At 42.8% G+C, this 58591-nt stretch overlaps 1 protein-coding gene across 3 annotated transcripts; it reads right to left on the bottom strand.

Moving 5' to 3' along the window:
• Positions 1 to 7946: 7946 nt before the first annotated feature.
• LOC139446079 (haloacid dehalogenase-like hydrolase domain-containing 5) lies at positions 7947 to 46700 on the bottom strand. Of its 3 annotated transcripts, none has more exons than XM_071227355.1 (9): positions 46554 to 46700; positions 13003 to 13049; positions 11969 to 12163; positions 11665 to 11777; positions 10601 to 10734; positions 10023 to 10200; positions 9738 to 9783; positions 9386 to 9528; positions 7947 to 9030 (listed from the first exon to the last, which is right to left on the bottom strand). In XM_071227355.1, exons 1-9 carry the CDS (start codon positions 46603 to 46605, stop codon positions 8664 to 8666), a joined length of 1275 nt encoding a protein of 424 aa, XP_071083456.1. In that variant the 5' UTR covers positions 46606 to 46700; the 3' UTR covers positions 7947 to 8663. The 3 variants fall into 3 exon arrangements, with proteins under 3 accessions (XP_071083456.1, XP_071083455.1, XP_071083457.1); XM_071227354.1 differs by lacking the exon at positions 46554 to 46700 and adding an exon at positions 22169 to 22265; XM_071227356.1 differs by lacking the exon at positions 46554 to 46700 and adding an exon at positions 13162 to 13312.
• Positions 46701 to 58591: the final 11891 nt, after the last annotated feature.

Here is a 58591-nt window from a genome sequence, read left to right as displayed (position 1 = left end):
CAACTATAGCCTCCACAGATCGAGGAGTTGTGTTTGGTGCTAACATTTCATATTGTCTATGTCAGTGTGTGTCTCATTCACATACCTGTTTAATTTCCTGATATGTCAATGTGTATCTCATTCACATACCTGTTTAATTTTCGACTGTGTCAATGTGTATCTCACACACCTGTTTAATTTCCGACTGTGTCAATGTGTATCTCCATTCACACACCTTTTTAATTTCCTGCTGTGTCAATGTGTATCTCATTCACACACCTATTTAATTTCCGACTGTGTCAATGTGTATCTCATTCATACACCCGTTTAATTTACTGCTGTGTCAATGTGTATCTCATTCACACACCTGTTTAATTTACTGCTGTGTCAATGTGTATCTCATTCACCTGTTTAATTTCCGACTGTGTCAATGTGTATCTCATTCACCTGTTTAATTTCCGACTGTGTCAATGTGTATCTCATTCACCTGTTTAATTTCCTGCTGTGTCAATGTGTATCTCATTCACACACCTGTTTAATTTCCTGCTGTGTCAATGTGTATCTCATTCACACACCTGTTTAATTTCCTGATATGTCAATGTGTATCTCATTCACACACCTGTTTAATTTCCTGATATGTCAATGTGTATCTCATTCACACACCTGTTTAATTTCCGGCTGTGTCAATGTGTATCTCCATTCACACACCTTTTTAATTTCCTGCTATGTCAATGTGTATCTCATTCACACACCTATTTAATTTCCGACTGTGTCAATGTGTATCTCCATTCACACACCTTTTTAATTTCCTGCTGTGTCAATGTGTATCTCATTCACACACCTGTTTAATTTCCGACTGTGTCAATGTGTATCTCACACACCTGTTTAATTTCCGACTGTGTCAATGTGTATCTCATTCACACACCTGTTTAATTTCCTGCTGTGTCAATGTGTATCTCATTCACACACCTGTTTAATTTCCTGCTATGTCAATGTGTATCTCATTCACACACCTGTTTAATTTCCTGCTGTGTCAATGTGTATCTCATTCACACACCTGTTTAATTTCCTGCTGTGTCAATGTGTATCTCATTCACACACCTGTTTAATTTCCTGCTGTGTCAATGTGTATCTCATTCACAAACCTGTTTAATTTCCTGCTTTGTCAATGTGTATCTCATTCACACACCTGTTTAATTTCCTGCTGTGTCAATGTGTATCTCATTCACACACCTGTTTAATTTCCTGCTATGTCAATGTGTATCTCATTCACCTGTTTAATGTCTTGGTATCAGCTTCAATGTCTCTCATAGGTCTGGACAACCAATCATTTATCGTTCGAAGTTCGCGTAAATTTTCATTTTTCCCTGAAATGCCATCTTGGTCATGGGGTTGGTTTGTGTTTCTCGGTCCTGGCTCTATGTCACCCGATAACAACTGAGAATGTGTCAAGAACAACAACGCTGAGACTCGCTATACTGTACAGCGCTATAAATATCGCCGCGAGTCAATAGCTCACCTCATCCATGGAGTATACAGTCCAACATGGCTGATCTGCAGTGTGCCTCCATGTCTCGATGTCTGAGATAGTTGGGTCCAAAGTACAAAGATCAAATCAAGTTTAAAATATCGTGCAAAACGGAATAATATTATATGTGTTGGAGCTCACTATAAATTATACATACAACAAATTTCATTTACATTTTGCAATCAATTCGATGAGCGAGTGAAGATCACTATTTCAGTTATATCGCGGCATGGTCATGTGCAAACGGAATGACAGTGGCATAAACTCAGAGGCAAAAGAAAGTATAAGTGGGTTTTAAATATGTATAAAAGGTTAAAACAGAATATCTTTGTTTCAAAGCCATTCAATGTTATAAAGTAAGAACTGGATGTTCGTCGTTTAGACAGGCAAATGTGGCATTCCCAATTCAAGATAAAATCAGAACTAAAACACACGTGGGGTAAGAAAATTGACTTTTCACGAATATGTGAACTGGAAATCAATGTCATTAAGCATTTACTCTTTATTTAATGAATCAATCTTAGCACTAATAATGTATGTGAGACCCCGCTGTATAAATACACGGAATAACACGTCTCCTCGTGGATGACGCGTCAAACGTCGGAAGACGTGATTTGTTCATGGCTGCTAATCTTCTCAAAGCGCTTCTTCCAGGCCCTGTCTGTTCTGTGGAACGTGAGGACAACAACGAATTCGTCTGCCAAGTTAATCCAACAGATGTTCTATCGGATTCATATCCAGGGAACATGAAGGCCCGGAAGAACATTGGCGATGACGTTCTGGTACTAAAGGGTCTGGCGTTATCGTATTCATGAATTATCCCCTGTGGCTGGTTCTGTAAGAAAGGGAGTACGACTGGTTGCAAAACTTGATGCCTGTACTCACTGGCATCCATATTGCCCTGAATTATCACTAAGCGCGTCTTCTCGTTGCCACAAATGCCGCTCCTAAGCATAACGCTTCCGCCGTCGTATGGATGAGTTCTCGAACGCTGGTGCCAAACGTTTTCATCGATGTCTGTAAACTCTCTGCCTAACGACATAACGAAATAAACAAAATCGACTTTCGTTGGTGAAGATAACTCTTTGCCAAATTTGAACTTCCCATCCACGTGCCCAGCGTAGTCTGGCACGTCTATGCTGTGGAGTCAAAGCCATGCCTCGGAAAGGACGATTCGAGTGCTGGTCAAAATGTTCTAAGTCTGACTAAGTTTCAGCTATTGGCCTTAACAAAGAGTCAATGTAGTACATTGTTTGGGTAGTTCATTGTAAGTGCATTTGGTCTGTTGAGGCCGTTTGTATATTAGTGACAGCCAGTTGAACGTGATAGTGGTCCAAATGGAGTACCGAGCGACTTAGTCATCAAGTTTTTTACCTTAAATTCCTGACCGCATGTCACAAGTGTATGGTGATGTGTGCCCTAGCTATTCCACTGTTAAACGTTGGGCAGCTATGTTTAAAGGCTGGGAGAACAAGACTCTTCAATAAAGAAGATAGAAGAAACATATACTGTCAGATAGACGTATTACCATTACTGATCTTGAGCAAGATCCATTCAAACTATTTTTTCATGAACATGTACAGATGAATAAGATGTCTGCTCGCTGGGTGCCAAAGTTTCTAAATGCTGATCTTAAGGAAATAAGAACAGACATTGCCAGAGAAAATTTAGAGCTAATTGAGGAGGATTTCGTCAAATTCAAAAAGAGATTCGCAACTAGTGATGAAACATGGGTCTACCACTATGATCCCGAGTCACAGAGTCAATCCTTGGAATGGCACCATTCCACTTCTCCGGCAACAAAAACTTCAGGTCTTCATGATTAGTGAAGAAAGCAATGGCCACTGTATTCTGTGATGCAAAGGGTGTGGTCCTTGTTGATTAATTAGAAAGTCAAAAGCCGATTATCGGTGCCTTCTATGCTGATTTGCTTCATCGCCTGAGAGATTCTATCAACGACAAGCGGCGAGGAATGGTGACTGCTGGAGTTGTACTACTTCATGGCAATGCCTCTTCTCACACCTCTCGACTTGCAAAGGTTGCTGTGCGACGATGTGGGTTTGAAGAGTTTCCTCATCTTCTATACTCGTCAGACCTGGCACCAAGTGATTTCAACATATATGAAGACAGTTGTGTTAATGTCAAGGGAACAGTAAAGTGGAAAGTGACAAGAGCGAAAGACAAACGAAAGTCTGTGTTATATGGAAACAAGGAACACGAAGCACCCATACAATCAACATTGAACAGCACAACACCCGATCTGAGTAATACAAGTACATTCAACAGCTGTCACTGAAATTCCTACCATATATTGAAAGTGAGTAATTTTCTGCAAATTACATTCCTCTCTATTCAGTATGATTCACATCAACAGTGATTGTGTTGTCATTTTTTACAAGTATATTCCATCAAGGATCAGAACACACAAAAGCACTATATTGTTGGGTATTTAGACCAGGGCCCACTTGCACAAAGCGATCTTAGTGCTAAGATGATTGTAACTCCCATACATTAACATAGCCTTACGATAGTCTTAGCGCTAAGATCGCTTTATGCAAGTGGGCCCAGGGAACAGTCAGCCTCCCTGGTGGAATCAGGAGTTAAATCACATAAAATAAGTGGCTTCAAAAATGGTGTGAAATTAACGATAAAATAGATAAGGCTCAAGCTGGGTGTAGAGCAAACTATTCAACAATAGATCACATGTTTACACTGAAAACATACTCATGTAACAAAAGGGGACGATTTTACTGCATCCTCATAGATTTCTCCAAAGCCTTTGACACACCGTGACATATAATGTTATATCAAAATCACTATATGCAGGTGTGATATCTGGCTAGTTTTGTAATGTTATTTCATATCTGACAGCCTGTGACCCCCACCCCAATACACACACACGCGCACGCACACACACACACACACACACACACACGCCCGCGCGCGCACACATATCCCACAAGGTATCCGTGACACAACCTTAAATAAAAGCGCAACATTTATTTATTTCAAATAAAAACAAAAATTAGATTTCATACATACCCATGTTTACACTGACGGTATACGGGCTCATAGTAGGTCTGTAGCAACCATCTTGGGACTTTACTGATGGCTCATATGGGGTTAGTAGGTCTCCCATTTAAGTGGTCAATCTCACTTTGAGAAATAACAAACAATATTAGTTATGATGTCTTTAGTTGCCGTATACGGTGTCATATTAGGTTAGCAGAAACAAATTGGTCGAGGTGTGTTGTTTTCATTTGCGGATTAGCTACGAATTCTAACCATTTTAGCTATAATAACGGTAACGTTATTTTTCGGAGCACTGTCATTTGCAGAAGCACAATGTCTGTTCAACTGTTCTCCATCGTAGACTCTCTATTATTTTATTAATAAAGTCACGAACGTGATTTCTTTGAAAAAATAATGTCCTTGCACATTACAATGAATGATAGAAAAACACAAAACTGTGTTGAATAACGAATTTCTGTACCAGAATTTGCACGTCAAACATGTGAGGTGGGTACTGGAAAATTCAAGATGGCTGTTACTGACGGTATACGTTTCGTATTTTGTCAGTAACAATCATCTTGTAACTGATGGCGTTAGGGCACCCTCCTGTATTCCTGTTTCAGCCGTAAAATCGAATCTGCGATCTCATTTCTTGACCCATGCGCATTTTGAGCTTGGAGGGACAAATAAAACATGGCTGGACGCCAGACTAGGTATCCCAAACATTTCATCACAAGAAGATACTGACCACAACCCTTGTATTCCTCTACGCGTCAGCCCAACAGGCATATCTAGTTTCCAAGTTACACAGAAAAATATCTCCATTTTTGTAGGCTACAGACATTTTTATGACCAAACTTTAGTACCAACACTTAATATCTGCTTTAGTCTGCGTCTAACAAAATGTTGTCACCTGCTGATCTCTGAGAATTCTTCACATCCAGTATTCGCCACAGAAAGGCTCAGTCACCTTGAACCATCATTGATACCCAGCTCTTCTTCCCAACCAGTTTTATTTTTGCTTACATGGTACAAGTCTGTCTTTTGGCAAACACAACACAAACTGGACTGTTGATTTCGACCCCAAGGAAAGTTACTCTATGGTCCCGTCCCTCCACTTTTCTCCGGTTAATGTTGACAAATCTACGCAGGATTCACCTTTACTAACAGCACCAAAGTTCTTGAACATTAATCAACATCATCACACACAATCAGAAACTCCTCTAAATGTACAATAATTCATATCCACAACGTGTGAGGGAGTTTGGCAATGGGAAGGAAAAGGGGGGTAACTCTAAAGTAAAATACATGGCACGCGACCTGAGAGGAGGAATTGTAAAAGCGGCAGTAAAATAACCAATCTCAATTACCCGACGAATCAGATTCCAGTGGGCGTAAAAGACAAAATAGCGATAAATATAATAGGAATGGATCACTGTAAATCACCAGTTGTTCAAGTAATTAATTAAGTAATCAATTGTTAAACCAGTTCTGTAATCCGTGAACACTTTGAGCTGAGGACAAAATCACAATTATTTGAACAAATTTGATGTCAGAAGAAGAAACGGAGCAAAGAAAAGGGGCATATATCTATATGTTAGGCCAATCTCCTAGGTACACGTAGACCAAATGCCATTTCAAACAAAAATTGTCAGTATAAAGGCCGTAAATAGCTTTATAATTATGGCGGCCATATTGAAAATTGGACTCAAACTTCTTGAAACAAAGTCATGTGTAATCATTCGTTGGAACAATTACGTAAAGTTTCAAATTCATTGGTGCAGTGGTCTTTTAGGAGAAGAAATGTACGACGGGCAATCAGACAACGTGACATAAGCCCACCTGACTTCCAGTCAATGCCCTTTCTGTGGTTCAATGTTTGCTATCAGAGAATTTCGGTTTTGGGCAATATTCAATGTTGCTCTGATATTTCTAGCTTCTCTCTTCAGTTGCCTGCCCTAATAGATGTTATACTTCGAATGAAAACGTGTGATAGTCGAAAAACTCGAACCATGTCGAAAACGTTTCCATGTCCCTTCTGGGCCGTCGTAGTTTACCTGTTTGAAACGGACGTTAAATCTATCAACACTGTGTGTGTGAGGCTCATGAATGTCTACGTTGGCGAGCTCATCTGATGTCTTGCATGATATTTCCACCAGGAATGAGTCAAGAAGTTTTTAAAAGGCGCATAGAGAGGAAAGTACTTTGATCAAAATTTGAAAAAAATAATTAACTGTATCTTCCCATGCTTTCGTACTGAATTTATTCAGGTACAATTTTGTTTCTTAAATACGCGTTAAGTTTGGAGAAATGATAAGAAGCTTGGATATTTACATCATCCTGTACAGCCGATTGACCATTTTTTTCCCTTCTACTATTCCTAGATCAGTTATCAGAAACAATGATGGATTAATTGTTTGTTCATATTAGAAATACAGTGCCATTTATCATAAGATCATTTTTAGTCAGCTTTGAGGAAACGCTATATATTGCAAACTGCCCTTAACTACATACTTGCTGATGACGTTATTACATCTATATTTTCTGTAGTTAGTAATACGAACATAAAGCCTCAGATGAAGTACCATGTATTTGTCTTACCATGCTTCTCAGCATAGGGTTAGTAACTATAGCAACCTGACAATATGTATGCACATGATGATTCCGGGTAAGAATATGTCCCCAGGACTGTATTACTGGTCGTTAGGGGCGATTTAATGGATCGGGTGGTGACATTGCGTGTTACAGGCGGATCCAGAGTGGGATCCCCTTCCCTTCCCTTTTGAAAACCAAATGTAGTATGTTGTAGGCAGTAATTATATCGGGGATTATCTGAAAGTTATCTATATTTTGGATCCCTCCTTTTAAAAATGCTGGATCCGCCCGTGTGTGTGTCAACGTAACATGACGGCGTGGACCGTTGCTCACAATATCGACCACTGGATTGTCTGGTCCATTTACAGGCCGGCGTCATGTAACTGAAACAAAACTGAGTGCGGCCTTACACCACACACACACACACACACACACACACACACACGACTTCAACTACCATCGTTTATCTTTCACTCAATACATCTGGCCACAGATAAGAAAGTCCCCAGTGTCCAATACGGGATCAGGTGGTCACAACGTGTGTCTATGTTGATTGAAAAGCATCGTACCCTACTGGCTCAGATTCTTACTCATGACAACGTATTTGCCGGACCTGCACACGATTATCAGGCCGTCGGTGATGAAGCATTGCAGCATCGGCAACTATCAGTCAAACACAAAGCGTTCTGGTTTCCACTCATCATACAGGTATCTCTGAGATAATAATAAGAAAATAAATCACATCTTTCCGAGGCAAGGAAGTCCAGAGAGAAACATGACTTTGATAGTCAGAATTGTAAGGAATGACGTAATCACGACATAAGGACATATATAAGTGACATGTATTTATTCATGTAAGAAAAGGTTGTACAAAATATAATCACCATCGATATGTACACTGCCCTATGACAAAGGTATTTGCGTTCATATTTGACATCAATCGACACATTTACTCCCATAACTACAACACGAACCATTCGTAATTATCTGAACCGCGAAATTAGTACGGACATATTCTCACATTTACCCATTGACGAAAACAGTGTACGACAATACACTTCCACACCCACTGACATCTACAACACTTTAATACACTGATACACGCTTAAATAAGTCACGTGATAACCGGTATCCAGTATGGATTGTCGTATTGACAGTCAGATGTCGCACAGCGACCTCCAATATCAGTTTTCCTCAGACTGAGACAGTCCACAGGTCGCGTCACAGTCTCGTCTTCACTCAGTGAGTGTGCGAGAACATGACCTGTTGACGAGCACGTCATGGCAAAGACTAGGCAACAATAATATCTACAAAGTCCATAAACATCGGTCAGCTTCTATCGCAGCAGCACCAATCTCTTATCACAGTGTAGCCTGGAGGCAATTTGCATATGATTTCTTTCCGTGTATATACGGGCGCCGTGACAGAGTCCCTCACAAACTGTGCTTCCAGGATGCGGAATGGCTGGCGAGAGGTCGGCGAGATTTCCGAAGTTTTACGTTCACAATCAGAATCTTCCTTCCGGTTTAATGTCGTAACAATGTTCACATCATGCCGTTATGCAGTTTTCAACTTCCAGTATGTGCTGGATGCCGACATCGACATCTTGAACAAACTTGGAGGGCTGAGACAGATGAGGTTCGTTGTTGATGTCGCGATGGCCGTGGTACGTCTTCTCGTTGTCGTCGTCCATCTCAGTCACTTCCGGTTTGTGCTGGTATACACCGGTTCCAACGAGTAAACTGTGGCATCTCTCGACCGTCTGTTCGTGCAGGTCGACGTTTGACGGAATGTGCCGAGAGGAAGGAAGCCCTTGCTGCGTTGTCACATCGTTGCCGTTTTTCTTGTTGTTCCACACCTTCTGAAGGTAGCGGTCGTACAGGTTGGCACCGTAGATGTCAACGTTAGGGTTGTCGCTGGAAGATAATGGTCACGTGATGAATTCAGAACACATTTCATTCGTCAATGAGTTTAATGAGTAGGAGTTAAATTAGTAGCGGTTTAATCATTGACTTAGCGAGTGATTTAAAGTTAAGTTTATAATTTGACGTTGCAATATTTCAACCATAGAGATGACGGCACGTAAACTTAATGTGGGAGGAAATTGATGCAGGTCGCTGACGGATTCCGGGTTACTCCAACCAACAACCTTTAGCCTGCATGTCCATTATTTATAAAATTAGAGCTTCAAAGGCTACGATTACTTTCCCTGAAGGAGGAAATAATAGTTTGTTTCCATCAGTTTCGAAATTATGTCAATATATTCCTTACCCGATGAAATAGAGGCGTTTGATAGGTTTCCTTATGCCCATGGTCTTGGCTACTTTGCTGATAGTGTGTTCGGCGAACCTGTACGTGATCTCGCACGGCTTGCCTACCAGGGTTGAATACTCCAAATCCTTCCCGGTGATCTTCTGTAAACGGAGGAAGGAATGTTTAGAGATGGTTGACAGTACACACTATATTCAAATCGATATGAAAACGACACCGATTACCGCCTACATTCCAAGACACTACAACGACAAAACTACTATATTTAACGTGTAACTGGAGCGTGCGCTCATTTACATTTTTCGTACTCGTGTTAAAATTGGATGAACACACATTCTGAACTGGGACTTACTCTGTATAAAGCTTCAAGACAAACAAGGAAAGCTCCGTGTCCGAACCTGAAACATCAAAACGGTAAATATAAGTACTGTCCATTACATTAATAGAGGGGTCGGGTGTCACTCTAGTTTCGTATTCATTGGATTTCAGAACTGACGTTTGGGAATAGTGGCTGTCTTAAAACATTTAGATCAACACCTTTGACTGATAATTCGGGAGAGCGTGAGGGAAAGTGTTTAGTTTGTTGTTTAGCGTCGCATTATTCCAGCAAGAGGTCTCAAGTATCTAGAACGCCTACCTGGGAATGCAGGCTTCCGCCATGAATTGAAGGTCCATGTTGCACGCAATCACCGGAAGTTGGGGCACACGTTTAGGGTCTGCAGGGGCCTTGGTGGGTTTACCCTCCGTCAACAGCAGGTCCATCAACAGTTGGAGGTTTGCCTCCCAATGCGTGGGCTCGGCCAACAGCAGAACGGCTGCAAGACACATAAAAAGGTTTAGTTCGGTGGGTAGACTTTGATGCCCGTTTTAGCAATGTACCGAAGATAACACGACAGGAGACACCAAGATTTAGTTATACGAAAATGGAAGTAAACGCTTCAACCACAAGGCTCCACCAACCGGTGCCCTAGCATTGAACACTTTAGTTGTATATTGCGTTCTTGTGTGATCCAGCAAACTCGTTAATATTGACAAGTATTTCCTGTCCGATCTATCAGTTAATTGTTACCAGGAAGAAAAATATAATCCTGGGCCCGTTTCACAAAGCGGTTTTAAATAGAAATAAAGATCAGATAAATATTATTTTACTTGTACCACAAATACCGACCTGTAGTACAACTACATGAGGTAAAAGCACTGCGAGTTACTCCTTACCTTCGATTTTGGGAAAGTCGTTGTTTTCCTTGTAGCCCCTGGCAACGACCTTTCTGTTTTCGTGGTCAACCATGTCCAACAAGGGATAGGCCTCCTTCACATCATCCAGCGTGCACAGGTTTGAGAAGCCAAGACTTTTTCAGGTTAAAGATCATAGAGTATTAACGAGGAGACCATGCAGTTTGAGCATTAAGATGAGTGAGTATGGTTTTACGCCGCTTTTAGCAATATTCCAGCAATATCACGGCGGGGGACACCAGAAATGGGCTTCACACATTGTACCCATGTCGGGAATCGAACCCGGGTCTTCGGCGTGACGAGCGAACGCTTTAACCACTAGGCTACCCGACCGCCCGCAATAAGATCAACTATCTTAAAATAATGATCTCAGCGGATTTTCTGCGATGTACACTCAGCTAGTGCATTATGGCGTTTTGAGCACATTGTGCGGAAATACTTATTGCAACACCGCATCTAATTAATTTTAGTGGAGTGAGGTGAATTTGGGGTTTAACTACGCGTTCAAGATCGTTTCACTTCCGTAGCGACGTTCATGCGACTGTGGGTGGCTGCTTGGACTGGTCAAGACTGTAGCCGGTTTTATAGTGCTAGCCCACTGACCTACCATGCCGCAGTTAAATATGGACATCCCACTCAGACACACTACACTGATTCCAAGCGGAACTGTTTTTGTTTTAGCCCCTTTAAACAGTAGATTATTTAATGTATTTTAGTATGACGTCACCTGGGACCGATCTTCCGCTCTCTGGACAGACGCTAATCACTAGACCACTGGAATCAATGCCATATGTAAAACCGGTATAATGCCTTTGTAGTTATTAGGTTTCGCTTTAACTCCTATATATCACAATATTTTAACAATGTGGGGCTGCCAAATAACCCGAGCCGAGCTCCCCTTTAACATGTTTCCACCTTGTGCAAGAAAAAGAGTTAACTCAGCAGATACCACACACTAATTAAGTTTGTACAAACACGAATTGGTTGTGTGTGCTCCCTAAATAGTATTCTGGAAGCAGTCGTGATATGTCACTATGAAAGGATACTCTTTGGCAATCTCCAGCCTGTGTTCCTGGCCAATCACCAGCACGTGCTGATCGTGGAATTGGCGCAAAAGCTTCACGGGAGTCGGCGCGTGAATCACCTGGTCACATGACACCTGCAACAGACGACCATTTGTGTTAAAGTTATCGCGTGGTGGAAAACAACATTTACTGTAACGCTATTCCACTTTAATATCGGTTCAAATGGCTTGTCCTTTACGATGCAATTCTGATCTACAGTACAACTATCGTGAGAGAAACTCTAAAACCAAGAATTTAATTTACATGGCCGCAATGTGTCACTTACTTCTAAGTTGAACCATCCTGCGATCTGCTTCGCCTTATCATGGGTCCTATTGCAAGCGTTGGTGACGAACGCGCATGGCACGCGCAGCTGTCCATCGGCGTCCTTCAACTTCTCAATGGCCTTGACTGCAGGTGCGAGGGCGGCGCTGCCTCGAGCCAACACTCCGTCCACGTCAAACAATATGCCAAAGTCCGGCTGAAAGAAAGTTTACACGTGTTAGTAACGAAGGGAAATGTCTTGAATTAACTTCATAAAACTAAACTAGTCCGGTTCTTGGATTGCGAACTTACTTAAATTAGAACACTGTACACACAATATGTGTGTTCTATTCGGGTCTGGACCTCACATTTGTCATTGGGATTAATAGATATCACACCAACACGTTAACCACTTTCCTTGTACATAAGCAAAGTATTTGTGTCATTTCAAGAAATGAAATCATTGGCAAACAAACAAAATATCGCGAAACAATGAAAATAGATGACACCCGGAAACATTCCACATAATTATACAGAACGAGTTATAACTAAGGCGACGCTACTTTATAGAACAGACTATAGTCCACTTGCCTCAAGGTTAGCGACCCAGGACGAGAGACGATATACCACCAATCTGGACGCAGTAGCTGTCCCGCGAAGTCGGGCTAGCATCATCTCACTGATTTAAGTTTAAAGACGACTACACGGAAGCAATTTCTACATCCAGAAAGTGCAGACTCGACAAAAGCCATCTCTCGCCAAGCTATTGCACAAGGTGGGGGAAACCCCGAAGTTGACCTAGCTCATTTGCATATCACATGGTAACTTGTTTACGTGATCAGCTGTTCGACACGCGCGACGAAACCAGTTGGTCCCGCTTCAATTTGATGGGTTAGCACCTTCCCTTTGTAGCATTATTCGACTTGCTATTCAAATATTACTTAAGACACACAAGTAGGAAAGTATTTAATCAAAGAAACTGTCAAATCGAAGATTTCGTTCTACAATAAAAACAAAGTAATGCATAGATGTATATGAATGAAAACGCTCACTCACCTCGGCAATTGAGATATCGGAATCGGCAGAAGACGAATCCGAATTGTCTGTAAATGAAAGAAATAGTTGTTACAAGTCTATAAAAGCATGCATTTGTTATTATCAATTCTAGCTTACATGTCAGATCAGATGCCGTCAAGATATAGCTGAGAAACTCACCAGTCGAATATCCATCATCGCGAATCGGGCTGTGGGTAACTCTCATGATGTCAAATATGTATAAATATCAATCGAAGATAACTGTTATGCAGTTGCAGTAACGTCAAAGTATCAAAGTCACGTTCGAGTTGTATCTGAACAACGACGAGGTGGTGCCCACATTTATAGGAGGCCATGCTGTCTTGTTTACTATCAGATACTTTGCATACTCCTATCTGATTGGCTGGTATCGAGGTGAGGAACGGAGGTCAGAGGGTACCGCGGAATAATTGTTTACGTCGCTGGATGTAATTCGGTGACGGGGCAAAAGTCGGTGAAGGGCTACACCGATAACCAGTTACTCAGCGATTGCTAGAGTTAGTCAACCCCGGCAAAGTACACAGGTTATCAGCGAAGCCGGTAAAAGCACATGGCAAGACACGACTGTCTGACGTTTGACGATGGCTGGACGTAACACTAACCGACATGAACATGACATCTGGATCTATGCTTTACTGACCACGAAACATCTGTCATCTTCACGCCTACGAGATTACTACAAAAACGACCATTTTTCATATTTGTTTGGTTTTTCAGAGTGTGAAGTCTTGACGTGTAACGTCACATTTCAAGCCTCCGAACTTATATGAACTCGCAGTTACAAACATGTTAAAAGATCGTGTCATGTTGATTTGAGGCAAATATGGATGTTATTTAATGCTTTAGGTTGATACCGCTTTGAACAGTATTTCAGTTATATCACGGCGGTGTTTGATGTGGGAGAAGAGGCCCTGGTGGTGCAGATCTTGGACGTTTAAAACTTCAGTGAAACACACGATCATTGATATAAGAAATATAACCTAACAAGGGCGAACCGGGATTCGAGCCCACGATCATAAGATTCTGGAACTTAAGGAACGCAACTCTGCACAGCGAAGTACGGCGCCTGGGGCACCCGCGTCCTCTGGTTTTGTTGTAATAATTGCACAAAAGGTATATGAAAGTGAATATGGTTTTATGCCACTTTTAACAACATATTCCCACAATGTCATGGCACAAGACATTCATCTTACCAGTATTACATTCTGAGCAGTAGTGACGTAATTACGCCCCGTCTTAGCGAGTGAGTGAGTGAGCACTTGAGCAACTTTAAGGCGGAGGTCACCAAAAATTAGCTTCGCCAGTACCGATCTGAGGAATCGAGTGAGTGAATGAGTATGTTTTCACGCCGCTTTTAGCAATATTCCAGCAATATCACGGCGGGGGACACCAGGAATGGGCTTCACACATTGTACCCATTTGGGGAAACGAACCCGTGCCTTCAGCATGACGAGCGAACGCTTTAACCACGAGGCTACCCCACAGCCCTAACAGATCATGGATCAAGATTGGGGTGTACCTAGGATTCGAACCCACGATCAACGGATAATGGTTAGTGATGGAACTGTGAATAGCAACTGTACCCTTAGTCATGTCCACAAGGTAGGATCGGAACAACTGGTGACACTGGTGACGGATCAAGGAAAAGCAGCAGGTGTCTAGGGAGGTTCATGTTGCATGAGTGAGTGAGTGAGTGAGTGAGTGACATGGGTTGGTGACTGAGATTTTACACCCTAAAAACCACGACGGGAAGTATGCGCTTCATACAATATGCTCAAGGTGAGAATCGAACCCGGGTATGCAGCGTGACGAGCAAACGCTTTAACCGATAGGCTACTGTACTGCTCCTGCAATCAAAGCTAAATGGGCAGCCTGTCACGATTGTCCGTTGTTTAATATCTGCAACTAACAATCACCGATTACACATTATAAGGGTCGCCTCTGAGGTCTAGTGGATATAGCGTCTGCCCGGAGAGTCGAAGGTCGGTGGTTGGATCTCCGGCCGCGGCAAACCAAAACACGTTAAAAGATGGTACTGGTTACTCCCCTGCCTAGCGCTGTTGACCACAGAAACCATGTCACAGTTCTTGGAGGTTGACCAGTCCTTTATCAAGCTGACCGGTAGATAACAGTTAATCACCACTCCCGTGTATACAGCACCGTTGGCAAATGTAACTGATAAACGTGATTGACAGTTTCAGCACGGTCAGCAATTCGCAACTAGAGCCTGTCAAAGTATGGACTTTCGGGTCGTGGGGTGGCTATGTGGAGACCGTGGGTGCTAGTCACACCGGAGATCGCGATCGTTTCCCCACCTCGGTACAGCGTACCCTCCGTCGTTATAGTGAGGGTCATAAAGTCTCACCCTCACACCGCAAGCGCTGTTAGTTGATGCGCCATATTGGTCAGGAAGATCGTTTTCAAATACTGTGAAAATTCACGCTTCACTTTTCTAATTTTTCTCGTTATGGGGCTTCGAGTTGTTGGTGTCCATTATTCCAGTCGAACTGATTTGATTCGTGTTGACCTTACGGTCTGTGTATAGCGAAACCCCGTTAATCCGGACGGTAATGTTCACAGTGTGATTATACAGATTAAGTTCCCGATTAACCAGTCACGGTATGAAGTAGTGTCCCTTGTATTGCTGGTGGCAGGGTCAATACATACTCATATATGAATGAAATAGGTAGAAGGTTGAGTATCCTAAAGAAAAAACGATTTTTTGCCCATTATGTAATATACCACTCGATGAAACAGAATTTCACATCTGCATGCTGTGTCCCCTTTTGAGGGATTTAAGAAACAGTATATTACCTGAATACTATATTGAACATCCGACATGTTTAAATTTCAAAAGTTGCATCTTCCAGCCCATATGATTTGAATTGTTTAGCTAAGTATAACGTTCTTGGAATGAAAAAAGCCGTTGTAAACAGTTAGGCTCCCCACATCATTAATGTAAATCTGTGATGTCTCAGGATGCCATTACCTGACATATTCATGTAGGAAACAAGTAAATGATTTTCTTCTTATAATTTTTTTGTTAAATATAGAATAATAACGAATTATTGAGCATGGCAATTGAATCATTCAAATGTGTAAACACCAAATACCAAATACGAATATTCAATTCTCCATCACAATCATCATCATCATCATCATCATCATCATCATTTTCATCATCTATTACGAGAAACGGTCTGAATTCATTTGTCTTAATGACACGCAATCGTAGTGAAAGATCGCGGGTTCGAATCCCGGTTCGCCCTGATAATGTTTCCAGGTTTGTCTGCACCATTAACATGTCCAAAACATGCAATACTTCGGGGTCCCCCTACAATAAGCACAGGCGCCGTGCTGTAGCTGAAATACCGTTCATACGGTGTTTAACCAAAGAGTAAGGGTACTGTGCTGACAGAGCAAAAGGTCATACTCGGGTCTGAGATTCGAACCCACGACCAGCTTATCCTGGCACACTGAGTTGTGGCACCCCAGAACCACTGGACGCCACAAACACCATAATGCCTACACATAGCGCCCATTCTTCACTCTTCCTTCACCCGGACACAAGTTCTGATTAACATCCACACACAGATTCGTTTCCGTTGCTAATACTTGAAGCTATCTGACCTATATATCCTAAAATAGATCAGGCGCGTTGTTGCTGTAAGTACTTCTGTACCAAATGTGCAAAACGCCACGATGCAATTAAACATCCCCCAAATCCAACTTTTATTATTTACAGTCAATGCTCCCAGACTATACCGACATGCACTAGACATTCCCTCTGTCTATTAGTAATGGCTTGTGTAGTGTTTAACGCCAACTATATATGACGACGGTCTGTAAATGATCGAGTCTGGGACAGACAATTCAGTGATTGATATCATGCGCATCGATCCGCGCAAGGAGGTTTTTGCTTAACGCCGCACTTAGCTATAGTCCAGCTATATGACGGCAGCCTGTAAATAATCGAGTCTGGACCAGACAATCAAGTGATTGATATCATGAGCATCGATCCGCGCAATTGGGACACGATGACATGCATCAACCAAGTCAGCGAGCCTGACCACCCGGTCCCGTTAGTCGTCTCTTACGACAAGCATAGTCGCCTTTTACGGTAAGCATGGATTGCTTTTCGGGATACGATGACATGCATCAACCAAGTCAGCGAGTCTGACCACCCGATCCCGTTAGTTGCCTCAAGCATGGGTTGCTGAAGATCAGTTTTAACCTGGATCTTCACGGGGATAACATATTTTACAAAGCCTTCTTGTCGTAGAATAGGTATCAAAAGTTATGAATTCACATTTCATTTGTAGATAAAATTTTATTTAACAATATTCCCATGAGTTCTGTTCAGACACAAATCCTTGGTGTAATAACAAGCAACAGATAAATAATTACTTTTTGACAAAATACACATGCAGCATTCAATTAATTACAGTTGCGTCGTTTGGGAACAAAACCAAAAACCATGGCAGGACTTGTATACACTCTAATATCAACCTATAACAGCGGCTTACTATTCTTTACACAATTTCAAAAAAACTAGGTCGAGTGACAGCGACCTTCACTGGCTCATCAGATACCTGCGCCATCGAAAATATTTTCGCGTTATTTAAGTGTGTATTTGCCTGGTGCACTGTGAATCATGTTAACAGCAGTCACATAACAAATCCAGTAACCGTATTATTTGCCAGAACAATCGCTCACGACAAAGAGCCCCACACGGGAATCACGTCGTAACGGCGTGAACCACGCCGGGGCGGCCATGACACTTAGAACTAGCCAATCAGCGCTCAGCTGACATAATCATCCAACTGGTGGCAGCAACAAATCTATTTATATCCCAACAGTAAAGCAGGCGCTAGGTGAATAATTTAACTCGTTTCTCAAATGTGGAATTTGATCTGCGAGTAATAAAGATATTAACCTACTTGTTGACTGCGAGGACGATTAGTGCACGATAGATTGTCGTGACCACATATATGGTATTGGTTTTCAGGAAGCGTTTGGAATCTCTCAATATGGGAAACATGGGTAGTTCAACGTTAGTCCTGTCAGGATGCCATTACCTGGCATATTCATGTAGGAAACAAGTAAATGATTTTCTTCTTATATTTTATTGGTTAAATATTGAATAACATTCAGCAGCCCATGTACTGAGAAGGCTCTTTAACATAGACTAACGTCAGTCGTAGTACTAAGACGGCTCTTTAACATAGACTTACGTCAGTCGTAGTACTAAGAAGGCTCTTTAACATAGACTTACGTCAGTCGTAGTACTAAGAAGGCTCTTTAACATAGACTTACGTCAGTCGTAGTACTAAGGCTCTTTAACATAGACCTGCGTCAGTCGTAGTACTAAGGCTCTTTAACATAGACCTGCGTCAGTCGTAGTACTAAGGCTCTTTAACATAGACTTGCGTCAGTCGTTGTACTAAGGCTCTTTAACATAGACTTACGTCAGTCGTAGGACTAAAGCTCTTTAATATAGACGAACAACAGTCCTAGCGCTAAAACTCTTTACACAGACTTGCGACAGTTGTAGCGCTATGACCCTTTAACATAGACTTACGATAGTCGTAGCGCTAAGACCCTTTAACATAGACTTACGCCAGTCGTAGCGCTACGATCGCTTCGTGTTACGGGGCCCCGTTTCACAAAGAGGCCTTGACGCTAAAACTGTCTTAGACATGCACTGACGACAGTCGCGACTGTCCCTCCGTTTGAGCGACTGAGCCCTCACTGGGACAAAGTACGTATATTACGGTCAATAGGCGACTCATGTTTCCTCAGTTCAATGGCCAAATGAACGCTACAATGAATATTAGCTTTCGGCAGGCGCTCAATAAACTGACCCAAATCGACATCGGAAATGACGAAGAAGCGCGTGATCTGTCGCGTGACGGGATCATGTCACGTGCAGGGTATCGATTCGGTGTTGTGTGAAAAGTTGGGGACAAGGTATGTGACAAACACGAACAATCTTCTTTGTTTGTTGACGGCGGCTTGTAGATAATCGAGTCTGGACCAGATAATCCAGTGATTGACATAATGGGAATCGATTCACGAAATTGGTGTGTTTGTGTGTGTGTGTGTGCGTGCGTGCGTGCGTGCGTGCGTGCGTGTGTGTGTGTTTGTGGAGGTGTGTGTGTGTGTGTGGGGGGGGGGGGGGGGGGGGGGGGTCGTCCACTGTGTTACCTTTATAATTGTCCTCAGTGAAACGTATATCAGCCAAACAAGCGAGTCTGACTACCCGATCCCATTTGTTGCTAACGACGAGAATGGGTTGCTGAAGACCAATTCTAACCCGGATCTTTACAGGTCTTCTACCTTCTGTTTACCTTGTTCAGCATCATGAGGAAAACGATTTCGTCAATATCACTAGTATCTAAGCGAATGCAACGTTCATGATCCTGTTCATTTTTCCAAATACAAATAAAGTAAACTACATACACCTGAAGACTGGCTGTATTTTGTGGTCTCTGATTTGACCAAAACATTACAAATTTTTGAAGGCTGAAAATACTTATTGATATGATGCACGAAATATCGCCTATGGTACCCGCATCAACTACATCGCCATCGTATAACCATGGTTTAATTTCCAATTACGTGGATCGATGCTCATGATGTCAATCACTTGATTGTCTGGTGCGGACTCGATTATTTACAGACCGCGATCATATAGCTGGAATATTGCTGAGTGCGGCGTTAAACAACAACACACGAACAACACTATCTTTAGTCCGGTAGTTTGTTTTTGGTGACTAAGGAAGTTATTGGTATATCGCTTTTAAAAAACCGTTATCTTTTATTTTGCCAGTCGGAAATGTAGCACCCCAATGCAAAGCCTACAGCGGCCAGTGACACACGTTTCTAATGGGTCGACCCGTAGCCCAGGTGGCGGACTGGTCAAGCGGTCAAAAGCAGTGGGCCAGCAAATGTCAGGTGCTGAGATCATGTACCCCAAGTGACCGGGTTGTTATTCAGCCTTGAGACCAATAATATTTGTGCGGCGTTAAACAACAAAAAACAATACAATATTGTTTACAGATCTTCACAGTGTTGTCACTACCCCTAGTTTAGACTATATACACCCTGTACACACGAAAGAACCCGCTCGTCCGATGGTAGAGTGTCAAAGCCAGCGGCCCCACCCACCCTGGGCAAGTGACTTAGTTCCAATGTGCCTCTGTTCATCCAAGCTTGGAATGAGTACTGGATATGTGAGGTGGAAGTAAAAACCTTCCAGAACCCGTACACAACTTGGGTTGTATACTCCCCAGGGAGTTGAGATTTCTAATTGGAGCGCAAGCGAATCCACCGGTCGGGGAACAAATAAAACCGAATTTGAGCGGACACTAGTACCTCGATACCCGCGGTATAAAAATATATAATATAACATATTAATATGGAGAACGGCGGATAAAAAAACGATGAACAAAATAAAGGAATATAGGTAGATGTAGCTATTTACCAGCACCGCCCCATGCAGTCGGGGTATAATAACACGCAATCAGCCACCGAAATCTAAACTCAGATTCAAATAGTCACTATCGGTCACAATTAAATTCATCATTGTAAAATGTTTCATCTACCTGGTTCAAGTAGCCAACTTTCGATGAGCTGAAACCCTTCTACTAACCAGTTTTACGGACAGAAAGCACGTATTTTGAAATAAGACACTCAAACAGCTGTGAGAAACTCTTCTCAACCCATCAAAATCTTCAGGGACATACATCATGCCAGCCAGTTCACACAGCGATCACGTGCTCACTGGGTGCAAAGGTCAGTATTGATCCGCCGGCTGACTGCTCTCGCAAGCTCGCACGTGCTGTACATGCATCCTCCTCGTGCTAGACACCCAGGCAGCATGCAGTAACCATGGAGTTTGGAGGCGCATCGCTGACAGTTGATAACAAATAACGCGTGTGACAGTTTGTGTTGAGTAATTAACATATACATTTAAACGGATATGCGTCATGCGAACCTTAAAAACTGAAGTGAAATGTTTAATGTCTGAATTTCATAGCTTTACAACTGAAGCACTTTCAGATCAATACATACTCGGCCAAGTTCAATACAGAAACACGGTGATGTAAGTGATGTAGGAAATAAGTGGCATTTTTCGGCGTTCAGTGTCAACGCTATTTGCTTCATGACACTGCTTTCAACATTCCTCGAGGTTCACACTCTCAGAAAGATTTTTATGCGTTTTGTTTTATATCAGTTTATAACACACAATTACACCTAACTACTACCAAACAATCGACGAATAATTGTCATAGACTTTAAAAAGTAAAGGTAAGAATTCATTATGTTATCAATTATTAGCATTAATTTATACTCAGTGTATAAAAGTAAAAAATAATCTGGCGATCACTTTTTAGATTATATTGGTTGAATGAGGCGGGGGAGTGGTCATTTAATATCACATCTAACGTGATTCTGATTGCGAGCACCCAAGTCATAAAGTTGACTGCACGGACTCTATATGATGTACGGTTAACGGTTAAACTACATCATTGAGTAGCGAGCCCTGCCTCAAACACACTTGTAGTTAGTACAACTTGAGCTCATGTGTATATATACTCCCGATGTTCATTTCCTGAAGTGATAGGGTGTCACGGTGCTACACAGGACATCGTCCAAGGTTAAAACATGGATGATGCTAAAACCCGGTAAGTTGTAGATATTTCATTAATAAATAAAGGCTCGACCTAGTGATTAATAGTTACAAACTGTTGTCATATTTAGATTATTTTCCAGTCGCGAGTGATGATTTAAGATTCGTATTTTGGGAGCCATTACAAGACTCTACGACGTTATTTAACTGGTCTCCAGAAATATGGCTTTGGTTAGATAAAAGGATCCCTCCTTGGAACTATCAATGCAATGATATAGCATCACAATGCTTTGCAGACCATTGTGACGACATCTGTTACTATCACGTCACAATCAAATGACATCATTAATATATCTGCTACAGTAGACATGTTTAAAACTACTCGGCTCGTAGAATAAAAAAATACTTTATAAGACATCTAGGTAATGGCCTTTGTTTCAATTTGGATCAATAAGCAAGAATATTTCATAGGTATGAGTAATATTTCTATGTATGAAGCATGAAACGACCTACCTGAGGAATAATTGACAAACGCTCCATATTTCTTTTCCTCGCGACGTGCAGCCGACGTTTCGAAACAAAACAATTCAGCCATGTTCGTTCAAGTAATAACACGATGTTAAAGCCTGTCAAATGTATCTTATCAGCAGCAGCGGGGTATAACCCTTTATATAGCCTTGCTCGGCCTTCAGAGAGACAACGATTGGTCGACTGTAGTGCCTTAGCTTAATTCGATCAGCATTGGTCATTCTGCTGACCACGAGCGTAGCACGAACGCTGACGTCATGGCCTAGGTTGGCTGCCAAACGCTTTAGGGGTTGACCGAGTTCACACGAGCTGTTCTAAGATTGGCTGGCGCGTGTAGCTTGGTATACTGGTATGTGAAGTTGCCATAATGTAGCTTGGTTTGAACTTTGAGCAAAGTTTGTTTAATTATATTGGGTGCACAGTACACATACATTTGTCCTCATAGGTGTATCATAACCTTGCACAAGGAGACAGTGTCACGTAGTTTTCTGGGTGACCCCTATTTATGAGTGTTTATGCGTCCATCAATGTACAGTATAACATTTCTATATGGGTTTCCATCACGTGAACAGTTTTGGAAGATACTTAGATAGTTTTCCTTTGGGTGAGTCATAAATAAACACTCACTGCCCACGTCACATTCATGCAACACCTCAGCGTTACAAATACAGTTGTGAACAGGTGGGAAATAATCATAATTAAGCGCATGTTAGCATAACGCACGTTTGAAAACTGCATACTCTAACTGTGGAATACAGAAGTATTGATCTTGTCAACGTCTGCTGTCAGGCAAACGACGGCGATCAGGTGTCAGTTTCCGGTTCCTCCGTGATGTCATGTTGCAAACGTTCATTCTGGTCGGAACATGAGGCGTCCATGAGGTGACACCTCATTTGTCACACTCCCGACCCCGTATCAGAGACCATTATCCACGTCACAGTCCGTACATCTTGCTACACCTTGCTATCTCCTGCTACATCTTACTACATACGGGCGGTCGGGTAGCCTAGTGGTTAAAGCGTTCGCTCGTCACGCCGAAGACCCGGGTTCGATTCCCGACATGGGTACAATGTGTGAAGCCCATTTCTGGTGTCCCCCGCCGTGATATTGCTGGAATATTGCTAAAAGCGGCGTAAAACCCATCTCACTCACTCACTTACTACATACTGTTACCCCCTGCTTCCTTCTGCTACTTCTGTTACACTTGCTACCATCTTGATACCTTTTCCTACATCTTGCTACATCTTGCTACATCTTACCACCATTTGTGTCATCTTGCTACCTTCTCCGACATCTAGCTTAATCTTTCTACTTTCAGTTACGTCTTGCTGCAAATTAACCCCCACTACCTCCTGGTACTTCCTGTTTCGTCTTGCTTCATCCTTTTGTTTGATATGACTTTTATGGCCGTGGGATGTTAACACGTGGTATTCTACTTTTGCATGACAACGCTTCTGTTCACAAGTCGAGAATTACACAGGCCGCCATATGTGAATGTGGATTCGAACAGTTAAACCATCCACCCTACAGCCCAGACTTAGCCCCCAGTGACTATTTCCTTTTCCGGCAAATGAACTCTAACCTTCGTGGAAGACGCTTCCAGGATGACGAGGACATAAAGGCGGCCACAGAGGCGTGATTAGAGGGCCAATCTGCGGATTTCTATAAAAGTGGAATTAAAAGCTTGAAGGACAAACGGAATAAGTGAGTGAGTATGGTTATACGCCGCTTTTAGCAATATTCCAGCAATATCACGACGGGGACACCATAAATGGGCTTCACACATTGTACCTGTGTCGGGAATCGAACCCAGGTCTTGGGCGTGCCACATTGTATTTCATATTGCTACATCTTTGTAATATTGCTACATCTTTGTACATATTACTACATATTGCTATCTCCATCTACATCTTGCTGATCTTGCTACATTTTTCTGCATCTATATACGTCTTTCTACATATTGATGCATCTTGCTATCTCTTCCTGCATCTTGCTACCTCCTGCGACATCTTGCTGCGTCTTGCTACCTCCTGCGACATCTTCCTGCATCTTGCTACCTCCTGCGACATCTTCCTGCATCTTGCTACCTCCTGCGACATCTCCCTGCATCTTGCTACCTCCTGCGACATCTTCCTGCATCTTGCTACCTCCTGCGACACCTTCCTGCATCTTGCTACCTCCTGCGACATCTTCCTGCATCTTGCTACCTCCTGCGACATCTTCCTGCATCTTGCTACCTCCTGCGACATCTTCCTGCATCTTGCTACCTCCTGCGACATCTTCCTGCATCTTGCTACCTCCTGCGACACCTTCCTGCATCTTGCTACCTCCTGCGACATCTTCCTGCATCTTGCTACCTCCTGCGACATCTTCCTGCATCTTGCTACCTCCTGCGACATCTTCCTGCATCTTGCTACCTCCTGCGACATCTTTCTGCATCTTGCTACCTCCTGCGACATCTTCCTGCATCTTGCTACCTCCTGCGACATCTTCCTGCATCTTGCTACCTCCTGCGACATCTTCCTGCATCTTGCTACCTCCTGCGACATCTTCCTGCATTTTGCTACCTCCTGCGACATCTTCCTGCATCTTGCTACCTCCTGCGACATCTTCCTGCATCTTGATACCTCCTGCGACATCTTCCTGCATCTTGCTACCTCCTGCGACATCTTCCTGCATCTTGCTACCTCCTGCGACACCTTCCTGCATCTTGCTACCTCCTGCGACACCTTCCTGCATCTTGCTACCTCCTGCGACATCTTCCTGAATCTTGCTACCTCCTGCGACATCTTCCTGCATCTTGCTACCTCCTGCGACACCTTCCTGCATCTTGCTACCTCCTGCGACATCTTCCTGCATCTTGCTACCTCCTGCGACATCTTCCTGCATCTTGCTACCTCCTGCGACATCTTCCTGCATCTTGATACCTCCTGCGACACCTTCCTGCATCTTGCTACCTCCTGCGACATCTTCCTGCATCTTGCTACCTCCTGCGACATCTTCCTGCATCTTGCTACCTCCTGCGACACCTTCCTGCATCTTGCTACCTCCTGCTACATCTTCCTGCATCTTGCTACCTCCTGCGACATCTTCCTGCATCTTGCTACCTCCTGCGACACCTTCCTGCATCTTGCTACCTCCTGCGACATCTTCCTGCATCTTGCTACCTCCTGCGACATCTTCCTGCATCTTGCTACCTCCTGCGACACCTTCCTGCATCTTGCTACCTCCTGCGACATCTTCCTGAATCTTGCTACCTCCTGCGACATCTTCCTGCATCTTGCTACCTCCTGCGACATCTTCCTGCATCTTGCTACCTCCTGCAACATCTTCCTGCATCTTGCTACCTCCTGCTACATCTTCCTGCATCTTGCTACCTCCTGCGATTCTTCCTGCATCTTGCTACCTCCTGCGACATCTTCCTGCATCTTGCTACCTCCTGCTACATCTTCCTGCATCTTGCTACCTCCTGCGACATCTTCCTGCATCTTGCTACCTCCTGCGACACGTTCCTGCATCTTGCTACCTCCTGCGACATCTTCCTGCATCTTGCTACCTCCTGCGACATCTTCCTGCATCTTGCTACCTCCTGCGACACCTTCCTGCATCTTGCTACCTCCTGCGACACCTTCCTGCATCTTGATACCTCCTGCGACATCTTCCTGAATCTTGCTACCTCCTGCGACACCTTCCTGCATCTTGCTACCTCCTGCGACATCTTCCTGCATCTTGCTACCTCCTGCGACATCTTCCTGCATCTTGCTACCTCCTGCGACATCTTCCTGCATCTTGCTACCTCCTGCGACACCTTCCTGCATCTTGCTACCTCCTGCGACATCTTCCTGCATCTTGCTACCTCCTGCGACATCTTCCTGCATCTTGCTACCTCCTGCGACATCTTCCTGCATCTTGCTACCTCCTGCGACACCTTCCTGCATCTTGCTACCTCCTGCGACATCTTCCTGCATCTTGCTACCTCCTGCGACACGTTCCTGCATCTTGCTACCTCCTGCGACATCTTCCTGCATCTTGCTACCTCCTGCGACACCTTCCTGCATCTTGCTACCTCCTGCGACATCTTCCTGAATCTTGCTACCTCCTGCTACATCTTCCTGCATCTTGCTACCTCCTGCGACATCTTCCTGCATCTTGCTACCTCCTGCGACATCTTCCTGCATCTTGCTACCTCCTGCTACATCTTCCTGCATCTTGCTACCTCCTGCGATTCTTCCTGCATCTTGCTACCTCCTGCGACATCTTCCTGAATCTTGCTACCTCCTGTGACATCTTCCTGCATCTTGCTACCTCCTGCTACATCTTCCTGCATCTTGCTACCTCCTGCGACACGTTCCTGCATCTTGCTACCTCCTGCGACATCTTCCTGCATCTTGCTACCTCCTGCGATTCTTCCTGCATCTTGCTACCTCCTGCGACATCTTCCTGCATCTTGCTACCTCCTGCAACATCTTCCTGCATCTTGCTACCTCCTGCGACATCTTCCTGCATCTTGATACCTCCTGCGACATCTTCCTGCATCTTGCTACCTCCTGCGACACCTTCCTGCATCTTGCTACCTTCTGCGACATCTTCCTGCATCTTGCTACCTTCTGCGACATCTTCCTGAATCTTGCTACCTCCTGCGACATCTTCCTGCATCTTGCTACCTCCTGCGACATCTTCCTGCATCTTGCTACCTCCTGCGACATCTTCCTGAATCTTGCTACCTCCTGTGACACCTTCCTGCATCTTGCTACCTCCTGCTACATCTTCCTGCATCTTGCTACCTCCTGCGACACCTTCCTGCATCTTGCTACCTCCTGCGACATCTTCCTGCATCTTGCTACCTCCTGCGACATCTTCCTGCATCTTGATACCTCCTGCGACATCTTCCTGCATCTTGCTACCTCCTGCGACATCTTCCTGCATCTTGCTACCTCCTGCGACATCTTCCTGCATCTTGCTACCTCCTGCTACATCTTCCTGCATCTTGCTACCTCCTGCGACACGTTCCTGCATCTTGCTATCTCCTGCGACATCTTCCTGCATCTTGATACCTCCTGCGACATCTTCCTGAATCTTGCTACCTCCTGCGACATGTTCCTGCATCTTGCTACCTCCAGCGAAATCTTCCTGAATCTTGCTACCTCATGCTACATCTTGATACATCTTGCACCTTCTTGTTGGATCTTGATACCTCTTTCAATACCTTGCTGGATCTTGATACCTCCTGCTACACCTCTAGCTACCTCATGCTACCTCATGCTACCTCATGCTACCTCATGCTACATCTCGATACATCTTGCACCTTCTTGTTGGATCTTGATACCTCTTTCCACATCTTGCTGCATCTTGATACCCCCTGTCTGTGGTCTGTAAATAATTGAATCTTGATACATCTTGATACATCTTGCACCTTCTTGCTGCATCTTGATACCTCTTTCCACATCTTGCAGCATCTTGATGTGTTGCTACCTCTGGGTAAATCTAGCCACCTCCTGCGATACCTTGTTTGTTTGTTTTGTTGTTTAACGCCGCACTCAGCAACATTCCAGCTACATGACGGTGGTCTGTAAATAATCGGGTCTGGGCCAGACAATCCAATAATTGACATCTGCATCGTTCTACTAAGTTGGATACGATGACATGCATCAACCAAGTCAGCGAGCCTGACCTGCCGATCCCGTTAGTCGCCTCTTTCGACAAGCCTAGTCGTCTTTTATGGCAAGCATGAGTTGCTGAAGACCTACTCTTCCCCGGCTCTTAGTGGGTCCTGCGATACCTAGCTAGTTGCTACATGTGGTCAACACTTGGTTCATATTGCAGCCTCTCACTATAGCTTGCTAGTCTATCAAATCTCGAATAACAACTAACCACAGCTTCACGTTGGACAGGTTAGTGTCGAGGCGAAGTGTCATTATCTAATGACAGGTGTAACCTACCACAATGTTTTGTGCCAAGGTGGCAGATCAACAATCTATTCTTATCTAGAAAAGAATGTATGCGCGTGGACGTAATAAATGTAAGATTCAGGTGAAACAAATCGGTCAGATAGCACATATAAAATTCATTTTGTCGTTCATGACGAGTCTATTTTAATGATTGTTTGTTCCGTTTGTTTAAACAAGAGAATCGGACATGGTATTTATGTGATTAATGGTTCCTATCGTATTTCGCTGATACACATTATACACCCCTGTGTCTCCCCGCATACACACTGATGCATACAAATAGAGAACACAACTCCAGTTGGTGCCACATTGATGCCTTAATACACCCCTATGTCTCCTCGCATACACACTGATGCATACAAATAGGGAACACAACTCCAGTTGGTGCCACATTGATGCCTTAATACACCCCTATGTCTCCTCGCATACACACTGATGCATACAAATAGAGAACACCACTCCAGTTGGTGTCACACTGATTCCTTAATACACCCCTATGTCTCCTCGCATACACACTGATGCATACAAATAGAGAGAAACACCCCAGTTGGTGTCCCATTGATGCCTTAATACACCCCTATGTCTCCTCGCATACACACTGATGCATACAAATAGAGAACACCACTCCAGTTGGTGCCACATTGATGCCTTAATACACCCCTATGTCTCCTCGCATACACACTGATGCATACAAATAGAGAACACCACTCCATTTGGTGCCACATAGATGCCTTAATACACCCCTATGTCTCCTCGCATACACACTGATGCATACAAATAGAGAACACCACTCCAGTTCGTGTCACATTGATGCCTTAATACACCCCTGTGTCTCCTCGCATACATACTGATGCATACAAATAGAGAGAAACACCCCAGTTGGTGTCACATTGATGCCTTAATACACCCCTGTGTCTCCTCGCATACACACTGATGCATACAAATAGAGAACACCACTCCAGTTGGTGTCACATTGATGCCTTAATACACCCCTGTGTCTCCTCGCATACACACTGATGCATACAAATAGAGAACACCACTCCAGTTGGTGTCACATTGATGCCTTAATACACCCCTATGTCTCCTCGCATACACACTGATGCATACAAATAGAGAACACCACTCCATTTGGTGCCACATAGATGCCTTAATACACCCCTATGTCTCCTCGCATACACACTGATGCATACAAATAGAGAACACCACTCCAGTTGGTGTCCCATTGATGCCTTAATACACCCCTATGTCTCCTCGCATACACACTGATGCATACAAATAGAGAGAAACACCCCAGTTGGTGTCACATTGATGCCTTAATACACCCCTATGTGTCCTCGCATACACACTGATGCATACAAATAGAGAACACCACTCCAGTTGGTGTCACATCGATGCCTCAATACACCCCTATGTCTCCTCGCATACACACTGATGCATACAAATAGAGAACACCACTCCAGTTGGTGTGACATTGATGCCTTAATACACCCCTATGTCTCCTCGCATACACACTGATGCATACAAGTAGAGAACACCACTCCATTTGGTGCCACATTGATGCCTTAATACACCCCTATGTCTCCTCGCATACACACTGATGCATACAAATAGAGAGAAACACCCCAGTTGGTGCCACATTGATGCCTTAATACACCCCTATGTCTACCCGCATACACACTGATGCATACAAATAGAGAACACCACTCCAGTTGGTGCCACATTGATGCCTTAATACACCCCTATGTCTCCCTATGAAACACTCCAGTTGGTGTCATATTGATGCCTAAATACACCCCTATGTCTCCTCGCATACACACTGATGCATACAAATAGAGAACACCACTCCAGTTGGTGTCACATTGATGCCTTAATACAGCCCTATGTCTCCTCGCATACACACTGATGCATACAAATAGAGAACACCACTCCAGTTGGTGTCACAACGATGCCTTAATACACCCCTATGTCTCCTCGCATACACACTGATGCATACAAATAGGGAACACCACTCCAGTTGGTGTCACATTGATGCCTTAATACACCCCTGTGTCTCCTCGCATACACACTGATGCATACAAATAGAGAACACCACTCCAGTTCGTGTCACATCGATGCCTTAATACACCCCTATGTCTCCTCGCATACACACTGATGCATACAAATAGAGAACACCACTCCATTTGGTGCCACATAGATGCCTTAATACACCCCTATGTCTCCTCGCATACACACTGATGCATACAAATAGAGAACACCACTCCAGTTGGTGTCCCATTGATGCCTTAATACACCCCTATGTCTCCTCGCATACACACTGATGCATACAAATAGAGAGAAACACCCCAGTTGGTGTCACATTGATGCCTTAATACACCCCTATGTGTCCTCGCATACACACTGATGCATACAAATAGAGAACACCACTCCAGTTGGTGTCACATCGATGCCTCAATACACCCCTATGTCTCCTCGCATACACACTGATGCATACAAATAGAGAACACCACTCCAGTTGGTGTGACATTGATGCCTTAATACACCCCTATGTCTCCTCGCATACACACTGATGCATACAAGTAGAGAACACCACTCCATTTGGTGCCACATTGATGCCTTAATACACCCCTATGTCTCCTCGCATACACACTGATGCATACAAATAGAGAGAAACACCCCAGTTGGTGCCACATTGATGCCTTAATACACCCCTATGTCTACCCGCATACACACTGATGCATACAAATAGAGAACACCACTCCAGTTGGTGCCACATTGATGCCTTAATACACCCCTATGTCTCCCTATGAAACACTCCAGTTGGTGTCATATTGATGCCTAAATACACCCCTATGTCTCCTCGCATACACACTGATGCATACAAATAGAGAACACCACTCCAGTTGGTGTCACATTGATGCCTTAATACAGCCCTATGTCTCCTCGCATACACACTGATGCATACAAATAGAGAACACCACTCCAGTTGGTGTCACAACGATGCCTTAATACACCCCTATGTCTCCTCGCATACACACTGATGCATACAAATAGGGAACACCACTCCAGTTGGTGTCACATTGATGCCTTAATACACCCCTGTGTCTCCTCGCATACACACTGATGCATACAAATAGAGAACACCACTCCAGTTCGTGTCACATCGATGCCTTAATACACCCCTATGTCTCCTCGCATACACACTGATGCATACAAATAGAGAACACCACTCCAGTTCGTGTCACATTGATGCCTTAATACACCCCTATGTCTCCTCGCATACACACTGATGCATACAAATAGAGAGAAACACTCCAGTTGGTGTCACATTGATGCCTTAATACACCCCTATGTCTCCTCGCATACACATTGATGCATACAAATAGAGAACGCCACTCCAGTTGGTGTCACATTGATGCCTTAATACACCCCTATGTCTCCTCGCATACACACTGATGCATACAAATAGAGAACACCACTCAAGTTGGCATCACATTGATGCCATTAATACACCCCTCCATCTACCCGCATACACACTGATGCATACAAATAGAGAGAAACACTCCAGTTGGAGTAGACCATTTCTTGGTGTGTAGGGTGATTTGGGGTTTGAAAAATAAACACAGCTCATGATATTGTGCCAATACAACACACGGCCTCCATCTACTTGGGAAAAAATCGCATCCTCAAAAAGTCTCGACCGCATTTGGATATCCTTATCAATATAGAGTATTTCGTGAGCAAAGCCATAATCTTTGACATCGAGATATGAGCATGACAGACACTATGCTTTGAACACTTATCTATTAATAATCATTTTAAATCTTCCATTTCAAGATTTTATATCATGCAAGTCACTTTTTCGTACCCTTGGACAAAGTTGTTGTTTCCACTTGTCCCGCTGTGATATGACTGAATCAGCTGTTGACTGGGATGTGAAATACCTATTAAACATCATTTACCCTTACTTGGAAAACAATACAAAATAAACATGTTTGTATTGTCAAACGATATGAGTTATATATCAACATCATAACAAGTAATGTTATGAATGAGAACAAAAAATAACGTACTGTGTCCACAGTTTGGAGGATGGGATCAATTGTTCAGTATTCGATCAACCATCAAGACTGAAAACAGTACATGAAGCTCCCTTTGATCCTTGAGATTGTCATATTACGTATGCCCACCACGGGGACGGGGATCAATGCACGCCCGAACTCGACCGTGAGAAGAAGATGTGATACGTCTGATCACATGATCAACACCATTCTTTTCACTGGACATGTGCTAACTGATCCTTGTTTATATGGGCGACCTGGTCGTCCCCTGGCCACTTACGTAGCAGTGTCGTTGTGTCAAACCAACACCGTTGAGATCTGCCTCACGACGACAGTTCTGAACGGTATTCCTGGAATTGCTGCTGACGTTGTCTTTTGACGCCGCCACGTGGTCGGCCCTCTGTCGGTCACGTGACGTACCATGCTGTTGGTACACAATGAATATTCTGTATACAACCGAATGTAATTCTCCTGCTTCGCTCTGCCGCGTCCTTCTGCCTTAGCCGTTCGCAAAGACGTAAACTAGTATCTGTATACGTCTTTGGTGGTTAGTGACTTCTCAGTGTAACTTGAACAGCTGCTAACAGACGTCTAGTGGCATATTTACGATGTTTCACTGCAGAACATTGTCGTGGTGGATCCGGGGCTCTCATGTGGTAATCTCAATGTTCGCGTTATGCGCTGGGTCTTATCTGCGTTAATGATTCCAGCAATGACATTATTGTATTTGCAGGAAATGAGTTGCGCCCCTTTGGCGTGCCAGGGTTCGATTATCATGGATTACGATTTATAAGCACCATACCTACATCAAAGTGGTAAACGACTACGATATGTGTCACTTTGCAATTTAGGGACGATATAAGTGAAATATTTTTTTAGCGACGTTAAACTCACAGATGTATTACAATAAAGCTCTGGTCTATACCGGTGGCCTGCTAAAGGTCAAGTCCTCGTCTGCAATATCTGCAGATTTTTCATTTATCTTTATCTGTATATTTGTGGTTCACCGAAGTCTTCCGATATCGTCTGCCATCGCTGACCTAGATGTGTGTTTTGATACTGCAATCGTTATTGTGGTTTAGCCCAGTGAGATTGTGATGTCTACTTCAGCCAGAGCGACATTCAGACTTTAAGCATCGATGACCTCGACCTTGACACTGCAGCCTGAATTATTTGTATCTTGATACGGGAAACATTGCTGTGGTTTCGCCTACAACTATTCTTATGCCTACAGTACATCACTTTGTGGTTTCGTTATCCCTAATCCCTAATCATAATCACTTCCACCACGGGGAATTCGAGTGAGGCGCAGATATACCAGGGATCACAACGTGGGGGGTGGGGGGGGGGGGGGGTGGGGTAAACGAACCCATGGCCAGGGAATCGTACGGCTATGATGTTTCAGAATGGGAACCACTAATGACTATTCGATCCTGGTATCTAAACTCATATCAGGTAATAGAACTATCGTTGCGTTGTACAATATGGTGAAGGATTTCGCACTGTGAAGAGATCATAGAGATAAATGGGTGTGGCATTAGTGCGTTACCATAGACTTAGACAGCCGAATGACGCTAAAATCCCTTGGTGTAGCATAGCCCTGTCTCGTTTTCACATTTCATACTTTTCGCCCACATTTTAGGGGATGTAAGATATGATTCCTTTTCTTTCTTTGTTTTATATTTCGAAGGGGAACAACTACAATGAAGAGAAATAATAAGCCATGCTCCTCTACCCTGTTAAGTACATTTGCATCAAACGTAAAGTACATTATATATTTCGTACAGTCTGCTCAATTCAGTTAATCCGGGATGCATGACATACAGACATATAAGAACGTTTCCAGCTCCAAAACTTTTATGTTTCAACCAAGACTTAATATATTTGATATAAACAAAAACCTGAAACAAAACAAAGCAATAACCATTAAAAACAAAGCAAGAACATGCGGTCTAAACACAGCCAGACAATGCCGAGCTAAGTAATAATTATTCATGGTGAAAAAAATAGTTAGAAAATTCAGTTGTTGTTGTTGTTGTTGTTGTTGTTGTTGTTGTTGTTGTTGTTGTTGTTGTTGTCCCTCATTCTCTTGGGGGTATTTGTAGGCCTTACGAAATTTCAAACTCAACACACGTTCATTGCCGTTCCGTTATTCTGTTGCATTGGTGTATTATGAAATCCCAGGAGGGACACTGTCGCATTGTAGCGCTTTGGGTTAAAACCGAAGTTAAAAACTCAAAACAAGACTAATGGTCAAAATGTAGCGTTGTCGCGCCTTGGTGAGAGCTTTCAATTTGTTGCTTGGTTTTTTAAGGCGACAACGCGACAATGCCACGTCTAGGATTCCAAAATAGATGTATATATATATATTTAAAAAATGCAAGAGAGATATGTCTGGTTATTACGATTTTAACCGAGAACCCTCTTACTTCAGGCCATAATTATATGGGGGCTGTTTTAATTTGGTTTTCTACAGTTCTGAGTGTTTGTGTGTTTTTAAGAGAAAGGAATTTTACATTTGAACTCCGACCCTTAAATGGAGCGTTAGTAATAATAACGACCCCATTGCTATGAAGAGAATCGAAAATACAATGACGCTGTATACGGTTTCTATATCGCATACATTGGCCGTATGCACAAATACAAGGAAGCTTGATTGTATGTATCTGTAAGATGTTTTCCTTGACACATATCTAGATGACAAATCAGTTCTTATCAATGCATACCAAGGAATGGTAATAAATCCCCACATAATTACTTCAGTAAGGATTTCCTTATCCCTTTAAAATGTTTATGACGTGAGTGAGAGAGCTTAACATCGTTTTGAAGTGTTGCAGGTCTTAGATTACGACTTTGGTGACCCCCACGAGTAGTGGTATGGTGCTGACAAACCTAGAAACAGAATCAAGGTGAATCAAAGATTCAAACCATATGCTCATAGGTTGCTGGGACGCAGCCCTTTGCAGCGAACACCTGGACCATTGGGCCACCCGTTCCCCACAATAGACCATGTCTAGTAGAGAGCACTGTTGTGCTGATGGCCACTGTGCACAACCTATCATTGTCGTCATTAGGTACAGACTGTATCATGCCCAGAATCTAAACCACATTCGTATCGAAGTCTAGTACAAAACAAATCGCGATAATGAAGTTTTCCACGTATACGTTTTGAGACGACCCCTGTCTGAGATAAGTCACAGTTAGATTAGATAACACATATTGCCAACTTAGCACTTAACATGATGTCCTTGAGAACAGGTGTCACAGGTGTCATCGGTGTCCTTGTTAGAAAAGGTCCAAAGCTCTCTAAACGGTGATTGCTAATCATTTGCAACCGATGGCCGACTGTGTTGTAAACAACAAACAAATAACCGGACACTCGTGTCCACCCTGTTGGCATTTGGTGCATCATCTTGTCAGGACACAGGTCATTACAGCCTCAAACATCAAATTATGTCACACCTGGTTTTCAGTGTGAGAGCTTCTAGTGTGTTAACGCCGCTTTGAATAGTATGACAGTTATATCAGGGCTATGTCAGCTTCATGTGGGAGGAAAACCCGAAACGATGCAGGTATTGCACGTTTACCATTACTTTGGTGTGTTCCACGTGTTGCTGACGAAGCTAGAAACATAATCAGGACGATTCTAGAATTCGAACCCACAATACGTTGGGGGACACAAACTCAGCTCATCAAATAGCAGCGCCTTGGACTACTGGGCCACCTTGGTTCCCACAGTGAATGAGATGATGGTCAGTTTCCTCCATCGATCCCATAAGTACATTGTATATAAAGCCCGTTAGATACAGTGTGACATAATCAGTTTGATAATGTGTGACATTACCAGTTCGATAGAGTGTGACATCACCAGATAGATATAGTGTGACATCACCAGATAGATATTGTATGACATCACCAGAAAGCGGTCATATTAAACTGTCACGTTTATTGTTATCTATAGCTGTTGGACACGTAGACATGCCGCTATCTGGCGAGAATAGCACAGCAATCCCATTACCGTCACGGTGGAGCTGACCGACAAACAGTGAGGTCATGTCTTGAGACTCACATTGAGGTCATCTCTTGAGACAAACATTGAGGTCCTCTCTTGAGACAAACATGCAGGTCCTCTACTGAGACAAACATTGTGGTCCTCTCTTGAGACAAACTTTGAGGTCCTCTCTTGAGACAAACATTGATGTCCTCTCTGGAGACAAACATTGAGGTCCTCTCTTGAGACAAACATTGAGGTCCTCTCTTGAGACAAATATTGACGTCCTCACTTGAGACAAACATACAGGTGATCCCTTGACAAGTGATCCTTTCTTCAGACTAGCATAGAGGTCATGGATGTCCTCAATTGAGCTAAACATAGAGGTCCTCACTTGAGCTAAACATAAAGGTCTTCACTTGAGCTAAACATAGAGGTCCTCACTTGAGACGAACATGGAGGTCTTGCCTTGAGACAAACATACAGGTCATGTTTTGAGGTACACATAGGGGTCATGTCATGAGGTAACAATAGAGGTCTTGCCTTGAGGTAAAGATGGAGATCCTCCCTTGATACAAACATTTCGATGATTACGCATTTACGTCAACATGATTGTATGTTTGATTACGTGCTTACTTTCAACGTCTTCGGCGTGACGAGTGAGTGAATATGGTTTTACGCCGCTTTTAGCAATATTCCAGCAATATCACGGCGGGGGACACCAGAAATGGGCTCCACAAATTGTTCCCATGTCGGGAATCGAACCCGGGTCTTCGGCGTGACGAACGAACGCTTTAACCACTAGGCTACTCGACCGACCCTCGGCGTGACGAACGAACGCTTTAACCACTAGGCTACTTGACCGACCCTCGGCGTGACGAACGAACGCTTTAACCACTAGGCTACTTGACCGACCCTCGGCGTGACGAACAAATGCTTTAACCACTAGGCTACTCGGCCGACCCTCGGCGTGACGAACGAACGCTTTAACCACTAGGCTACTCGACCGACCCTCGGCGTGACGAACGAACGCTTTAACCACTAGGCTACTTGACCGACCCTCAGCGTGACGAACGAACGCTTTAACCACTAGGCTACTTGACCGACCCTCGGCGTGACGAACGAACGCTTTAACCACTAGGCTACTTGACCGACCCTCGGCGTGACGAACGAACGCTTTAACCACTAGGCTACTTGACCGACCCTCGGCGTGACGAACGAACGCTTTAACCACTAGGCTACTCGACCGACCCTCGGCGTGACGAACGAACGCTTTAACCACTAGGCTACTTGACCGACCCTCGGCGTGACGAACGAACGCTTTAACCACTAGGCTACTTGACCGACCCTCGGCGTGACGAACGAACGCTTTAACCACTAGGCTACCCGACCGACCCTCGGCGTGACGAACGAACGCTTTAACCACTAGGCTACTCGACCGACCCTCGGCGTGACGAACGAACGCTTTAACCACTAGGCTACTCGACCGACCTCCAGGCGAATGGTCTCGCGGTGTACACCCTTTACTGACTTAGGTAACAACCGTACTTTACTTCAAACACGTATGTATTTCTTCAAGTGCGTCATATATATAGTAAACTACGGTTATAACGTACACGCTGATTACGAACTGACGGATATAACGAACTAATTTTTTGGTCCCGGCAAGTTGGTGCATATATGCTTATAACGAACTACGGTTATAACGAAAACTAAAATAAGTTATCTCTTTGAGTTCGTTATAACCGTAGTTTACTGGATATATACACATTGACCTGACTTACGATCGGGTAGAGAAATGTTTCATGTGACTACATATGCACGCACGTTCACAACCATCTTCCCGAGGCAGAAGAGTTAATTGACTATTAAAGTCCAGTTTCAACCCTTGCCGAGACTGGTATTATGGAGTTACATTTTGGCTGGACTAACGATTCTATGCATAGTCCAATCAAAATCGCACGAAATCGAAATCCGGTGGGTAAACTACCGTGCAGATTTCGGTTGATTGCAGGATTTGTAAAGCATGTGCAACTCCATCTTGTTGTCTTTTCATGTATTTGATCAAGCTGCTCATGTGATTTGAAGCACTTCGTGATGTTAGACCCGTTTAATAACAATATTGAGCTTGATTATCGATCAGATCGTCTTGACTGGGCGCCCCCATTCTGTTTGCAAAAAATGTAAGTAATACGAGAGGTGGAATCTGATTGTACAGGAGAGGCTTAGAAGGGACATAACTCGTAATAACCACTGGCGGCGCAACGATCGAGCCCAGGAATTCCTGCCTTGCTCGGCAAGGGTGGAAACTGGACTTATAAAGTCAGTTAACTCCCTTGCCTCGGGAACATAGTTCATATCGAAAGACCATGTCTTGTATAGAAGCGAATATTTGACTGTCGTATTTCCAAAACCACCAGCTATAGTGTTGCTGTTGCTGTTGTTGTTGTTGTTGTTGTTGTTGTTGTTAGGCAGGGGCAGGCTACCTATTGACATAATACCACATAAATAACGTCTAAAAAGATAACCTTGAACAGACAAACAAACAAAATGCAAAAGTGAAATAAAACATTGTTCTAAAAATGTTTTTGTTTTATGTTTGTATCCATTCGGATCACCAGGGAAAACATATTTCATAAGTTTATATTGGAAACTGCTTCCAGGCGATGTTCTAAGCCCATAATGTTTTCACCATTATTTTGCCTATTCCGTAACAATATACTCCAGCGTTGACGTTTAATATTCACACTGTTGGATTATTACGTTTCAGCTAAACTCCATACTGACGGCTAAACAGCCATCCATAATATTGGTTTGTCTCAGCATGACCCCTCTATGACCCCTGTTACAACACACCATGACCTTAGAGTTCACGGGGGCCACTCTGAAGACCGCAGGAACGCCCATACTTACTGCCAGACGTAGACTAACGCTAAATCTGTGAAAATATATATAATGATAAAAAAAACACAACTCCATTCAAACTGTAAAGGAGCCCCAGTCAGATGGAAGATTCAGAACCCAACTACTGAACAACCTAGAATTGCTTCATTCGGGCAATGCATTACAGTAAGGGCTGGACGAAAATAATATAGTTCAGGGACAGTAAGACAGTCTAGGGGAGACTAGGCTGTTGTTCGCTTCCGCTTTCGCTGACGCTCAATGCACATAGACATGAACAGTGATAGGGAGTCTTGTGTGCCGTATGCATACTTCTTGTTGGCTTCCTTGACCACCTTGTCTCTCCCACTATGACCAGTAGCAACATGCACCCTCTTAAAGACGTCAAATGGTAACAGTGAGTGAGTGAGTTGGGTTTAACGCCGCCTTTAACAGTATTCCAGTTATATCACGGCGTGTCAGCTGAATGTGGGAGGAAAGCTCGAAGTGATGCAGGTCTCAGACGTTTACCACGAGCATGGGTATGGTGCAGACAAACCTAGAAACATAATCGGGGCGAACCGGGATTTCAAGTGGTAACAAAGTAAACTGGAGATCCCTTCTCTTGTTCACGTTTTCTGATTAGTTTCTGTACGTGACGACTCTGAAAATTGTCGAATGTCTTCAGAAGATATAGCGCAGGTTATGGGTGACTTCTTGGGTGTGGCTGTGGCTTCTGATCTATCGCCTATGACTTTTGCTGTACTCTTGTTTAGGATTCAAGACACTGTTGTTTTCACTATAGTGATTGTACAGGGTTTTTTCGGAAATTCTCCTCAAATTCCATCTTGGAAATGTGAGGGAGCACATACTGTGAGGGAATCTGCTATATTGCCACTATAATGAATAATTCTTCTAACAGCTTTGAATGAAACACACCAACCTGTGTGTTTTATATTATTAGTCTTTTCACCGTCATCAAAGTGGAATCACAATTGTACTTTTCATTCTAGCGCTTAGAATATGTCTAAAAACCTGTTAAATCAGAGAATATGTATAATACCTGAAAACTTTATTAAGATTATGTATATTCCCTGCGTAAATTATACATTACATATAATAGTATATATTCCCTGAAAATGTATGAGTATATACATATTCCCTGTTTTTGTCATATTCCCTGTGTGTGTGTGTGTGTGTGTGTGTGTGTGTGTGTGTATATATATATATATATATATTTCAATTTCTGTTCAAAGGCCCGTGGTCAAAGAAAACGGTGGCAGTGAATTAATCGGTACAGTTTTTATGTGTAACAAGGGATGCAGAAATAAAAGCATTATTATTTTGTAATCGGCATATGTAACAATTGTGATGTTTTCAAGATTGTATGTGAGGTCCAGTATTGATGAAAAGTGTAAAACGCCGACGCAAGATATTTTGTTAAACAAACTTAGGTCACGAATCACATGGAAAACAGCTGCAGTAGAATATTTGCACTACTCCAAACGACACGGAGAAGCACGGTGAGCGAATAACGTCACTGACACCTTACTTCCTGCAGATAAACATGATGCGTGTTCAATGTATCTACCAGATGTAATCGCGATTAATTAAACCTGGAACCAAATGCTTAGACTAACACTTCTTCTGTGGAATCAAGGAAACTAGACTTGTTTTAGTTTGTTCTAGACCTTTCTCGGACTATTAGTAAAACCAAGATACATACATTCTTATATAAATTCCAAAGTCACAGCGCAAGACACCCAAAAGCCCAGCAAATCTCACAATTACAGGATCATGGTTCACCCAAGGGAGGCAAGTCTGAACAGCGAACAGAATAAACTAAAAACAACAGCTAAACAGCTACAATACCTGTGCTCAAAGGTTTCGCCCAAACGGTAAACGTCTGAGACCTTCATTTCCTCCTCCCAGACACCGCGATATAACTGATTTAATTATTTTTTGTCAAATTATGCAGTTTTATAACAAATACGGTAAATGTCACATAGATCGTGACAAGGTTGGTCATTATTCCCTACGGCGTAAAACAATGTGCAGTCTTTAATTCATCTGGTTCTAAATGAGTTTTATGATATGCAATCGGCTACAAATCTGAACACTTGGAAATCACTTAAACTGGGTCTGAAACATATTACTGCACATACGTTTCTTTTCTTTCTTATCTGTCATTTAATTCGTATCCCGGTTCACTGCAATTATGTTTCAAGATTTGTCAGCACCATACCCGTGCTCTTGGGTTTCATTAAAGTGGTAAACGTCTAAGACCTGCATCACTTCGGGCTTTCCTGCGGCGCGCTGGATACTGGTCAAAGTGTCGTTAAACCCAACTCACTCACTCACTACAATTATAGTGTGTGGATGAGGTTGATTTTACGCCGTTTTTAGCACTATTCCAGCATATCACAGAAATGGGCTTCACAGATGTATGTATATATCTTAAATTGGCAAATTATATATTTCCGAAACGCAGATAAGAGTTTAGTTTCATTTGATATGCATCATCACACAGTTAGAATTTTTTTTATTTTAAATCATAATCTAACATAAGTGATTCAGAGGGGGCGTGACCCCCCTGTCTTTTGGGTCACATTTGATAGTGTTCCACCATTCCTATTTTGGTAGATTTGACGAACAAACGCTTTAACCACAAGGCTACCCGCCGCCCGTTGCAATAATATCTATTCCTGATGTGTTGTTGAGAGAAACAACAACATATTGTTCAAGAGATGTAATGTACTAATTTAATTTCTTCCAAAATCTACAACAACATTGTTAATCAACTTAAGCGTGGTCGTTGATCGAGTTGACCTTTAACATTCGAACAGCTGTGATATCCCACTAGAATGAAATTCGATGTAGATGTTTATGTATGGTCTGTCCACCATTTCATTTTAACGGCTTTCTCTGTCGTCTTATCGCGTGTGCTCACGGGTGTTAAAAACTTCAAATAAAAATACACCGCAAGTTTAACTGCGCAATTTGTTGAAAAGCAGTTCAACAACATGTGCATTAGAGTGAGTAAGTTTGGTTTTACGCCGCTTTTAGCAATATTCGAGCAATATCACGGCGGGGGACACCAGAAATGTGCTTCACATATTGTACCCATGTCGGAAATCGAACACGGGTTTTCGGCGTGACGGGTGAACGTTTTAACCACTAGGCTACCCGACCGCACCCTTATGAATTAGAGACACGTGAAAATCCGATATGTTTATCGTAAGATGCGACTGACGGGATCGAGTAGTCAGGCTTGCTGACTTGGTTGGTGCATGTCATCGTATCCCAAGTACGTATAGGTCGGTGCTCATTATGTCAGTCACTGGATTGTCTGGTCCAGACACGATTACTTAAAGAGACCGCCGTCATATAGATGAAATATTGCTGTATACGGCCTTAAACAACAAACAAATTTCAATGAATATCAATGTGATGTATATTTAAAGCATTCTCATCATGTCATAATTATGCAATTTTCAATCAACCCACACAGACAACAATTTATAATAAATATGCATTTTTCCTATTACTCGTCTTCCCTGACTGAGATTACGTCCACCCTGCTGACCCCCTGACCCCCTGACCCCCCTCAACATTCTGGCCAAGGTCCACGAGCCAGGATCCTGACATTCATAGCACTGTTCCCGTCCTCGCGCACGGAAAATAGGCCGCTTCAAGTCACAACAATGAAATGCGTCCAGGACGATGTTTTCTTCAACCTTGAAAATCTGGGTCGAGCATTCGTTTATCTCCGGACCCACCGACTAAAGCATCGTTACCTAACCAGACGGGAGGGAACCCCAATATAACCTGTGTTATGCTTATGTTGTGTTTTTCCCTACGTAAATAATGTCAGGTAATTTATTGTTGCATGTCCTACAATCTTGTCACCGAATTGTGAGACAGACGGGTTAATTATAAACATGAGACAGAGGAGGGGTGCATTCATCGACATTCTAGACTGGAACAAGTGATGCTGTGTGTCTATTAATACCAAAACCTTCTACAGAAGCCGCCGTATAGCTTCCGCAAACACAGCAAAAATTGCCCCGAGGGGGGAACGTGCGATATCGTCCCCCTTGAACTTTTCACTGTGGTGTGAAAGCCTAAATAATGCAGATTAAACACTTTCCAGTTTGGTGAAACCCACGATCACAATACCCATGCTCGTATGTGGTAAAAGACCTGCATTACTTCGGGTTTTCCTCCCACATTAAGCTGACCTTCCGTTATTTAACTGGAATGCTGTTCAAAGCGGCGTTAAACCCAACTCACTCACTCACTTCTTCACATTCGACCTCAATCACAAGGAAAAGCTGTATTGAAAGTTGCTGTATTGCCGTTAATGTCTCGTCAACAAAGCTATCTTATTCGTAGCACGAGGTCAAGGTGATCTCGGTAAAAAATCACCTTGTTATTAGACTATATATTCAGCTGACAAATAAACAGTTGTCTGTTGCATAATTAAACGAGACTGCAGTTTTGACACCCGTGCTGTTTGCTGTGTAAGGCAAATGTAAATCTAGTTTAGATGTGGCGTTATTGCATGCGTCACGGGCCTGTGGTGCATCGCAACTGATTTGTGCATCAGACTCCAGGCCCCGTTCCACAAAGCCATCTTAGCACTGAGGTGATCGTAAGTCCTATACTTTAACACTGGCTTACGATAGTCGTAACACTAAGATCGCTTTTTGGAACGGGTCCCTAACAATGTGATAACAACACTAACAGGTGACAAATGTTATATTTAGGATAAAATTTTCTTGGTCAAGTACAAATTCTAGTACTTTTGGGGGTTGAGTCCCATACAGGATTCGAACCCACACTATCAGGGTGAGGCACCTATTCGCCAGCACACGAAGTCGGTGATCTAACCCACTCCACAAAAAATTAAATCCGACAACTGGTAGACTAGATCACGTTCTTTGATAAGCGTAAATTGGCACGGCTACCAACGCTATGAATACACAACCCATTTTAGAAAGTGGTCAAATGTAACAAATGTTACATTTGGGATATTCAAGTTCAAATTCTAGTACTTTTGTTAGGTTGAGTCCCATCCGGGATTGGAACCAACAATCTCAGGGTGACACACCTGATCGCCAGCACAGAAAGTGTTTGGTTCTACGACTAGCGTGAGACGTTGTCAGTGCATGGTTCCCATGAAATTATTTAGTCGTAAACAACCTGCAATCGTTACAGACGATTCAGACGTAGCGCAACGATAGCTTTGTGGAAATAGGCCCTGATCATATAGTCGCGAAGAAAACAACAGTGGCTCTCTCTCCTCCCAGAAGGAAATGGGATATTTTTCACTTTGGTTTAGGGGTTGGGGTGAAGTGTTACGCTGCAAATTTATATCATATCGCATCGTAAAGGAAATTCCTGATCCAATGACACTTATTACTAAATGAAAGCAGCGGTTCCTGTGTCACAAATGGCTAAACGACAGCAGTTGATCCTCTGTCACTAATGACTTAACGACAGCAGTGGATCCAGTGTCACTAATGACTAAACGACAGCAGCGGATTCAGTGTCACTAATGACAAAACGACAGCAGCGGATTCAGTATCACTAATGACTAAACGACAGCAGTGGTTCCAGTGTCACTAATGGCTAAACGACAGCAGCGGATTCAGTGTCACTAATGACTAAACGACAGCAGCGGTTTCAGTGTCACTAATGGCTGAACGACAGCAGCGGACCCAGCGTCAATAATGACTAAACGACAGCAGCAGATTCAGTGTCACTAATGACTAAACGACAGCAGCGGTTTCAGTGTCACTAATGGCTGAACGACAGCAGCGGACCCAGCGTCAATAATGACTAAACGACAGCAGTGGATTCAGTGTCACTAATGACTAAACGACAGCAGCGGTTTCAGTGTCACTAATGGCTGAGCGACAGCAGCGGACCCAGTGTCACTATTGGCTAAACGACAGCAGCGGTTCCAGTGTCACTAATGGCTAAACGACAGCAGCGGACCCAGTGTCAATAATAGCTAAACGACAGCAGCGGACCCAGTGTCACTAATGGCTGAACGACAGCAGCGGATCCATTGACACGAATAACTAAATGGCAGCGGCAGATTCAGTGACACTTATTACTAAACGATAACATCGGATCCAATCACACGAATAACTAAAAGACGGCAATATATTTTAGCAACATCCCAGCAATATGATGAGAGCGGGATACATAGAGTACCTATGGTGGAACCAACTCTGGGCAACGAATCACGAATTATGCTCGAGGCTCCTCGCCGCCCCAGATCACACCACTGACAGAACGTTGTGGACGAACAACGCAGAATAAACAACAATGGCGATATGTTGTTGTGATGGTAAACTACAAATCGTTTAAGAATTGTAACATGCTGTTTTAACCACCTCCAAAATCCCATCAACAATATTGACGAGTACACTTTATTTAACACTGAACTTTCACATTATGAGAGCCGTTGTCGTGATTCAAAGTAGTGTTTGCGCGCTGATGGTGTCACAGATAATTATCTAATGTACGTACATGCCTGATTTTTATCCACCACTTCCCTTGAACCTACTGCTCGATGCCTACTAGTCAATAGGGTCATACAGATACTGACCCGGCATAAGAACCCTTTTCTAACACACACACACACACACACACACACACACACACACACACACACACACACACACACACACACACACACACACACACACACACACTCCAAAAATAAAATAGAGACAAGTGAACTTTTAGCAATATACCAACAAAATTACGGCGGGGGAGAAGAAAAGGGTTTGACGCATTGTATCCAAGTGGGGAATCGAACCCAAGGCTTTGGCATGACGAACGAACGCCTACACCATTAAGCTCTCCGTACCCCGCATAATACACCAAAGGGGGGAGGTTTATGACCACGATATTTCTTTTGATATTTAACAGTTTTCAGTAATTCTAGAATATGCAATTTCCGGTGGGCCAAAGCGGATCCGATACGCCGTGCTTTAACATGGTCAATTTGTCCAGAATACCCGTCAATATCATCATCCATGTTCGGTGTCCGGCCAGGTGAGGTTAGGCCGAAGATAATGAAAGTGACCACAAAACAATTGTGAAGACTTTGTAGGCGGTTCATTAAGACACAACATTCACAGTTTTATCGTAAAAATGTTATTGAAAATTAGTTTTTTTGTATGTTTTGTTGAAACACTGTGAACGGTATTATCGATTAAACGAGGTTCAAACTATAATCCAGGCCTGAGAGGAGAGTTAGACTGCAATGGTTGAAATATTTTTAATCATTTTTATTTTTTAAACTTAAAGAGATTGAAGTAAAATGTGAAGGCTAGGGGGAGACAATTGATGAAACACATGCAAAAGAAATTGTTTTGCACCCTTTGTTTGAAGGGTGCTGTTCAAACTCTCTTCCCAATATTCAGTTTCAGTCGGAGTTCTAATGCACAAGATCAAACTATACTACGGCTTACCAATTCCATTGATGACAAGCCCATTAATACGTTTCGACGAAGCGTTATCCATGACGAGCGCTGTTTGGACTAAAGAGAATTTGAAGTTTGACGCAAGAGTCGTCTGAAGTGAGTTGATTTTGACGTCTGAGGCGAACTTGGTGTAGGAGGGTTACGGTGTTGTTGCCTGACTCGCTAGCTCGTCCAGTTGTGTTTTGCCAGCCAGACGACACACAGGTTATCTGATGCTCTTATCTGACCGCCAGCTGAGTGTAAGGTAAATGCGGGTCATCTATCACACTGTTACACATACATGATGGCCTTTGTGCCGAGTGAGTGAGTCGGGGTGACGCCACTTTGAACAGTATATTAGTTACGGCGTGTCAAGTGTTAAGTGTGGAGAAAAGTAGAAATACATGTAGGTCTTGCAAGTTTACCACTTCATAACCATTATCAGGGCGAATGTTGGATTACAACCCGTGATCATCGTATGATGGCACGTCTAAGGGACGCAACTCAGCACAGCGAATTCCTGCGGTTTAGCAGACTGGCACAGCCGTGTCCCTTACAAGAAACAAGCACCCTTCAATTTAAATTGAACTGAAATACCCTATATATCGAAATTGGATAATATCTCACTTTGAATTTTGAATGACAATAATGCTCTGAAAGAATATTAGTTTGTTTGTTTGTTTGTTGAGCCAATCACGTCGTTGCCAACGTCGTACAGTCCGGGCCCATCTCAATCGCAGACGACGATGTTGCGCTGTCAATAGCTGTCCTCTGTATGATCTAAAAGCCTAAGGCATTTGTCGCCGATGACGTCACTGTCAGGAAGCGATTTCGGAGGTGCAAGGTACGCAAGTACCGGTCATCATGGGGCGTGGTCACCCTGGGTCTGCCTGTTCTTGGCCTGTCAGCGGTCCGCCCTGTCTGTCTGTAACGTTGCATCAAGTTGGTAACGGCAACACGGGAGCAACCGAAAGTTCGTGCAATATGGGCGTGGGTGGCTCCCATCTGTACCATACCCAAGGCTTGTTCACGTTGTTCGACTGTGAGTCGTGGCATTTCTTTTGTGTTTTTTTATCACTGTGGATGTCTGACTTGCCGTTGCAATCGTTTTATACCCTTACCCGCACGTGCATTTGCAGTTGTCCGTGGTGCACGTGTGTTTCACTTTTTCGCGTGTTTTCTCGCAAACATGTAACAGGCGATTAACATTTTCTGCATACACTATTGTTGTAGTTAGGTTATGTCTCTAGATAGACTTCATCGAAAAAAAAATTATACTTTGTCTGAAATTTATATTTTCAGTTGGTAAAGTTTCTTTTGGGCGTCAGTTTATGTATCTGTGTACATTTCTAAACATGTGTTCGTTCGCTTTAAAACTGCATTGCATCAACCAGCATCAAGTCAATATTAACATCACAATCATCTTTCACAATTAACAATAGTAAGTGCACAAATTCGTTTCTGACTAATTTCGAAATGGACAGTCAATGTTTGTTTGTGTGTCTGTTTGTTGTTTAACGCTACACTCAGCATCTAACAGCTATATGCCGGCGGTCTGTAAATAATGGAGTCTAGTCCAGACAATCCAGTGATTGGAACCATGAGCACCAATCCACGCAGTTAGGATACGATGACATGCATCAACCAAGTCAGCGAGCCTGACCACCCGATCCCAAGCATAGTCGCCTTTTGGGTTGCTGGGTTGCTGATGACTGTACATCTAATGATAAAGATGCTTCCTTTGGGATGGTGGCGTCTCGGGCAGATTAGGTCCTAGCACCCCCGGGAACATCCTTTGGGCATCTGTAGGGTATCACACACTGTTCGACGCGATGGTGTCGCGTTGCTCGCGCTATCAACAACGTGTTCTTCTTGGCCAATGAAGAACTGCCGGTATATAGGGACATTCACTCACAGCGAGGGGGTAACGAGTAGTGGACGCCGTTGTGTCGCCAGCATGATGAGTTACCTCCGTGACCCGACGTGTACCCGCTCGAATATTTACAACCGCCGTTATATAGCTGGAATATTGCTGAGTTCGACGTTAAACAACAAACAAAAAATGCAATGAACTCCAACTGATGTTAACTGTTTCTTTTATGGGTACCTGCTCTCACTGAAGATAAAGTCTTACCGTAATTTGAATGGCGTTATGTTTTGTCATACCCATGGTACGGCGTTAATCAACCAATTAAATAACTATGTGTATTTGCAAAGAAAGTTCATTAAACACACGGGAATATGACCGACCTTTAATTTTGTTTCACCTTTAAGTACGATACATCATTAAAGCAGCATTACTAAAACAAACACACATCCTAAACAAACACACAACACTCAAACCCTCCCCTAACATCATCCAAATACCAAGCTAAACCCCCAAACCCTAACTCCCCCACTTCCACTATAATTAACGTAATAGCCCGCCGTGGTATTGCTGGAATATTGCTAAAAGCGTAAAACCTCACTCACTCACTAACGTAATTGCCCACGAAGCCAGCTGAGAGCGTTACAAAACATGTCAGGGTCACACAGATATCTTGTGTGGGTCATTGGGCTCTTGACCAAGTTTAGTAACTGTATCAGGGTGGTCATCTACCTGTGCTACAACGCGGACTGGACGTATGCCCAGTGTAGCATTGGGGAACCTGTGTCATCAACGTACTGTACTGGATACACGTGCAAGGCCAGAGAAATAGAGTACAGTTTCTCGTCACTTTTAGATTTCGTAAATTTCCAATTATGATCGGAATGGAAACTTTCAAAAGCGGAACCTGGACCAATTTAACATGCTAGGCATGTGCGAGCTTATTTGACGATGTTGGACCACGTCAATGAATTTCCATCAAAAGTATAAAGAAATTATCACCTTAACATAGACTTACGACTGTCGTAGTGCTAAGGTTGTTTTGTACAACGGCAACCTGGGCACGGTGTGGTCTGTCATTGTCATCTTGCAGTTCAGAATTTCTACCAACAGCGAAGAGCGACAAGACGCAAAATTTAGTCAACAAATCGCCGGCCAGTCAAATGTCCATTCAAATGATGGGTGTCTCTTTATAGGTAGAAATAGGTTATTGTTTTTGCTGAAGTGCTATTTCCTGTGTGATATGATAACGGTAAGGTTGGATTAAGGTAAGGATATATATCATTCCATTGGGGATGGGGAGGGAGGGGGAGTCGCATTAAAATTAAGTCGCATTTTTGGCTAAGGGTCAGCATTAATTTGGAGGCGCATTAATTGCAGGATTTACAGTATATATCAAGCGTACGTTCAAGTATCAACACAAGCCCGCTAAGTGTACACCACATTGTATACACAAAGAAAAAAGTTAAGCACACCCTAATATATTTCATTATTGTTTGGTCCCCAAATTTGTAACATTCATGAAACATATAATTACGGGAAGAATTATGTTGATGTAATCAGCCATGCGTGATGAAAGCTCACGTGCAATGCATGGTATGCCCGTGCAGCATGCTACCCTCGAGTATCTCTAAAAGCAGTATATCCAAACGTTGAAATTGCTTTCTTAAACTTTAAACAGTTCCATGACATTGTGTGACCATGGCACGAAGGCGATTATTTAACGCCACAAGATGGCAAATAATCGGCATGCGTAACGCAGGAATGTCTTGTAATGTCATTGGTCGGAGTTTGGTGTATCATCACACTGTCGTAACCGTTTAGTCGAGACATATGCTCAGACCGGTGATGTACAGGACCGCCCCAGATCCGGACGACCTCCTGTGACAATACATCGCGAAGACAGGGACCTTCTTCGTATCATTCGCCGAGAACCTTTTTTAAGAAAATGCCCAATCGTCGTTTCAGCACCAGAACCGTCAGGAACCGGTTGAAAGCAGCAGGAGTGAGGGCTAGACGAGTCATAAAGCGTCCCTTGTTGAGAGGTCACCACAAAGCTGTTCGTTTAGCATGGTGTATTGCGCGACAGAACTGGAATCTGAGAACTTGGAGACGGATCCATTGATCAGACGAAAATCGCTTTCTGCTCCACGTCACTGATGGAAAAACGAGAGTTTGGAGCCACCGGAACACGACCTACACCCCCTGGAACATTAAACCGACTGTTGCATTGCATAGGCGGGGGCTCGGTAATGGTTTGAGGGTGTATGTCTCATGATTGCAGGTTGGATTTGGTCACCATAAGCGGCAACGTAACAGGGAGGGGCTCAGTACATCCGGGACGTTTTGAGGCAAGTCGTCATTCCTCATTTTGACAACCACCCTCTTGCTACTCGACCTCAGTACATGGATGACAATGCCAGGCCTTATCGTTCGCATGCAGTCGTGGATTACATGAGTGAGTGAGTGAGTGAGTTGGAGTTAACGCCGCTTTTAACAGTATTCCAGTTACATCACGACGTGTCAGCTTAATGTGGGAGGAAAGCCCGAAGTGATGCAGGTATCAGACGTTTACCACATCGATGAAACCCATGAGCACGGGTATGGTGCTGACAAACCTAGAAACATAATTGGGGTTGAACCGTGGATTACATGAGGGCCAATGCAATAACTTCAACCCTGATCGACAATGACCCCAGAATTGAACCCCCTTGAACATGTTTGGGATATTCTGGGGCGGCGCATACAGGCACGAGATCCCCCTGTACAAGATTTACGCCAATTGGAAGCAGCATTGCATCAGGAGTGGTTGTTGTTGGCTCATCAACACATCCAACGTCTGACTGGAGGCATGAGACGTTTGGTGGAATGCGTCATCTGGGCACGTGGCGGTTATACCCGCTACTGATCTGTTTCACGTGTCATGTCAAGTAGAGACTTTAAGGAACATTTTCACATGAAACATCAAACGCAACTCGTTTACTTAAACTTGCAGTCCCATACCTTTGTAGGTATTGTCTCAGGTCAAAAACAGTACCTGTGTTACCATGATGTTTTTGTTAGTAAATTTCAATCACAACTCAATCTTTATTTGTTGTCAAATGTTTGTTCTATCCAATGACATTGATATCGCCCAGTTCCCGTGGTCAGTCATCCCATGCCATGATTTTTTTTGCCATTTGTCATGGTTCAGAAATAGGGGTGTGCTTAACTTTTTTCTTTTTGTATATCTGAAAACATCTTCCTGATCTGAATAATACTTGAAGTTTCCTTTAGCAAGATTGCCTGATAAACACTCAAAGTGACATCTCTATTCGTCCTTGTTCTTATGGATTGGAGAAAACACGCTTACGAGGTTTTGGTAGACAGAGCAATCCCCGGGGAGAGGGAAAATCCAAGGGGGCATGCTCTGTCTACCAAAACCGAGGGAAAGTGTTTTTCCATACTTACAAACCGTCTTAACTGATTAAAAGTTATAATGAGCATCAATAAATGAGGCGCTTCATTATAGCGCTTCCTTGAAGACGTGATAGCATAACTTGCTCGTGAAATTCGCCAGGCGGTCAAGAGCACTTGGATGTGTCAGCAACAAAACACAACTAAAATACTTACTTTTAAATGAAAATGAAATCTTCGGTCTCTAAATATTTGTATTGCAATATTCCACTTCTTATAAACTTTTCAAAACGAAAATTCGCAAATTTAAAAGGTGTCTTTTGCTTTACAAGATTTACGACTTTAAACAATCCAACTGTTACCTAGAGGTAGTTGTGACGTAACGGCTAGCAGTTACTTCACGTGCAAATTGTGCAGCATTGATAAGCACTTGTTTAAAAGCACGTGTTTTGAAACCTCGCTGTCCTTTCAACAGAGACTCTGAAGTGGAAAGATGAGCGACGACGACTCTCATTTTGTTACCCAGTCTTCATTCACTGTACACATGACATTCAATTTTAATTGAATTAAAATTTTGAATTGCTACTTGTAGTCATTTTTTTCAGTTACTTGGTTAAACTTGGAATTTGAGGTTTTACATTCAAAGTAAAACCTCCAGAACGAAAATAAAACCTCTTAATAGGTTTTACTTTGAAAGTAAAACCTCACAATAGGTTTTAATGCCTATAGAAAGAACTCTCTTACTTCATAGAGATCCCAATGAATAGGTTTATAAGGACCCGGGTTTTAGTGTAGATCGGGCATGAGAAACAATACAATATGTGTACGTGGCCTGAGTAGGGCTTGTATTGTAAAGTCGGCCATGTCAGTCAGTGAGGCCATCCTTCAGTTTAACCAAGTACACGCGTACGACCGAAATATATTCAAAACCCAATTACTCCCATTTAACTTATGCGTACATAAACGCATGCATTAAATGAAAAACTCAAATGTATAAACAACTGCAACAGCACGCGTAAATACCCAATGAAGACTTTTCAGCATGCGTACAAAGGAGCTTATTTCCGAAAAACAATTAAGAACTAATTTACTTTCCGAGTCAAGCCTATAGATTTAGAACAGTTATCATGGTTATATACATCTTAAACATTATTTCATGTTTTTTAAATTTTAAAATGGAATAGATGAGTGAAACAATATTGGCTACCCAATGAAAAATGTAATAACCCAATTAGAATAGAAACCCTAGAGTAAAAAATTAACTCAAATTCTCAAAACGTTATCTGGAGCTTAGTATTCGTGTTACATCACGGCGTGTCAGCTCAAAGTTGGCGGAGAGTCCCAATTGAATGTAGGTTGTAGGTCCATGGGTATCTGTATGGTTCAGACAGACCAGAGATCATAGGGACGACACATCTTGGAATCGAACCACGGAAAACCCACCCCCGCAGATAAGGGATGCGTATGTGGGATACTCGGCTTCTTTATCAACATGACGTCGTGACTACTTTCGCCTTATTCCACGTGACGCCCGTGACGATCCAGGGTAGAATAGGTATTCAGCAACCCATGCTTGCCGTGAAAGGCGACTATGCTTGTCGTAAGAGGCGACTAAGGGATATGAGGCTCGCGACCGCCGTCTTAGAAAACCGCAATTGTCGAATGATGTCAACAATCTTTAGTTATGAGTTGTTGCTATTGTGACGTCATTCTTACCTAGGTCACATTAAGTAAGACTCGAATGACGTCAACAATGCCATTCGGATGACGTAAACAATACACTGTAGCGCGTGAAGTGATTTTTATGAACTCGGTTATTACTAAACCTATGGGTAATAAAAAGTAGTACTGTCGCTGCGGATGAATACAACAAGTACCCGAGTACCGGATATCACATGACAGTATATAAATGAACCAGTGTTAAACATCATGCACCTGTTAATCATACTAGAACGTCATTTACGACAACGACCTCAGCAATATCAACATCTATTTCCACGACCAAATCCACATCTACGGCCACATCCCCAACCACGATCCACATCCACATCTACAGCCACGACAACATCAACATCACATTCACATCAACGTTTACGACAGCATATCCACATCTACAACCACGACTTCATCCCCAACCACGATCCACATCCACATCTACAACCAAGACATCATCCTCAACCACGACCTGCATCTACATCCACATCCACATCTACAAGCAAGACATCATCCCCAACCACCTCTACATCTACAACCACATCAACATCTACTACCCAAGCCACATTCGAGGACCACTTATACAACACATTCACACCTTCACCCCAGATAACAGCTATATTCAAATATAGATACCAGAATTAGTACGTATATGGAATGTGAACAATCAACATAATTGCAACATCACAATGCGGTTAATGACAGTGACATTTCTTTGCAAAAGTCAAAGATTAATTTCAATAAACACGATCATTGCATATCATAAACCAGAAAACAACAATATGATTTAAAAAAATATAGTTCCTTACATAAGTTAACAGTAACATTCTTCGTTATGCATCAGTGTAACACATAGTTGTACTATCGTATTTGTGTACTGCCCAACTTTTTCTTTCGGAGGCCAGTGTAAAAGCAGCGAATAATTCGATAATCTTGAACGCGGCGTTAATCCACATTTCACTTTACCTCACCTACCATTATGTATTGTGGAGCTATGTCGTGGCGACCTGTAGATGTTAGTTACAAAAAAACGGAGCAATATATATCTACGATATCCCAACTATCTAATACAAAGCAACCCTAACCGCAGTAGGCTAAACCGAGATACGTGTACTGTTGTGACCGACTTTTAAGCAAAACACAGTGTTGTCGTTAGACGATTTAGAGGCCAAATCTCGGTCAGTCGAGGCCATCCCATCATACCCCTTTACATATTATAGTCTGCCCCGGAAGCTTGCGTAGGTTTTGCCTCATATCCGGTAGGTCGCATTGTTTTGATTTGGGACGATAAGAGTGGGTATTGGTTAATGAACCTGTCGACCGACTTTCGCGGCTCGGTCCGAAAAACGGTCATTGTGTGGTAAAATAAAGCTGTGACCTCGCATCAGGGTTGAAACTGAGTTTAAAGGCTACGTCAGACAGTATGTGTACGTATTCATATATACGTATTCACTTGTTAAGAGAAGGATTTGCGAGAGAATCAGACGATCTGTGGGAACGCGCGACTTTTGTGAACAAGTGAGAAACGAGATTTTCATTGTGATAGTTTTGTTTCAGACAAGTTTCTATTCCAGAAATGGTTAGGGCCTACGGTGAGTTTTCTCAAGAATTTACATGATTTTATGGAAAACAGCAACTTTATATCATAAGTATGATCGTCACGATATGGCTGAAATATTGCCGATGTGACGTTAAACTTAAACTCACTCACTCATAAGTATGCTTTGCAATACAACCCCCAGCTTATAACATTGTCTTCAAGCTTCGTAAATACTGTTTCCATGTACCAATGACTGTGCTGCTTGCAAATGTACCCGCGTGTCAATATAATGTCAATAATAATGTATATACTGCTGAGAATAAGAAAGTATACATCATGTTTGATAGTTCATGACATGAAAAAAAACAAGAAAAGGTCATTTAGTGGGGATGTATTTAATACTTGATATTTGAGACCTTATTATAAGTTTTCATCCTAGTAACGTTTTGATAACATTTGTAATGTTTTGGTCAAATCCTTTTCAAATGTATGCTTTCCTTTGGCCGACAATTGATGTTCCCAGCCTTCGTTTTCCAAAATATAACTCCTAGTTAAACGAATGGATTTGTGATGAAAGATTTGTATAATGTTTACATATATTCGGTTACTCAATTGTAAGTAAACGTAATGTAACGGTACTAGAAACGTTCGCACCGCTAGCTCAGAAACAGCATATGGGTAGGGGTGCGTGTGTTGCTCACAATCCGCAAGCAATTTGCTTTTACCGGATTACATATATTACTAGCATTGTTATTATATAAATGTCATTTCTTGTTACATTATATTAAACTTCTCTGAAAAAGCTTCCAAGAAAATGTTCCACATATGCTTCAAGAGGGTAGGTAGGTTCCCTATCACCTACACTACGGAAAGGCGCCGGTTGTGAAACCAGTAGATAGAGCAAGTCATGTTTCCCCACAGCGTATGCTGGTGTTATTATGCCCAACGCACTCAACACTGAAGGTTGTTTACAGTGAGCGGTGCGCCTGTGACGTCAAAGATCTGCTGACGAGACAGCCATCGCGCTTCTGTTGGTAACTTGATATGATGTAAATAACAAATCCTTGAGGACGATTTTGTTTATGTCGGATGTTCAAACGTGTTTATCTTTTCATGTGGTTGTTTGAAAACAAACACGAGCTCTTATGAAATACTCGGGATATTAGTTGACATAGTGGCATGTTTACAAGACATTGTTTGTTTGTTTGTTGCTTGACGACACACTCAGCAATATTCCAGCTACATGACGGCGGTCTGTAAATAATCGTGTCTAGACCACACAATTCAGTGACTGACATCATGAGCATCGATCTGAACAATTGGGATACGATGACATACATCAACCAAGTCAGCGAGCCTGACCACCCGATCCCGTTAGTCGCCTCTTTAATACATCAAGCATGGGTTGCTGAAGATCAGTTCTAACCTGGATGTTAGATATTCTGTACAACTTCAAAGTCGTGAATATATCGCTATAAATGTAAGCATCGTATACATCAGATTTACAGGTTGCTTCTGATGAAGCAAAACGACAAGTTTACTAATCAGTTTGTTTTCAAAGAAAAGTACTAGGAGTCAATTTGAGGTTCATTTACGTTATTAAGCTGAGACCATATCAAACCAACCGTATGGTGAAGTTAAATGGGTTTTAACGTCGCGTTCAAGGTTATTACGCTTACGACGTCTTGCGCGTGGGTAAATGTGTGTGTGTGTGTGTTTGTGTGTGTGTCTGTGTGTGTGTGTGTCTGTGTGTGTGTCCGGATTTATGCCAGGTTTATAGTTCTAAGTCACATTATTATTATTGTTGTTGTCCTACTGACATACTTCTGTCTCGATCCTCATTCAATATCGTGGCCTTGAATTCGCAGTGTTAACGTACTTCCGATATTACTCCATCAAAGCGATGACTATGCATGCCACCGAAAAAAAGGGTAAAATTGACAGTTACACCCGACTCCAGTATTTTAAACTGTACGCGGGTCTAGAGGGGAGTATACCGGTAGCCGGGGGTAATTGACTAATGTTCTCACCACCAAACGCCATGTTTTCCCGAAGTATGTGCACTCATTCAGCATGTTGTTTATGCTAGGTGAACCCGAACATTTCCCATGAGCTATATCCTCACTTGGTGAAGTTCATCGTCCCAGCACAGTGCACGCATCTCACATTTCAACAGAAACATTGCTAATGTTTATGTTTGTCCGATGTTGGTGTCATATTTCAGTGTAATCTTTCATCTCGGCGAACACTCCGTTGAGATCGTTTGAGTGCCAGAGGATAAGTGTGAATCATGTGCACTTCGGAAAGACTCGTTTCATTCCGTCGATACACGAAGGCCATTCCGACAGTTCCAGAATGCCAAATGTTCACATGAATCGTTTACCTTCATAGCTAATGGGCTCCCATTGTTGTTTGTTATTCAACGTCTCTCGGCAATATTCCAGCGGCCGTCTGTAAATAACCGAGTCTGGACCACACGATCCAGTGATTGACGTCAATAGAACCGATCTTCGCAACTGGGATGCGATGACATACATCAACCAAGTCAGCGAGCCTGACCACCGGTCCCATTATTCGCCTCTTACGACATTAGTATAGTCGCCTTTTACGGCAAGCATGAGTTGCTGAAGACCTATTCTACCCCGGATCTTCACGGGTACTAACCGAAGTAGGTCCTGTCCATTTAGGTCGAGGTCGATGTCGAGGTCGAGGTCGGGGTGGAGAGATAACCATTTTGAATATGTATTACAAATACTAGGGAGTTATTTCAAACCAACTGGTGTACATGTTCAACCTCACAATAACTAGAATAATGTTATTTCATAAAGTTTGATAAATATATTTGTTCAGCTTTTTACACTATCTCTCCACCCGTCACCCTGTTATGGTGATTTAAAAGAAAGGTCTTAGTTGAATCCAAGAAGTGTAATATATGCAACAGGTTGCGGTGATAATATGAATAATTATGTATTTGATCTTTTTGTGTATTTTGTAACCATTATTTTTAACCAGTCAAGAATATAAATTATTTTGTAATTATTCTTGAACTAGATTGATATTTGTTACTTTAGGGAATGTTCTAAGATAGCTGACCTATTTACCCATGTCTAATTATGCTGTCCAAAAGAGTAACATTTATATAAGCGTTCTTATCGGCACGTAGACTGACATCGCGTCTCTGAAATGAACATATATTACAGAAAAAATAGTTGTTAAATTATCTTGATAAAAATATACTAAAATGGAGCCCAGAGACTCTCTTCATTTTCAGATACTGACACTGCAGTAATTTAGACTTGCCAAACATTACAGACTTGCATAGGCTGTATTGGATATATTTGTTTCAGGGTCTGCATGACAGACTGATCGTTACGATAAAATGGAGATATAAGTAGCGTGAAATTTCAAAGTAAAATAAGTGTTATCTAAACTACAGTTACACAAACTCCGTTTATCTCCTACATGCAACGACCGCCTCCGTGGTCTAGTGGTAGAGCGTCTGCCCGGAGAGCGGAAGGTCCCAGCCGCGTC

This window comes from Haliotis cracherodii, unplaced genomic scaffold (assembly GCF_022045235.1).
Source record: "Haliotis cracherodii isolate W230 unplaced genomic scaffold, xgHalCrac1.p SCAF_6, whole genome shotgun sequence".
Taxonomy (NCBI): domain Eukaryota; kingdom Metazoa; phylum Mollusca; class Gastropoda; order Lepetellida; family Haliotidae; genus Haliotis; species Haliotis cracherodii.
The sequence above is the reverse complement of the archived record's forward strand: the minus strand, read 5'-3'. Positions and strand labels throughout refer to the sequence as shown.

Coding starts and splice junctions, on each gene's coding strand:
- LOC139446079 (XM_071227354.1), bottom strand. CDS start 22,250: ATGGCTGAATTGTTTTGTTTCGAAACGTCGGCTGCACGTCGCGAGGAA. Junction 13,050..22,168: donor GTTTGTCAATTATTCCTCAG/GTAGGTCGTTTC, acceptor TTTCATTTACAG/ACAATTCGGATTCGTCTTCT. Junction 9,529..9,737: donor GTCTTGAAGCTTTATACAGA/GTAAGTCCCAGT, acceptor CTCCGTTTACAG/AAGATCACCGGGAAGGATTT.